This window comes from Corvus cornix, chromosome Z, assembly GCF_000738735.6.
Source record: "Corvus cornix cornix isolate S_Up_H32 chromosome Z, ASM73873v5, whole genome shotgun sequence".
Lineage (NCBI taxonomy): Eukaryota > Metazoa > Chordata > Aves > Passeriformes > Corvidae > Corvus > Corvus cornix.
In genome coordinates, this window is record NC_046357.1 from 32,441,470 (window position 1) to 32,513,558 (window position 72,089).

At 38.5% G+C, this 72,089-nt stretch overlaps 1 long non-coding RNA gene across 1 annotated transcript; it reads left to right on the forward strand.

The window, feature by feature from the left end:
- The first annotated feature begins 13,506 nt into the window (after nucleotides 1–13,506).
- Nucleotides 13,507–29,372, forward strand: LOC120411500. Its single transcript, XR_005603830.1, has 2 exons — nucleotides 13,507–13,597; nucleotides 26,915–29,372. It is a non-coding gene; the product is annotated as an uncharacterized LOC120411500 (long non-coding RNA).
- Nucleotides 29,373–72,089: the final 42,717 nt, after the last annotated feature.

A 72,089-nucleotide genomic window follows, 5' to 3' on the forward strand; every position in this document is an offset into this window, starting at 1 on the left:
GCAGTACATGGAGAGGCACCTTCTGCACTCACGAAAGACCAGTTGTGCACAAAAGTGCCTTCTGGAGCCTTTGCTCTACTGTGTACTTGACAGTGCCTCTTGCAAAAAATTACAGTACTGCTAAAATGACTCATAGGAGTGTAGCGCACATCCTCAGTACCTGTGGAGAGTTGCAGGCAGCATGAGCTAAAAACCACTTCTTCTAAACAGAGGCAAATAAGCAATTTTAACTTCTTTTGATGGCTTAACTAATCACTACAATTACTTCTTAAGATGTAGTTTGCTACATCAAACATTTTGCTCCAAAGAATGATGCCCTCTTTAAGATACAGAAAAATCCCACTTGTGTAGTCTATATTCTATTTTCCTGCAACTTGAAATCAGTTAAAATTTATGGAAAAAATAAAAAGGACTAAAAATTGGTGAGCCACTGACTGGGGGAAAGGTTTATATTTCTGCTCTATTTTGAAAAGAGAAACAAATCAGGAGAAAAAAAAATTCTGTGGTAGATACACACAAAAATTAGCCATGATGCTACAGTACCAGTGGTAATTATGGTCCTAAACGGCAGGAAAATGAGATGTTTCACTAAGTCTATCTATTTACAATAACTGAATATCACTGAAGGTCATAGTCTGTTGTACATCTGTAAGTAATACATATAGTCCACTTTTAATTCTTTCATTTCTTAGAATAATTTTAATTTTCTTCTGTCAGCATTCATTCACTTGATTAATAAGATGGCTTGTCATGACTCACTCCAATTTCGTATTTTTCTTTTTTTTGGATCTTCCCATTTACAGTGTGTATTACTACAGAATTGAAACTTTTTGAGCTAGCATGGTAGTTCTGTTACAGTTTTATGATTTCACTGCCATACATAACTGCTGGACAAGAATATTTTAGTGAGTGAGTTGCCAGTCCTACTTCAATTTGTTTCCATTTGCCTGTCACTGTAAGTTAAAAGTGTTCTTAATATTATTACTTCATTTCTTCCTCTAGTCTTCTTCATACTAGTATTGCACCAAAGCAAGGAAATGCAAGAACTTTGTAATGGTTACATCTGGGAAAATTAACAGAATCTGGGGATTTGCTTGAATGATCTCCTTTTTTTGCCTTCAAAAAAGGCAAAAATTACAACTTACCAGTTCTATAATTTTAATGAAAGAAATAATGGTTATTAAGATGTAAGACAGCACATATATTAGTGACACCCTACAAACTGTTATTTTACATCCTTATTTTCTAGTCACCTTCTTATTCAACAGATGTTTGCTATTTTTAGGAACTTTAAAGATAAATTAAAAGCATCCTTGCTGATTGAGTATTTACTTAGTGTTAATGGAGAGCTTAACCATGTAGGCAGAGATCCTAAGATGTACTATATACTGTAAGCTGCTGAGTTTTGTTTCTCTTGTAGGGCTGGAGGGAAGGTCTCCTCAGCTCTGCATAACATGCCTGCAGTGTGGTAGTGTTCTTCACAAATCAGCCATGTCTAGCAATGATTTTAAGCTACTGCAAAGTTATGGGCATAGCATCCAGCTTCATACGGCAGGCAAGATTTACTGGACAAGATTTATCTAAACACATGAGAGACAGATCTTCAGATTCAGAGGCTGGTGACATAATCAGGTGGTAGACAAGTGGATTAAGTACATCTCCTGCTGCAACATCTGGGTACACCCACTGTAAGCACCCCTTTAAAAAGGACACTCCAGGAATGCAATGGGTTCAATGGGTTCACCTAAAAGAAGTGTATTCTAGCTAACATTGGTGCCAAATGCTTTTACTTAGAGCAGGTAAATTGCCTTTAAGTAATTTCATTTAAAAAAAAAAAAAGGAAAGAATAAAATGAATAATTTAAAAAATGCTTGTGCTTGAGATTATTAACATTGTTACTACTGGTTATTTGGGAAGACTTCATAACTCGCTCTCACTCTTGATTAGGGTAATAATGGAGCAATAAACTCTGCTTATTTTTCACATCTCTCCATACACCATTAGCTAGAGAAAAGATAACTAAATGCTTTGAAGATGGTGGTCGAACTGTGAGTGACCAGAGAGAGAACTGCTGGGTGTAGTTCAACCTCGAAACCAAAACTTAGACCTGCTACCAGGTAAGGACAATTTCAGCATAAGAAGCAGAAGCCTGAGTTTGTGCAAGGCATCATGGCATCTGGGATGCACTTTAATGCTTAGTGTGTGGTATCTAGGAGCAGGCACAGTGAAGTCTGAATACAGTGCTACCAGCTCTTGAAGAAGTGAAGAATGCAGTAAAAAATGTTTCATAGGTGACAAGATAGATAGTAAAGATTTAGATCCAGATGGGTGTTTGTCTTTTTTTATTTTCAGGGAGTGGAAGATAAAACTTCTTTTAAAGAAGAACTCTGCTTTACTTTCTTCCTGAAAGCTTTTTGCCTTGCTTAGCATTCCACTTGTACATGCAGAGGCAAATGCTGGGACCATCTGGAGCAATATCAAAACTATAAACTTTCCACACTTAATTTGTTCTGATCAGCAAGCCCATGTTTTTTGAAGTGATAGCTAAGCTGGCAATTTTTAGTCCCTCCTCTTTTTAGACATGACACTAATTTTATTGTTATTTAACTGAGTGGGATCTTTGACAGGTTTGTGTCACAGATTCTTTAGTGCTTTGTGCCTAAGATGCTTTAGTTTTCTGTTGTAGCTTCATATAATGCACTGTTACATGGCACATCACTGCTTTAAATTATGAAGTTCCTTTAAACAAAGGCTTCTGGACAGTAGTTTTCAGCTGATGTAACCTTGCAACCACAGCTGTGTGGCTGAAACAAAGTTCTCCTATGGTAATTTATTTGTTGCATTCATACAATGGTTTTGCTTGGTAGGAAATGCAGAATAGAATATGAGTTACAACTGAATATTTTCTGTTGATGAAGCTGAGCAAATCTGTTTAACTGGGACTAAGCAATGAGCCATTCCTCCAGCATGTGCTGTTACTGGAGGACAGCCAGAGGCTACAGGTGCTTTTAACGAAAAAGGTTATAGGGAGATGTCTCTGGTAAAACTGAATGGGAAACCTTGTTGTGCACTTCAGAGCTGCTGGTAGCAGAAGATTTGTCTTGCCTGTAGAAATGTATCAGTCATAACTTCTGCCACAGTCAAGCAATGTTTAAGGAACAGACACACAAGGGCAGATCCCTTGCCCTCACGTGTGAAAGAGACCAGAGAGATCAAGACTTAACCTGGAACACCCTTAGAAGAGAGCCCACTCTGAAAGAAATGTGGATGTGGGCAAAGAAGGGAGCATGCAAGAAACCAAAGAAAAGATTCTATTTCTTCTTTTTCTTTTAGGCTTGACACGGTGCTGTGCTCATCAGGGAGCTACCAGGTCTTCCTGGATTGAGCTTGGGACTAGGCAAAAGAAGTACTAATAACAAAGCATAAATGTTGTGTATATGACAAGACCAGATACAGGTGGGTGATGGGAAAGAAAGTGTGTGGGAAAATGTATAAGGAGTCAAGAAAATGGATTTTTTTTTCCATGTGACGTAGAAATATAGTGTGTGTATAAGCAATTTTACTAGCCTTGATATGTAAGGGCAAGAGCAAGTAATTAAAGGACATAGATTTGAAAGGAAGAAGATACAGTGCAGAAAACAGAGTACCTGTTTAAACACAAAATTGAATTACAGTAGACATTAAAGTTATGTGTGAAAAAATAGCACAAGAAATAAAAGGAAAGAAACTGCTGGAAGAAAGGAAAAATTGAAAAATATTTAATAAAAAGCAACTGACGTGCTAGCATAAATGTAACTTTTGCCCTGGGTACAGAATGCTTCATAGTGCCATTCAAGAAACAAGTGAAATATTACGAAAATTATTTCTGTAGCACTGTATCCCACTGCTTTACCTCAGTGTGGCTGAGGGACCAAAAGCCAAGCTAATACTAAAATATTTTTTCTTTTGTTTGCTTTTTATCAGAGCATGAAGTACCTACATTTGCTTTCCCGTTGTTTTGCCCCTACCCTGCATGGTAAATATCTAGTAAGATACTGTGTTACTGGGATTTTGTGTTTCTGAACTGAGTAAAAAATATGGGAGACCTCTTTAATACTAACACTTGAAGTATAGTGGTAAACAAAATGGCAGTACCAATGCTATCACACATCTGAATTTATCTTTTTGTTGTTAAAATGTCCCCCAATTACAAAAAGTTGGCAGTCAGCAGGAACTTCTGCAGTCTTGTCCCATCTTTCTTTCCCTCACACTTTCAATTTCTAGCTTCTGCTGTACTTAGGTACTGATTACAAATTTAGAGAACTAAAGAAATCTGTTTCCTTTTAATATCATCATACCAATGAATTTAATTATTCACACAAACTTTGTTATGAGCTTATGGATTTAAACAAAAATCATATATCTCAGATAAAATTATCTTTCAGAGTCTTTCTAGTTAATTCATACAAATATGAAGTTAGACACTGTAATGATATCACTGATGTGTAAAATTGCTGAAGTACAGCATTTTTTTGCATTAGTTCCCAGCTCTGTTGCAAGCCATTTGGCTGTCACTCTCTTTAAATCCTTAATTTTATTACCACTTCCTTCAGTCCCTTCTTATGACATCTTGAGTTTATTGCCAGCAACAGAAACACAAAACCTTTCCAGATTTAAAATGCATCCCTAAACTGGGTCTGAAGTACACGGGACTCACTGATTCAGCAGGTATTAAAGGGCTCAGTGTCACAAGAATGCAAAAGTCTTGGAAACTGAGAGAGAAAACATTGAATAAGTGGAAGTGCTTAGCTCCATAGACATTCCATCTTATGGAATCATTCACAATCACAGAATGGTGGAGATGGGGAGGGACCTCTGAAAATCATAGAATCATGGAACAGTCTAGCTTAGAAGTGAGCTTTAAAGGTCATCTAGTCCAGCCCAGGACTGCAGTGACCAGGGACATCATCAACTAGATCAGAACCCCATCCAACCTGACCTGTTCTCAGGGATGGGACATCTCCGACCTCCCTGGGCAACCTCATTCAGTAATTTACCAATCTCATTGAAACAAAACCCTCTTCCTTATATCTAATGTAAGTCAGCTCTCTTACAGTTTAAAACCATTATCCTTCATCCTATCGCAACAGAACTGGCAAAGAAGTTTGTCCCTATCTTTCTTATAGGCCCCCTTGAGATACTGAAATGCTTCTGTAAGGTCTTCATGGGACCTTCTCCTGCAGGATGAACAACCCCAACTCTTCAGGCTGTCTTCATAGAGGAGGTGCTCCAACCCTTTGAACATGTCTGGACCTCCTCCTACTCCTACAGGTCCCTGTCCTTCCTGTGCAGGGACCCCAGAGCTGGATGCAGTGTTCCAGGTGGGGTCTCACCAGGGCAGAGCAGAGGGGCAGAATCCCCTCCCTCCCCTGCTGCCCACGCTGCTTTGGATGCAGCCCAGGACACGTTTGGCTCTCTGGGCTGTGAGTGCCCATGGCTGGGTCATGTCCAGCCTCTCATCCACCAGCACCCCCAAGTCCTTCTCAGAAGGGCTGCTCTCCATCTGTTCATCCCCAGCCTGTGCTGATACCAAGGGTGGCTCCAACCCACGTGCAGTACCTTGCACTTGGTCCTGTTAAACCATGAGATTCCCATGGCCCCACTTCTTGAGCTTGTCCAAGTCCCTCTGGATGGCATCCCATCCTTCAGGTGTGTCAACTGCACCACTCTGCTTGATGTCATCTGCAGACTTGCTGAGGGTTCACTTGATCCCTTCATCTGTGTCATTAATGGAGATATTCAATAGCATTGGTCGCAATATGGGCCCCTGAGATTCACCACTTATCACTGATCTCCATCAGGACCTTGAGCCATTGACTGCTACCCTCTGGATGCCAGCATCCAACCAACTTCTCATCTACTGAGCAGTCCACCCATCAAATCCAATTTAGAACAAAGGATGTTGTGGTGGACCATATAAAGGGCTTTACAGAAGTCCAGGTAGATTATATCCATAGCTCTTCTCTTGTCCAGCGATGGAGTCACTCCATTGTAGAAGGCCAATGGGTTGGTCAGGCAAGAAGTGAAGCCCTGGTGGCTCTCTTGAATTATCTCCTTCCCCAAACCCTGCTCAAAGATGGGTAGAATCCACTGATTTCTCTTTGACTTGGTAATCTGAATTTGTTTTCACATGTAATTTGTACAGCTAAAAAACTCTGCTGGATTGAAAAACATCTGTGGAGTGAATACAGGTGCAAAAAAAATTCCTGTCCAGGACCTGTCTTGTCCTGCAGCAGTCACTAAGATACTCACTGATGCAAATATGTCACAGGGGCAAGAAAATGAGCAGGCAGAAGAGCTATGGAGCATCTCAGAGAAGCCTTTTAATTGATATTTCTAAGATCAACTGCTGTGCTGCTGTCGTCCTCCTGCTGAGGACTGGAGTGAGGCAGTAAGTTGACCACCAGTGTGCCCAGAGAGATCTGTTAAGTGCTGCGATACTTACATTGATAAACTAAGATATTGCATATTTGGGATTTCAAAACCTGGGATTGTGATCAAACTGCTGTTGAATAATGAATTTATTTGCCCCTTTCATGTGCTTTTTTAATAACATCAGGTAATTATAGACAAACTTTGGCTGAACTTCAGTTCCTGCAAACCTAGTCTAAAGCACCAAAGAGCAATAATAATTTCCTGATGACAAAAGAAGTGCTAAGGCAAATGTCACTGACACTGATAGAAAGTGTTCTGTATGTATTGCTATCCATTTGGATTATAGATATAAGAGAATCTGTCAGTTCTTGAGGGTTATTTTAGGCAGCGACATTTCCTCCTATGAAAGGGAACAAATAGCTCCTTCAGTTACTGCTCTATATAATCTTTCTTTTTTGTCTACTATGGGTCATTTTAACAGGCTGAATGTGTTGGTCAATAGTCGTGGCAACAAATAGATGCCAAATTTGTGTCATTATAAGGCTTTCAAACCAGATCAGTAAAGTTAAAAACTCTGGAAGGCAGCAAGTGACCAATTAAATTAGTGCTGGTGGCATTTGACAGTTAGGATGAGCTAAAAATGAGTTTTATGCAGCTATTAAGGAATAACTGTAATACTGAAGCACCTGTTAGAACTCAATATAAAATTCTCTAAGGTTTCCTATAACTAAAAAAAAAGTGATCTTGTAATGGCAAGCTGTACATTCCAGATTACTGTAGCAATTTCAGAGTTCACACAGTAGTGTCAGTAACACAGATTGTGTTTTACATGTCTCTGGATTAGAGAGATTTTCCTTGTCACCACAGTTGCATATTCACACCATCTTTCTGTGTTCACTCACCAAATTTTGACATGAGTCAGACTACATAAAGCCATAACCTAACTTCCAAATGGTCTTTGAGAGCATTTCAGTACTAAAGGAGGAGCACAATGCTAATATGATTCCTGCCCAACGTGCAACACCAGTGTGGCATAAAGTTTCTGCTACTTGACATAGAAGCCTAAGTGGTACCACAGTAGTAGTAGTTAACTTACGATTATTTAGTATTTTCCATCTTGTCCTCCAACAAAATTTGATGTGAACTGTTCTTTCTCACACACCTTGAATGGATGAGATTCGTTGGGCATAAAGAGATAAAAAATTGTAGAACCGCTTGCCTTTTCTAAAATTCCAATTAGATTCTGAGAAACTGAAAGCAGTCCTTCAAAGCAGGATATGTTTATGTTATTTTGATACACAAGCTCACTTCCATATTGAAGAAGGTTTCTATCAAAATGAAATTATTCAGAAAGTACTATTTGCTGTAAGATAGGATTCATTAATCAGATTGATAAGATAGACTGCAGTAGGCCATACACTACAGAAACCATACTTCTGTGATAATTTAAAAAAAACCGCACTAATTTTAGAAAGAATTTTTGAAATCTCTGCCACTGTCATTCAGCCATATGAGTGAATCACAGTTGCCTGTTCATCTGCCCTCATTCTGAGAGTAAGACTGAAGGAATTTGTACTATGTCATGGGCCATTTATAGATGAACCCATCTTTACAGAAGGCTTTAATAGAGGATTTTTAAGATTTTCTGCAGGGAGTTTTTTTATTAAAATGGAGTTCTCCAGGAAATTGGAATAGAGTAAGGGATGACTGTCATTTGGATGACATTATTTGGATGATTAAAGCTACACTAGCGATCACTTGAAATGCCTAAATTTTCTCAAAAGCTTTGCAGTGTCTTTGCTGTTGTGGCATGGGTAAGATCTACTTTTGGAAAAGTGGTGTAAAAATCATAATCTAGGAGAAGGCATATTATGAATGCAAAGGATTTGGCTTACTGGACATAATTATACTGAAAGCTTAAAAAAATTTAAAGCCAATTTTCTTATGTGCTTTTATGAGTTCTTTATAAAACTTCAGCCCTGGTAAAGTGGTGGTGATTGCTGAGTTTAGAAAGGGCTGCTCCCAGCTTCAGGGGAAGGGGGGCAGGTTGCTTGAACACTGAACACTGAACAGGTTTGCAGGCAGCAGGATTTCTGCAGCTGTTGTGAGAGTAGGACTGAGAACTATCCACTTAGGTAAACTTTGTTACTGGGATTACAGTCCACATCTAAAAGGCTTAGAGAAGGCTGCAAGATTGAGAGTGCCTGTATCAGTAGAGCAAAAGAATAGGAATAATGGTTGCTAACAGGCCACAGTGAGGCTGTGAGAGGCTGTTAGGCCATTATCTTCACTTTTTCTGAATGGCATGGCACTAACAAAACTGTAACATAACACTGACAAAGGAATTGCTCTGCTGGTCTCACTCAGCTGGTGAGTACACATGGCAGTTATCCTATAGCTGCTCTAATTTATGCCAGCACTTGGGTCACAGGAGATTACCTGACAGTCACTTCTTGTGTTGTTGATACCCCACAGCCAACTATGGCACTACGTTTGCAAATAGGCAAGTTGTGCTTCCAGACCTAGCAAGAAATATAGATCTTGAAGAAATGAAGGATGACAGAGAGAAATAACTGCTGTGAAGATTTTGTCTGTCTTCCTTTACCAAGAGAAGAAAAGGATTATTTGATATGGCCAAATGTCACACAAAGAGAGGATGAGGAAGCGTAGTAACAGGGTGCACAAGTGACTACCTCCATGGGGTCCATGCACAGACCCACTGCATGTGATGGTTATGCAGGTAAGTATTAAAAATCAGGAAGAAATTTACAGCTTACCCTGGAAAATAGGTTATCAACTTGTTAATGAGAAAAGGTGAGGATATAAACATCACTTAAGCTAGGAAATGGCTGTCAGAGTCAGAATGGCTTAGAGCACCTTGCTGGCAGAAGCTGGTGCAGCATGTTTCCAGTCACAGGATTTGTTTTTGAGCAAATGTCAAAGGACTCGAACAAGGCTTGCTTTGTCAACTGTATTTTCAAGTATATTTTCCATCATGGGAACAATCAGTTTGCAGCTCAAAGTCTAATCAAAGCAATTCAATTTGATAACCTGCTAAAACCTGTGAGGTCAGGATGCCTTTCCTGGAAATAGGATGCCATTAAATATCATCATCACCATCACCATTCATTGACCTTTCAGAAATCCTCCCCATTTCAGCAATATCAGTTTCAATTAACAGTAATAGTTTATAGAAGGTACCTGTCTGTCTTGAGTAATCTTTGACTGAGTGCAGCACATGCTCCACTTTTTATAGTGCAATTTCCTGAAGTTTTATCAAATAGATCATAACTCACATGAAGTGCACATTTTTGACAAAGGCGATTATATTTAATATGTGAGGAAAAATTTGGGAATGTCATGTTTTTGACATGAGAAGCTTAATGAATTCAGTGGAAGCCATGATAGAAGTCAGAGTTAAGATGACATCCATTGGAAACTGTCCTGGGGTGATGTTATGAGGCCGCTTTATTCCTTAACTGTCTGCTCAGTGCCCAAGGATGGAATGTGGATTGGTTCAATGGCTCAGCCCAACGGCTCGGGGGCTCTGGGGCTCGGCGGGGCTCGGGAGGGAGTGCGCCGGGAGCGCTGGGTTGATCTTTGGGTTTCTTTTGTGTTCCGGCTCTCTGGAAAAAGGTTCTGTTGGTTTCTCTTGTTCTTTTCTTTCCCTTCCCCTTCCCCTTCCCCTTGCCTCACTGGCTCCCTTCCCTCCTCGCTGGTCCGGGGAGCCTGCGGGTGGCCCTGGCGGGCCCGTGGGGTAGCCCTGGCTGGTCCGAGCCCAGGTGTCTGTTCCGTCTCCGGGAATTTGTTGTGTTTTGACGGGGTTTTTTTTATCCTGTTCTGCCCTGTTTTGTTTGTGTGTTAATAAACAGTTTGGTTTCTTTTTCCCACTTTCACTCCTTGTGGACCTTGTGACCCATTTGTCTCATTGACGGAGGAAAAGAGGAGGAACACTCATTCCGGAGTGTTTCCTCCTGAAGTTTTGTCTCAAAAATCGAGACATAAATTTGGTGCCCAGCTTAAGGGGCACATGAAAGTGGAAAAACACCCAACATTTTACTTTGAATCACTTTGTATTGAGGTACAGCAGTAAGACCATGCTGTTTGATTTAATAATTTTTCTGTGGAACCTAACCATAAGTTCACGTCCACAGCTATGGGCAGTCGGGTCCCTGACTTACACTTTTTATAAGTCAGGAATAAGAATCAGGACTGCCATTTTGATATGCCTGGTGTTAGTGATTTCTCGAAGTTTGGCTGACATAATGGAAACCATTGAGAATGTGTATGTCATGTTGTTTTTCCATTCTGGCCTTGGTAGTTTCCTTTTGGAATGTATTAGCAATTACACCCAGTGTGTTAGGGGAAAAGCAGGGGATGATAATTCCCAGCCCTTCATCTCCTTCTTCCCTTTCAGATCTGGCATGCCACCATTTGAAAGTATCCGGTTTCCCCAGGATGTGAAAGATACCACCTTATTATTTTATCCAGCAGGGTTTCTCTATGTGGTCTCCAGCTTGTCTAAAATAATGGCTGAGATTTCCAGAGGGGTTTTCCAAACACCTGCCCCAGTTGTAGAAAATCCTGAGTGGTGTGGGCTATGGGAGGACATAGGCTAGACCCTGAAGCAGTTTTCTAACCCAGTAGCCTGGAACTTCCCTCCTGAACAAATTCAGAACACAGCTGAGGTGGGGAAGTATCTGAAGGAAAACTGCAACAATAACGCTGATGAAAAGAGAAAGCTCATTGCCATGTGCTGGGTCCTGGCTAACACCGCACGCTGCTGGATACTCTAGGGCAGAAGATACAGCCAGAGGGGCAGGAGAATAAGCCAGAACACACCCCAATCACTCCAGCTGCAGCTAAAGCAGATGGGGAGCCTAAACCAATAACAATTGCCCCTGTCCAGGGAAAGACACACAAAGCCAAATCCATTCACCCAGTGGATGATGATGGGCAGCCAGGACCTTCACAGCCAGCAGAGGAAGTGGAACCTGAAATCATTACCAAGTCCCTGTCCATAGAAAGCCTTCATACCCTGAGGAAAGATTACACTCAACGGCCTGATGAAACTATATTAAGTTGGATGGTCCGAATCTGGGACGCTGCAGGCGACGGTACCATTCTGGATGGCACTGAAGCGAGGCATTTGGGATCCCTGTCACGTGATCTAAGTATTGACCAAGGGATGACGAGGGGACCTGAAGCTCTCAGTCCCTGGACACGCCTCTGAAGAAGAGTGAAGGAAAGATACCTCTGCCAGGAAGATCTCCAGCTGCAGCTGAACCCCTGGAAAACCATGGAACAAGGGATTCAATGCCTGAGAGAACTGGCAGTGGTAGAGATCATATTCTCAGATGACCAAGCAATTAGGAGCCCTGACATGGTAAAATGTAAAACGTACACCAGTGATGTGACTGAAACTTGCACAACACACACCACCAGAATACGCCCCTGCTTTAGCAATGATGACATGCAATGATGGGGATGAGACAGTGAGTCCTATGGTGAGGAGGCTCCGGGCGTATGCAGACACTGTGCGCAGCCCAACACAAGCAAGAATCGCAGCTGTGGAAAAGAGACCATACAGAAGATGGAAGATAGGATAGACAAGACTCACCAGAAACTCAGGAAGGAGCTGAAAGAGAGCCTTCTCCAAATCGCATCAGTGCAGACCAGAGAAGATGTCTGTTACCAGAAGCAGATGTCCCACAGCTAGGGAGAGAGGGTACACCCCAAGAGCTGAACTGTGGTTCCTCCTGTGTGACAGTGGAGAAGACATGAGGAGGTGGGATGGAAAACCAACTTCTGTCCTGGCAGCACGGGTGCGTGAATTGAAGGATGGTAATGCCGAGAGAGGGAGTTCCACCAGAAGGGAAGTAGCTAGAGTTTCGAATGATGACCAGGACTAGAGGGTCCCTGCCTCTAGCGGGAGAGGGGGACGCAAGGGAAAATCGTGTCTTTTGGATGGTGTGAGTCCGATGGCCTGGCACATCAGAAGCACAGAAATATGAAGCCTTGGTTGACACGGGTGTGCAGTGCACCTTGATTCCATTGAGACACGTGGGGGCAGAACCGGTTTCTATTTCTGGAGTGACAGGGTGTCATCCACAGGGACAGCGTGAAGAACGACACAGAAGTCCAGGAGAAATGGGGTTATTTAATTAATTATCACCTTGTTTATATAACTTGGTTCACAACAGAGAAATGACATTATTGGGTGCTTGACCATACACCTCCCAGAGTGATTGGCTGAATGCTACGACGCCTATTTCAAAGCATTATCTTCAGTGTGGAAAACAAGACTGCATAACAAGTTTGCACCTGTAAGATAAAGTCTTGGTTTACAAAACCCTCCACACTGTTTACAGCTAGCTTGCGTGAGAAAGGAGACTCTCACAAGCAGCTGCAAAATACAGGAAAATTTCTCTGCCAGCCTTTTCAGCATCTACAACAGGGGGATTGCAGCAGTTGACACTGCTTGAAGCTGATGTGAGCCTAACTGGACAAGAGTGGAAGAAACTTCCTATTGTGACTGGCCCAGAGGCCCTGTGTATTCTGGGCATAGATTTCCCCCAGAGTGGGTATTTCAAAGACCCGAAGGGACTCAGGTGGGCTTTTGGAATAGCTGCTGTGGAGGCAGAGGGCATTAGGCAATTGATCACCCTGCCTGGACTGACCGAGAATCCTTCTGCAGTCGGGCTCCTGAAGGTAGAAGAGCAGCGAGTGCCAAGTGCCACCTCGACAGCGCACTGCCGGCAGTACCGAACCAATAGAGATGCTGTGATTCCCATCCACATGATGATTCATGAGCTGGAGAGCCAAGGGGTGGTCAGCAAGGCCCACTCACCCTTCAACAGCCCCATCTGGCCTGTGTGCAAGTCTGACGGGGAATGGAGATTGACTGTGGACTATCGTGGCTTGAATGAAGTAACTCCATTGCTAAGCGCTGCTGTGCTGGACATGTTGGAGCTCCAGTATGAGCTGGAGTCCAAAGCAGCGAAGTGGTACGCCACTATTGACATTGCTAATGCATTTTTCTCCATTCCTCTGGCAGCAGACTTCAGGCCTCAGTTTGCCTTCACCTGGAGGGGCGTGCAGTACACCTGGAACCGACTGCCCCAGGGGTGGAAGCACAGTCCCACCATCTGTCATGGACTGATTCAGACTGCGCTGGAAAAGGGTGAGGCTCCAGAACATCTCCAGTACAGAAACCTAGGCAAATCCAAAACAGATCTTGAGCTTTTTTTTTAATTATGTACTTTCAGTAAACAAAAATTAGGAGCTCAGCACCATGCTGGCCACCCACCTTCTGTATTTCCTACTGTGAATACTGCTTCTCTGCTCTTCTGGAGCTGAGCTCACCCCCATACGCATCACACCTCTTTCATCATCAACAAAAGATACCACTGCCAAACTCTATTGTTACATTTTTAAACAAGCATCTTATACGGTTGTCTGAGTGCATTCTGCTTGCCATTGCTGTCCAATTCATCTTCCTTTTATTTCTTTCTCTTAGTTGGCACATGGGTGGTAGGTCTCTGCGATCCATTCTACTTCTTGGCCTGTGTTTACACCATGTACAATAGGCTGCCAAGTCTATTTGTGGGCTTCAATAGACCCTACTAACAAAAAAGCCTAGTGTGATTTTTTCTTATATTTTATTTGTGTTTCATCCTTTAATAGAATTAAATACTAATTTAGGATCTCAGAAGGCCAGGTTTGTGGAGATAATGCTTTTATCTGTAGTATGATTTCATCAAATCTCTAGCAAATTATGGAAACATTAATCATAGGAATATGAACATTAGCAAAATTTCTGTTCCAGAAACTTCCAATCATTTCAATTTACATAAAATACTTCAGTAAGTAGAAATACTAAAAGACAGGAAATGACTGGATGAGTATATATACATTTGTAGAGGAATATATCCTTCCCTGCCATGCAATTCACATTGAGATCAATGAGTTCTACAGCTCAGTCCCCTTGCAATTTGCAGTGCAATTGAACGGTTCTAGGTTTAGAAGTTTATAGGTGAGAATGCAGAAGCAAAATACATATATATTCCAGAAAACTGTTCTCTCTGTATACTTACAGAGTGTACCACTACTACCACTGTGTAGATCTCACACTTTAAGTGTCTCTCTGACAGGCTTAAGAGTGTAATTAATTTGGTCATAAAAAATCTTTGCACTCTTTTGACTTTCATGACTTCTGCCTGAAATAGAAGGGAGAGAAACAGCACTAGCAGAGGGAATTTATCTTCATGGATCAGTTAAAAAAAACCCAAAACAACACACAACAACAACAACAAAAACCACAAACAAAAAACCCCAAACAAACAAAAACCTGGAAATGGAGTTGTCCTATGGGGATCGCCTTTAGTTAGGGTTACTCTTCCTTTGCACTTACTTGTTCTGAAGCTGTCAACTGGAAGTTATCCTCAGAACAGTATTTGTGTTTGTAACTCTGTTCAGTGTTTTGATTTTGTCCATTGGGAGTTAGCAAAGTTTATCACCCGTTGTCCATCTCTGCAAGTGTTACACATCTACAGCTATTCCTGCAGGCCACTCATGCTGGCAAGCAGGCACAGGCTTCTGATACCTACTCAGGCAGCAGAAAACTGTCCAGGAAACTGGACTGAAGCCACAACTCAGCCCAAATAAAATGCAATGAAGTCTTATTTCATTCTCCTTTCTCTCCACACATTCTGGTTCTTGGTGTGTCCTACACAAGGCTAAGAGTTTGACTCGATAATCCTTGTGGGTCCCTTCCAACTCAGCATATTCTGTGATTCTCTGCTGGACATTTACCTTTCTTTGATTCATATCAAAGCCATATCTCCTAAAGTAATTTAACAAAAGTGGGATCCAGGATGGGTAGTCATCTGTTAGGTGGGTTATTTTTGTCCTGTATTAACTTCATTTGCAGCTGCTGGAGTCATTGCCTTCAATTCAATAGGACTAAAGCGTGGAAAAGGGAGTCTGTGTATGTTTATCAAAGACCACAGAATAAAATTGCAGTAATTAAGAGCCATTCACAAAAGAACCAAGTGTAAAACTAATGACAGGCTAATGCAGAAAGGCATATTGAAAGCATTTCCATAATTTGAGATGAGCTGACAGCTGTGACAAAGTGAGAAAGGGAAGGTGAAGCCTACTGAGCACAGCTCCCTGCTCTGTTGAAATTCCCAACTTTGTCTTACCTCCCACATATTTTCCATGCACTGTGAAGAGACAGCACCTATAATGCAGCATAGCATTTCATTGTTGTGTTGTAGTTCTGAGACTGTAAGCAATCACAAACTCTGATGGGTTTCCACTATGAAAAGTGATGGATACAATGTTCATCTTTCATCACATGAACCAGTAGCTTCCCCCAGCTTTCTCACTGCTCTTGCAGTGGCTTCTGAAGCCAGTAAAAATGTAGTTGCTTCTGATTGCTGTTACTTTCAACAGAGCAAAGGCATAAATTCTCTCACCATTTTAGCACTGAATTTAGCTGTACCTGACTACATAAAAATGAGAAAACTCTTTTCTTGTAACTCATTTATTTTCTCTGTCTCTCTTGAGAGGTGTGTATACTTCGACCCTATTAGAGAGACATTCGATTATGCGAGGATTATGTCTCAAAGCTAAACCTAGAGTTTTGAGACTTGAATCAGGTATCTAGACCAGGTGAAGCAGAGCTAATTTCTATTGAAGTCAGTAGTCTTCAATATTTATTTTGCATTTGATTCTCATACAGCTTATACCCTGGGGCTTTGCTGCATCTCTAGGCCCTTCGAAGACATCAAGCCCTCTCCCAGAACTCAGTACAAACAAGATTTATGCATGCAGTAATTCTCCTTCCACCCTCACCTACCAGTGACTGGAGGGAACCATGGGGCAGTCTTAGAGGGTTCCTTGTGGTGACCAGCTCAGGCTGGTCACGTGTGTGAGAACAAGTGAACACTGCAGGGCTGCCCTTTCTACTACGCTGGCAGCAGCACTGGTGTCCTCTGGCCTATCCTGCATGACTTGACGCTTTATAGACTTCATTTTCACATTAATTTAAAGCAGTAGGAAAGGCTATCCAAAAGAGTGTAGAAATGAAAATCTGTAAGGTTCTCAAATTTTATTTTTAAATTCTCTCTTACATAATAGAATAACTCAGGGTTTTAGCTGAAACCGTGCTAGATTCAGCTGGTCTTGATAACAAGGTGAGAATCTCAGTGCATGTTCTTTGATTTTATTATAAATTTTTATTCCCCCTTTCTCCAGATAAATCTGTTTTAAAATCTACTTTTCATTTCTAAGCCATCAAGGAACATGTTCTGTGCCTCTTAAGTGCACCCGTGAAATTCCTTTGATTGATTCAATGGGAGACATTTTACAAACTTTTACTTCTCCACATAGATCATTGCTAGTTGCTATTTTGGAAATAAAGCCTTAATAACAGACAAGCAGAAGCTGAAGGCAATTTCTGTCTACTTTCCAAACCACATTGCTCAGTTCTACCTACAAAACTTATCTGTGCAGTGTTCTCACTTCATATTTACAATCTTTCACAGATGACAGTCAGTTTGCTTGGGATTCCTACTTGGATTTGAAGATTTTCTGTGGAAAAAAATGTACATAAGTTTGAGTATTTTCTCTATAAGTAAGATGTAACAAGTGATGTTGGGTTTTTTTCCATCTGGAGAAAAGAGCAAATGTAAACAAAAGTGTTTAATTTTAACATCAGAATTTTCAGAGTTGCTATAGTAGTTAATACTGATGTTTTTATTCTTTGCATATTCCCTTTCAATATGACAGCCTCTGTATGTACAAGAAGTGAGTTCTGAAAAGAAAAGTAGTCACAGCATCGCCGTGCCAGCTGGCTGGCAGTGCCTGATAGCATTTGGTATACTTGCAAGACAGGCCCTTGGAAGGGCAAGGGAGCAGGGGAAACCTTCAGCATACTTTTTCTGAGACCCTTTGCAGCTAATTCTGAACTAATTTGTGCTGGTACTAGGTGGTAATGCTGTAACATATTTTGCTTACAAAGTGAACAGAAATTTCCATACTGAAGCAGGCATGTAGCATTTCCAGTATGGCACCTTGATTGACCTGCATGACAAGAGGGTTCAGGAGTCCTTGTAATGGGAACTGTGGAAAAAATAGGGGCAGAATTGTCTTGTTGAAATTCAGGAAGTCCTGACAATTCCTTACAGTCTGACAAATTAAAAGTTACCTTTTTTCCCACTTTAGAAATCTAAATGTAGTTATATTAGAGCCTTTCAGGATGCAATTTCCTACTTAATAAGAACACAAGAACATGTGTCAAGAGCATTCATTTGAAAACCAGATTGATGTATCCCTGCTCTCTTCTACTTTGACAGGAATGCTGTTAAGAAGCCTGAGCAAATGTTTTGTCATGGAGCAATGCATTTGACAGTCAACACATACAAGAGGGTCTGGCAAAAATGCAGCACTTCCACACAAAGGATAAAAATATATAGCTCAAAGTGGGGAGTGCAAAGGATGACAGAAACATGTGCTTCCAGAGTTGCCCATGTTGCTAGGATCTACAGTCCATCTCCATTTTAAGAACAATAGCTTGAAGAGGTTTAACCACTCATCAGGACTCTTTTTTTTGTGATTGGAGTAACATTCATGGCTCAGCTCTCTCACTTTTCACTATATTGCACTGCCAGAATGCTAGATTTCCTGGAGATAAAACACAACAAAAAATACTTATGGTCTGGCCTACATGCAGTACGTTCTTAGTGAATTAAGTGGAGGTCACATTTCTGAACAACACTGTATTAATTTTTATGACAGTCATATATCTAGATGAGTCAAAATTCAAACTCATTCTTTTAACACTTGAAACCCCACCTTAAGTAATTCTGGGGAAAAATAAACAGACTTGAAAATTAGATAAATCAGCACAATACATTTGTTATATTTGCTATATTTATTTGCAATTCCACTGACATAAACAAAACAAAAATCAAAAAAAACCCCCAAAAAACAACAAAAAAAACCCCAAAACAAAACCAAAGCCAAAACAAAAACCAAACAAAACCAATGAAAAAAACCCCAAAATAAAACAAGCACACACACACACACTCCCCCAAATAAAAAACCAAACCAAACCAAACTATACCAAACCAAAAAAACCCACCAAAACCCAACCACCAAAAGACCAAAAAACCCAGCCCTTACAAACCATGCTCCAGGTCAAATTACTTACAAGGATTAGGTATAAAAATTAGTGAAGGGGTGACCTCAAAATGATTACTAGTTTATATGAAGTGCCCTTAAAGTCAGATTTTTATCAAGGCTCTTTGGTTGGGAAATTGGTCAGAAAATCTCCCAAAGAACCAAATTTACCCTGAAAGACTTAAAATTTCTGGGCAGGAATTATGGCACCATGATGTGATGCTATATTTAATTACCTTATTTTCTCTGAAATCAGGTATATGAAAATTGGCATAGTTCACACAGACTGAAAGAAATTATTTAGAACCACCACCAGAAAATTAAGATAATTCATTACAAAAATCATCTGCAATCAGAACATCCTGTAACCACAACCTATATCACCAGCTGAGAAGATCCTAAATTACTTTCATCACTAATATTCACCAATAGACTGATAAAAAAGTGACTAATGAAAGGATGCAACTTCCCAAATGTGTTTGTACTGTTTGAAACTCCTTGCATTTCTATTGCAGATTCAAGGAAAATTGAACATGACTGTAAAAATCACAGATGAACACCCATTTCTCTCTCAGTGAATTCAGATGACTCAGGAGAAATGCATGTTCATTCTTTTGCATTGAGAAAAAAGTATGTGATCCTCCCCATACTTCACATCAATTATATCAAATGGAAACAAGTGCCAGCCATAAGGTCTATATACTTATGCTATAAAATAACTGCTACACAGTGTTTCAAGTAGGATGATACTAAAATTATTGTTTGGCAAATAACAGATCCTGATTTCCCTGAACGTGTAGAATTACAAAGGAGAATGCTTAACTTAAATTGCTCTGGGCCTACCAGTGAAAACCTGTGTTTATGACAATTGAAGTTTAAGAGTAAATTTTCATGGCAGATTTTCATACACAAACTCTCACCATCTACAGATGAAGTATGGGATACTCCAGATTTGGGTTTCTCAGCACCAGAAGTAGTTGGGGTCCCAGCACCAAGGTGGCACTAATATGTGCTTCCTCTCATGACAAAACCCTTTGACATTCTTTTGTGGAGATGGTCTTTGCTGTCCTTTGTCTCACTCCTTTACATTGCTTAGTTGAAAATTACTTTCTGTGTAGGGAAACAGTAAAGTAAATGATAGACTTGAGGTGTGTGATAGGCATGAAGCTTTTGCATTGGCTGCTGATGACCTCATAATTACATCTACAAGATCTCCTGAGCTCATAGGCAAGTCTGACTGCTGCACTTCGTATGTATAAGCTCACTTTCCTGAGGCTCTGCAGCAGCACATTTCTGAGCCATTTGTCTTATGCTCTCCTGCCTTTCACTGCCACTGCTGGCTTGTTATATTTGCCCAGAAATGCATTGCCTGATTACTGATTTATTTTTCTTTAAGATGTGACACAGATTGGTTTTCCTTGCATGCAGATTTTCTTGTGCTATAAACAAAATGGTTGAATGAAAATGGGAGAAAAGAAGAAAGTGTTTGCCAACATGTGCTCTCAGTTTACAGGAAAACTTGACCTGAAGCAATGCTTCCTCTGTTTTTCCTTTGTAGTTATCATGGGCTACTGATTAAAGAGCCAAACTCATTTGTAAATACTAGAACATACTATATCTTACATAAACTATTTTAAAGTTAAGTTTTGGAGATAAATAGTAATGAAATACAGCAAATAAAAGCCCAGATAAAAGATGTACTGCATAAAATTATGACAATATTGTGATGACAATGATTTTAGAACTGTATCTTTTGATTGTTTGAGTTCTCTATCCAGTATAAGCTTGTATGTAGAAGCTATGCCTTGGCTATTGACTCTGTCTTTACAGTTAGGAAACACCATCATAATCCCAAAGAAGAATATTATAAAAAAAGAGAAGTTTATTGTAATTTCCAGTTAATTTCACTCCTCAAAGATTGCATAACTTCCTTTGATTAAATTGTGTATTGCTTTATAAATAACATTTGTCAAGCTTTAAAAACTTTGAGTTTGTGAAAGATCAAATTGATTCTTTAAAATCATTGAAGGAAAAACATCTCTATTTTAACTACACAGTAAGTAAAAAAAATTATTTCTGGGCAACTGCTTATTCTCTTCTATGGCAGCTGGTGATGGGTCAGTAGCTCTGACCAAGGAAGAGGTGACCGGTCCGGAGAGATGGTCCCAAAAGGAATCGCCTTCCCGAGGCCCAGTGTCTTCCCTCAGCTGCTGGCTAGGAGGGCCCGTGCAGAAGCTGTCAGCTCTTTAGTGATTGTCAGCTCGTGATTCCAGCTCAGCTCTGCAGGGAAGCCTCCAGGCCAGACCAGAGAGAGATGCTCAGGTAGCTGGTTCCACACAAGGCAGCTTTATTGTTGGTCTGTACTCTGGCAAAGGGGAAGCTGGGGACGAGAGCTCTCCTCTCACAGGGGCAGAGGGCTAGCTTTATAGGGATACAGGGGGTGGGTGTCAGAGGGTAAAGGCCAATGGGTTACAAAGGATCTGCATAGGGTCTCCCAGAGGATTCTGGGTCGATCTTCTTCTCCCATAACTGAAGAGTAGCTGCCTTCCCAGGGAGTCCTGCTGGGAGATTGCTCCATCTCCTTATCTCAGCAGACATCCCTCCAGGGCAGTGGCTGGGCATACCCTACACTCTTCAATCCTTTTTTTTGAAAGAGTGAGAAGTCACCCTTTCATCCTAACTATTTGTGCTAGAAGAATAGTCATTTGAATATTGCAACAACAACAGAAATATCTACTTTTAAAGACATTTTTTCTAGTGGGGAATCTGTTAGCATACTGGCAAATGCCAGGCCCTTTGAATACAGCCTATCAATACTTTTCTTTAAAGAATTAATCACCACTTGTCACTTTTTAAGTGAAGAGGACAGGAGAAAAATAATAATACAGTTTTCTGAGAGGCCTAATTCTGTATATCAGAAGTACTTTCTAGAGCTTTCAATAATCATAGTTCCCTGCTCTGCAATACATGAAGACCTTTTAATCCAAAATACCATATGCATGTTTTTTAGCCCTGTCAATTTGTTAAGAAAACTCTGAAATTTTTATTATTCTCTTACAATACCCTAAATCATGATCAATGTTCAGTGAGATAAAGCTGCACAGTCCTTAGATTTCACTGCCATAAAGCACTTCATCACCGTCAGCACTTGCTGCTGGAGCAAGTAGACAGGTGAATATCAGATCTTCTACAGTTCAATAGGTCTGAAATGACCACTGTGAATGTGGGGAGGAAGAGTAACATTTATTCAGAATTCCAGGAGAATCTTCATAATGAAATATTTAGGCTAAATTGTTGACAAATGGCTTAGTTCAGATGCTGTACTTCCTTTGAATCATGCAGAAGATTATGTGACTTTTCATGTGACTTTTTTTAAATTGTAATTTGTCATGCTTTAAAGCATTTTTCTTTCTCAGTTTAAATAATTCAGTTAAATGGCAAAGGAACTGAATAAACTACTGGTTTATGAAGACAAGCTTATGAAATTCACTGACTACATGTCAAAGTAAGATGGTAAGAATTCTGTAATATCCTTTAGTTTTATCTCCCTAGTGCGAGAAGTGTGACAGAATAGTTATAATTCAGATCTGCCAGACTTCTGCAAAGTGGTGTTTCCAGTTCCAGTGGTGTTACCAGTTATTCAAAACAAACAGTCCCATGAGGATGAGCAGCAAATACTGGAAGAGAAGTATTCCATACTTTTTAATACAGCATCTCAGCAAATTCAGTCACATACTTTTCTGGGTGCATGTAAAAGGTTGTTTGTAAGTATCGCTGATAATATGATATTCTCATGATGCTTTGATTGACGATATTATATTCACAAGCTCTCAAAATCTGTTAAAATTGGTTTAGCAAGCTAAGATGAATAAATTTTAAGTTGTTTTGTACCTGCTCTTTCCAGAGATCTGTCATAGGATTTGTAGGTAAATTAGTTATTTCCACAGTCTTGGTTTCATTTAATGTGTAATCATAAGGAAGAGAGAGAAGAAAAATTACAGGAAGAGATTCATATTGTAACGAAATTTTGGCCTAGGTGTCTAGGAACTCTTTGATTGTATAGTTCTCTCCTGTAGGGCTACAGGAAAGGTAAGGTAAATCAGTCTAATATTAAAGCTTAGACCAACTGAAAGATATGCAAAGAATCCCAAACTTTCCTAATTGTCCTTAGTTAAAATGTCAATTGCACCTTTTAAGAAGTGTCAGAAGCAAAATCCACTATGTACAATACAGACAAATGGAAATAAGATGAATCAGCCACAACTATTGGTGGTTTCACACCAGTTCAGTACCTAAGTCCAGCATATTCTCATTACCACTATAGTGTCATTTTGTGGACATTAGCAGCTTAAAGTTGCTCCTGGGTTGCAAAAGAGCTAAAATCCGGCTGAAGTCAGCATCCTGTGAACATTCACAGGCCTGACCTTTAAGCCATGGATACTTCCTAATGCTTTCTGTTAGGCAAGGATTACTCAGGGAAACAATTCAGAAAATTAAATATAAAAGGAATGAGCTACAGAGGCAAACTCACTGTTAAATAAAGTGAAGAGGAAAGATGCTACTGTTGCTCATTAAGTGTAAAAGGACAAGATGCTAGGTATTGACAGTATTCATTCACCTAACATTTCATAAAGTGCCATGATATGCTGAAAAACCTTCAGAAGAAATACAGAAACTCTGGCATAGTTGTCTATCTTCGCATCATTTTCAGAGCTCCAGGAAACTTTACAAAATTTAGGGCAGACTGAAACTCCCATGAGTGAGTAAAATGTCACCATGTGGGCTTCACTAATACAATATCTCTTCTCTAATGACGGGACAACCCATGGTTACTGCCACAGAGGGTAAAGGATGTTGACCTCTACATTATTCCTGAAGTTGGCCCTGAGTTTCAGTACACTGAAATTCATAACTGAGGTATAGTCTAGGCTATGCTTCTATGGTTTCCATTAAGGATGCAGTGGCCAGGCCTTAACTAATGACTGAGACATCTTGGAGTGTAATGGGAAGGTCACAGCAAGGAGGAGCTCTCTAAGGGATGTTATGCACAGAAGTGAATGACTGATCTTTTACAAGTTAAATGTATGACACGGAATTGTTAATGAAAATCTGAACTTGTTCTAATATCTCGTGGTTTATAAAAGGTACTCCCTAGTTTAGTGCTCCCACTGAGACTCTCCAAACTGTGTGTCCCTCGCTTGCTCCCCTCCCTCCTCCTTCTCCTCCCCATCCCTTCTACTCCTGAAGGTGGCTGGAGAGGCACCACAGGTGAAAATCATGGGTTGAGAAAAGAACAATTTGCTGGAGACAACAATGAGATAAGAAAGCAAACAGTAACAGCAACAATATTAATAACAAAAGCACAAGAGAGGGGAACAATCACATGTGATTTCTCAGAACCAGCATCACCCAAATGTTCCCTCCACCATGTTTAGTGAACCATCAGGACCCTCCTCTCTCCAGAAGAGACTCCTTTCCTCTAGCCCCCAGCAGTGAGGCGAGGTGGCATATAAGAACCTCTGGGTCCTAGATATGCCCCCTCCTAATTACTGCAAAAATTAACCCGGTCCTGACTGGAATCAAGACATAGTATTTTGATAGCACATATGTATTAGGTATCTTGCCCTTTAATCTTTAATTACCATAATGATATTTAAAGGAAACTGAACTCAACTGCTAGATATTTTAGTGCAGCTGGATTCACAGAATCACAGGATAATTGGTACTGGGACGATCCTCTGGAAGTCATCTAATCCAAACCCCCTGATAAAGCAGGTTCACCTAGAGCAGAGTGCACAGGATTCTGGCCAGGTGGGTTTTGACTGTCTCCAGAGAAGGAGACTCTGAACCAAGTTATCCTCATTAATATTACTTGTTGCAGTGGGGATACTGCAACACGCATATATCAAACCAGGAGTCCCGTGGAAAGGAAATATATATGGACAGACAGATTCTTGCTAGATGTTTCAGAGATGTTTATTTCTCCAGCTGCATGGCCGGAGCTCTGCCGAGGAACTGTTCCAGTCACGGGACCAAGGGTCCTTCTGCCCGCGCAGGGAACACAAACCAACCAATGGGAACGAGGCTGAGCAGGGGCAGGGAAACCCCGTGCCTGTGCCCTCAGGGCCCCTCTCCCAGGGCTACACGGCAGGGGAGGGACCCCAACACCTCACCTGTTTTATTTTAATAAAAGGAGAATGAAAACAACTGGATAAACGTAACAAGAACAGTTTCAAGACAAAACAAGCCACCCTCCTGAGTCTTTAAATGTCCAATCAGATTCTGTGGAACATCTTAGGGCTGACAGAAGGGAGACAGAACTCTGAGCATGCTTTGTGGGGAAACTGAGGCAGGAGAGGGTTTAACTTCTTCCCTCCCCCTTTTCATCCCCCACTCGGCATTGGAAAGGGATTTTTGGGGAAACAATTGGCAAAATCATGGTTTTGTGAGGGAAACCATGGGTGAAAAAACGGATTGGGAATACACTGGGGGTAATAGGACATAGGGTAAAAGGGAAAGGTGGGATTAGGAAAGGGAGACTGTAGGGGGGGCTTACAATGGAGATATTGTCTAACATGACTACGATTTTTAGCATATATACTGCCTTTTACAGGAACACCATCAGGCCCAGTGACCTGCGATGCTTGTAACCCTTTTCTACCTCGTATAATTTTGAATTCCACCACCTCTCCATCTCCCAAGCTTGGGATGCATTTTTCAGGGTTATTCTTTTTAATAGCAGTTCTATGCACGAATATGTCTTGCTGGTTGTCACACCTTGTTATAAAACCATAATTTTGCTTAACATTATACCATTTTACTATCCCTAAGGTCTTAGTTACTATGATCTTTTCCTTTTTCTGAGTGGCTGCTGTTTTCTGTCTCGCTGCGTCTTTGCTCTCTCTTTCGGTCGCTCCCGTGTTGGAATTGTCGGAGCTGCTGGTGCCTGCGCGCTCTTCCCGGGGTCGTGTTCGGGGCTGCGCGGGCCGGGCCGGGCCGCGCCGCTCAGTTCTCCGTGTGTCGCCTCCTCTGGTCGCAGCTTCGCTGCCGCTGCCAGACGCTGTACCCACATCTCGGCCGGGCCCCCGAGCAACGACCTGCCCATGCCCTGCTCCAGCTGGGCGCGGCTCCGCTCCACCGCCATCGCCGCCAGCCGCCGCCCCTCTCGGTCGGGCGTTCACGGGGCTCGCTCCACCACGCGCTGCGCAGGGCCGGGCGGGCACCGGACCCGCCGCGCCTCGCTCCGCCACCGACACTGCGGCTCGCGTGGCTCCGCCCGCGCGCGGGAACTGCCTCGCTGCTGCTCGCAGAGCACTCAGTGCACGTGGCCTGGGCTGCATGGTCCCTGCGCCAGGCTTCCCTTCGCCAGGACACAGCTGACATTGCTCAACAGTCTCGGTAACTAAATAATATTCACGAAAATATTCTTCCATCGGCATATATATTGACTCCAATATTAACTGTGTCCAAACGGTTTTCCAAAAGCCCTTGGTAAGAATTAAATCCCAAGAAACATAGAAAAAGTTCTTAAACAACCATGCCAGGAAGTGTTTCAGTTCTTTTTGAGCTTGAATCAAGCTAAAATTTACAAATCGTTGTTCAAGAATCATTTTAAGTTTAAGATAAATGTCCATATGCGGCTCTGAGAGCCAAGAGTCTTCCCACCGTTCCTCCATAGTTTAGATATGGAATAGCAAAGCAAAACCAAGAAGAGGAATCCAAAGTTTCCAGGGTTTACTCACACAAATCAGTCGCTTAGGGATCGGGGATCGTTCTGCTCTCAATTCTCTACCATTATGTTGCAGTGGGGATACTGCAACACACATATACCAAACCAGGCGTCCCGTGGAAAGGAAATATATATGGACAGACAGATTCTTGCTAGATGTTTCAGAGATGTTTATTTCTCCAGCCGCATGGCCGGGGCTCTGCCGAGGAACTGTCGCAGTCACGGGACCCGAGGGTCCTTCTGCCCGCGCAGGGAACACAAACCAACCAATGGGAACGAGGCTGAGCAGGGGCAGGGAAACCCCGTGTCTGTGCCCTCAGGGCCCCTCTCCCAGGGCTACATGGCAGGGGAGGGACCCCAACAATTACTCTCTTTGAAAAGAGTAAAATAAAAAGTTGCAAATAATAAATTGTATTTTCTCATCTAGCTCAACTTCTTCTGTAACAATAATAACAACCTCTTTACTAGAAAAAGCTATTAAAATGAATGTGTTTCTCTACCCTCCCCCTGCTCCCCTGTTCCTTTTCTATGTTTGATGTGGTATCAGAAGGCAATAATAACCTGTTGTTCTTCTCTTTACAGGCCTGGCATCTGCACGATCTAATCTGCACTGTCCTTGGAGAAGAGACATATTGTTGGGTGCTTCTGCTGCTTCTACCCCAAGCAAAGGTTTTTGGACATCACTCATGTTGATCAGGGACAATCCCAACTGATAGTTATTCTGGCTGTTTTCTTGGAGCAGAAATATTTAAGACTCCAAAACCACTCAAGGGAAGAGTCTAATATTAATTCAAGACATGGAACAGATGGTTAAGAAAAAATTCTGCTAACTGAATCACATCCTGATCCTGTATTCATTTCACAGCCAAAACTCAATTTCAGCAGAAGTTTTTCTAGGTTCTAGTTTATCACAGGATTTAATTTACATTCACACCTTCTCATGTGAAAGCTTGATGACAATAGGCCTTCTCTAAAGGGGGAGCAAAACATAAAACATCCAAAGATGTTATCCAGCAGATACATATTCAAACCTTTCTTATCTTCTTCATTTATGCTTTTCTTTGAAGATACATATTTTATCTGTTCTTTTTCCTGATCAACAATTCTGTCAACTATATACCAATTACCTATTTCCCAGTGGTTTGTTTTCCTTTCTTCTTTCCTTCCTCCTTTTGTCTTTTCTCCAGACAGTGATTTGGCCTCAAGCCACTGGCTTTCTGGTTTATTGCAAAGAAAATATTTCTATCTACTTGTAACAGTGAGACCTAGCTTCTTCCTTTCTTTCCTTCTGCAAAGTGCTGTCACAACTACATGAACAACTATCCTGAATTAATTTCACTTTTTGTGTCCCACTTGCTGGAGCATAAAGAGAAAAACAGAAACGTAATGAAACTCTCTATATTCTAATTAAGAAAACTCAACCAGTTACATATTTCTGTCTTTTGGCAATATTCTTCTCCAAACACATGCAGTCAGCAGCCATCTTGTGTTAATATGTGATGTGCCAGAAAGAGATACTGAGCTGCAAATCAGGATTTCATAAATAATGCTGCATATAACTTTGGACTACCTCAGGATATATAATAGACTATTAAATATGCTAGCTGAAAAGAAGAAATTGCACTTAGAGTGCTAGAGAGGTATAGCCTGTATGCCTAGCAGAAGTGCCTTAAATATGCAGCTGGTTAAAATTTTAATGACATCTGATCCTGAGCCTTTGAATGGTATGAGGATTACCATAGCAATTCTTCTAAAGGCCACCCAGATGCCTCGTGTCTTTGTCTGTCCTTTAAAAATATATTCCTCTTTAGCTGATACAGCTGGCATGACTTAATTTCGGTTGCATGCCTAGAATCAGTGTAAAATGCTCCTGTAATTGATTAGGAATATTTGGAGCGGGATTTGCAAGAAATGTGCTAGTGTCCATACCATTGTGCTCTACATCTAACCAGTGACATTCTTGTGGAAGTGATGTCCATGGCATTTCACTGAGGTAGAGGAGGTGGAGTATCACCGTCCAGATTGGTCTTACAGGTCACTACTAGTGCTTGCATTATGGAGAGGGAGGATGGATCAAGAGGAGGAGCTACAGACCTCTGCTGTCATTACCTGCCTCCTCGGAGGATGAAGCAGTTGATGGTGTAGTGTAGCTTGCAAAACTGGGAGAGCCTGGGCAGGTAACATATTCCTAGAAAAATTTCAGGACACTCTTTGGAAATGTAAATTTCTTTCACTTCCTATTTCCTTACCCAGTTACTTTAGCAATATAGAGTAAGGGCTCAAGATGAGAAGGATGCAAAGTATAGCACAGATGTTAGGAGGTCATTTAATTGCCTAAACTTTAAGCTTTTGTTGTCACTCACCTGCCTCTGGTTAAGCAGCACATCAGGATAAAGGCAAATATGAAACAGGAAACCAAGTTTTTGTTCTAGGCTAGAAAGAATACTTCGTGGTCCGTATGGTTCCTTCACGTGGTTATGGGGTTTTTTCCTCAAAATTGCATGCTAAGCTCAAAAATTAATGTTATCCTGCTCTCTCTTTATTCAGTGAGAACATAAATGAAATATACTATGATAGGAAGTCTTCAGTACCTTTAAATTAAATTCTATAATAATGTCTTTCTATACTCTCAACTGGAATATTTTTTAAAGAGGAAAATGTGACCTTGCTAATTGCTACGATTAGAGCTACTGCTGCTAAAGCAATTATCCATATAAATTAAACAAACAAACAAACAAAAATTTCAACAACCCCCAAGCGGATTAACACTTCAATTTTAGAAAGGCAAGAAATAAAATTCACAGAAAGGCTGCCAGTCTATTTTGAAGCAGCACCTTTGTATGTTCCATGAAGATTCTGGCAGTATTTGACATTATTCACTATCACTATACACATATGGTTGGTGTTTAAATGAAAAGCTGAACTCCTATTCATTTTATGGAGAAAAATGTATTCCTGCCTTAATTCGATATATCTTTTAACACAGTTTATTTCAGTGTTTTGTTATCATGTGAGAATAAATAAACTGGGACTTCCTTTATTAATGATTTAAGATCTAAAATTTATTTTGTTTGCTTGTTATAAGTGATGCTGACAGTTAATATTGTTGAATGTGGCTAAAATTGAGTATTTTTTAAGCTGAGTATGACATTTGCTTTATTCCAGTCCTTGATCACCAGTACCAGTGTTAGAGAAATTTCCCTGTCTGACCATCCAGGAGCCACTCCCACATTTGCACCACCTAAGCTGGTGCTGAAGCCCTTTTGCAGCCACACACCCCACACTCACACAGTCAGGTCAGGTTTCCTTACTGGCTCAACTCCATGTTTCCCCTGGCAGAGTCTCTGATGTTCCAGTTCTTAAAACAATTAAACTGGTGCAATAACTAAATAACAAAATAACAGCTTGAGCTGCCCTCTGAGGAGGCATCCCAAACAGAGGAAACCCTGAGCTTTTATGTCCTTATAGTCTAACAGTGGGAAAGTCTGGGGTTCATGTACTCCAGCAGTGCCTCAGTGTCCAGTCCCAGTGCCCTTTGCTGTGCCAAGCATTGGCACTTCCTGGCCTCTTGCCTTGGACTCCCACCCAGAGTTCAGCCTGCAGCTCCCACTGCAGATGTATCCCGAGCTACCTGCACTGAATACATTCCTCAACACCAGTCACCATGATTATTTAAAGATAATCAAGAATGGCCTTGCACTGAAGTCAGACAACTCCCTCAGCACCCATTGTGTTCACCCATCAGGCCCCATGGACTTAGGTATGTCCAGTGTTTTTTAAGCTGTCTCCAACTTAGTCTTCTTCTGTGAAGGATAACTCCATACTCCTCCTGGGCCACCTGTTGCTGCTTCCACCTATTGTACAATCTTTTATGTCCAAGTTCAATCAAGAGCTCCTTGCTCATCCATGCAATTTCCTACTTGATGTGATGGACCATTTTTGAACTTGGAGAACACGATCCTTAAAAATCCACTTTTGAAAGGCTAGTGGCGTCCCAACAAAAACTGTGTCCATATGAAAAACCAAACCCCATTAAATACTTATGGAGGCTGTGGAACCAAAGCAGGGTTACAACATGTGGTCGAAATTGTCCCTTATTATTCACATTCGCAGATCAGTCCTTGGCACCAAGTGAAAAGATGTTATTTTTCATAGATTGTTGTAGTGGCTTTTTAATATTTTAAAATATCAATTTCCATTACTTTTTGACTTTTTTAGTATGAACATTTGGCAAATTATCCTGAAATATTAGTGACAACATCATCTCCTAAAATAAGAAATAGCCATTTATGGTACATACATACTGAGAGTGTCTGTATAAAAAAGAAAAAAAAAACATTTCTCTTTGCTCATTCCAAATACTCTCTTTCATCCCTGTCAGCTAACCCCACTTTTTTCTTTTTAATTGCAGCAGATGTAGGCTTATTCAAAACTGTTCATGTTTCAAAGGCATGAGGGCTATTGTTGCCAGAGTAATTTTCCTCAAATTTACTGACTGTATCATTCATAATATATGCATCAACTGAAATAAAGGTTTTCTAGAATAAGATTTTCCCTAAAATAATCCCCATTGCAGTCTGTCTTTCCCCAGATATGTGTTCCTCACCATTTTCTACATTTTCCTTCTATTCCCTCCCCAAATATTTGAAAGTAAATATAAATGTATTATATTTATATATTATATTATGATATATGTAAATTCCGTGTCTGAAATACAAGTCTGGAATATCTGAAATACAGGTCTGGAACTGATACAGATTTATGGTATGTTGCCCCTGAATGAGGCAGAGAAGATGGCAGAAAACTTAAAAAAATTTTTCTTTAATGTATTTACTTCAACAGGTCATAACAGCTTTTATGAGGTTTATGAGAAGCGGCTCTTTTCAGTAACTTTGAAATAACTTTAATCTGCCACTAGACTGGAACCATCCTCTTCAGGTCTAGGCATGGTCCCACGTGAAGAGGAGACTTGAGTGCTTTGGCCCACCTCAGGATCAAGTGATTTGGAAGAGTTTTCATGCAGATCTAACCTCTGCCTCAAACCTAACGTGATCTCTCCCTGTCTCCAGCCAAGCCTTCTGCCAGAGAAGGACAGGGGAGAGGGCTTTTTCTCTATATCTCTTTTGTGGCCCTCTGGAGAAATGTGTTACTTAAGTGAGCTTAATGTCTTTCTTTGAAGCAAGTGCACCAATTTACTTGCACTGTAGTAAGCAGATGAATCAAGACTGGCAGATTCATATGAAAATAAATTAGATCCTTTTTCCCTAGGAATTAAGAGAACTATCTTGTCAGGTCAACTGAGCAGCTCTTGAAGAATGGAGGACTGTGGAGAGAGAGAGGAAAATAATTGATAATTCAAGGTTTCAGTCTCTCTGGCAGCTCAGGTGCCTGAAGCTACGTGGTTATCCTTCCAAGAGAAACACATCAGGGCACTTTGTGCAGGACCCCAATCTGATGGTCAGCCAGGGGTGCCCAGGTAGCATTTTGCATCCTGCGCAATGGCCTAAGGGCAACACAGGAAATGTAACATTGAGTCATTACGTTTCCAAGTACTGGAAAGACTGTTAAATCGATCTCTTGGAAATTATGAACCGTGAGAATTGAAGCTGGCAATACAATTGATTCAGCAATTCTGCCTTACTTTGAAATGCTCTCTTCCTGACACTGTTACGTGACTTTTTCCCCCCACATTTCTCCATGGTTTTTCAGTAATTCTTAAAGCATGTCTTTTCACCTTATCTTCTTAAAAAACAAAGCAGAAGGTGTCAGGAGAAATCTGCACATGCAAAAATAGAAAGAGGTAAAAAGTTGCAAATTAATACAGGAAGTCTAAGCAAAATATTTAGAAAGTTGGAATGAAAGAATTAGAGTGAGCTTTTCCTATCCTAGAAACCTGATTCCCCCATCTGGTGGGTTTGTCAGTTCTGAAAAGCAAACTGATTACTTATTTCCAAGTCAGGTGGGCACCCTGATTGTTAGAAGGTTCTGTGCTGTGTTTCCCTTATTTTCCCAACAGCAAATCCAGTGTTGATAGGTTGAGATAACTTTCAGTGAGAGCCTCAGCACTTAACCTGGCTTGCACCAGCTGGTTTAGGCACTGATGTGGACCAGTACCAGATGAGTTAGAGAGCAGGGTAGACCAATCTGTGTTAAGCTGACCACTTCAAAGATGTTGCTGCACTGTAGGGTTAAGAATAATCTAGTAACATATTTGAGATATATAAAATTATAATATTGCCTTTTAAAAATTTTATTTTACCTGGTTTTGGTTAAACTTTCAGTTTTGTTGCAATGCACCATGGTTCTTGGAAATTTTTGACACATCTGCAGTTCAATTCAAACAGGAAGCAAAAGAAGTCATCCTGTTTTCCCCACCTGATATAAAAGAAGATAGGGTCTTAATTCTTAATTGCTTTGAATTGCATATTAAAAAAAAAAAAAAAAGGAAAACAATTAATAGCTAATTGCTTTTCTGATAGCTACTTCACATACTGAAGAAATTAATGTGAATCTGTCAGAAACAATGTGTTTTTAGTAACATTTGGTATTCCAATAAGTTAAAGATAATTAAGGTCCTTCTTGTTTATAAAGGGGCTTTTAAATCTGTTAGATGTGTGCCTTTTACTTTCTGCATGCTTTTTATGTGTTGATTGATTTGGTATCAGTTCAAGCTATCTATTTTATAAATGGCAAGAGCTTCCTTTCTTTGTGAAGAGTGTTAAGGTTGTTTGGAGCAATTAGCCCAGTGTTAATGAGGTAAAGTCTTTTCTCCTTGAAATACAAAAAACGACTGCAGTGCTGAGCAGCATTAGCAAGAAGGAGCATGGTAGATTTTGTATTCATAGCTGGCCATATAAAGTCTTGAGCTTTGCAGCAGGGAGGTTATGACTTTTGGGGTGTCCAGCAGAGTAATATGGAAAAACTAATGTATTTTAGCATTCCTACTAAAAACTGGTGAGAAAGAGAAGTTTCTGTACTTCTTGTTCACCACCAAAGATGTGTAGAGATGAGGATATGGTGCTGTTGTCTCTGAATTTCCATGTGGTGAAAGTTTAGATGCCCTACCTTGTCCTTATAATGCTGAGTGATAAAGTCCAGGATATACTCCCCTCAAGCTATGTTGCAGTTGACAGACACATGTGATTTTATGGACATATTGCTGAATTATTTTTCTTGAGGTTAACAAATGCTTCTTCACCAAGGAACTGCATCATCCACAGAACTGCAGCATCCACCTCCCTGCTACACAGCATAGGAATAAACAAACCAATTTTTCAGTCCTTGTGTTTTGGGCTTCTTTAACAGTTGACACAGAACAAACTGAAATCTAGGAGAATGCAGGCACATAAAAAAAGAGTGAGTGGGCATTTAGTTGTCTGATTATTTATTTTTTGCTGTTTTTTGGTTTTATGGTTTGTCTTAAGTCGGTATTTACACCACCCTGTAACAGCTGTGTCTACTTTAAGAGACATGCTCATTGTGACATGAAATGCCCTTAGAGCCTGAGTACTTTCCCTTCACCATCTCTTACAGATGAGGAGCTAGATGAGCTGCTGGCAAGTAGTCCACACCACCTCACTGCACACAGGTCTGGTAGCTGGTGTCCACTGGAGCTCAAAACAGCTCCTTGCAAACCCAAATTCTAAAGGAATATTTCCTCCCTGCAATAAATATGTCATGGTAGTACTAATACTGCATTGCCAGTCTTTTGGCTGCCCCATTTTTCAAACCAACAGAGCACTGCCAGGACAGCACAAGTGATGGTGGGGGCATCTCTGGAACTGGTCATTTTAGGGACTTTAGTTTGTATCTGAGTTTGCTTCTGAATGGTTGGTGTTGGCTGAGAAAGAGCAGATGGAGAGGAGCATTGTGGCATAGACATTCCTGTGATGGCAGGCTGGCTGTAGTTGCACTTGATCACCCACAGTTGTGAAGATTCTAATGGTGGAAAACAGTACCTTTTTTTCCTGGGCTTGTCCTGCATCAATGTTCAGTTAACATGCCAAGATTTGTGTTGCCACATAGGAGATAACTGGGCAGTGCAAGGGAGCCTTGGTTGTACTGGTAACAGATGTGTCAGATGGAAGTAAATGGAAGAGGAGCACTTTTAATGCCATGGTAATTACAGCACTGATGACAGATATTAGCAGGGTTTTGACATCAAAACATGTCTGTTTATAGGAAAGATAGCCTTAAATGGCACATACTTGTTTTCATTGCCAATTTCTGTCAAGGCAGTAAAAAAAAATTTAAAAATTGTTGCCTCGGATATATGACAAGGCATACAGAAACTCAGTTCAGGTCATAATGATCAGTTTCTTATCCTCTGAGACCTCCGTAAAATAAAGCAAACAAATAGTACAGAGACCTGAAAAGCCCCAAACAACCATTTTGTGTGTATACTTCATTTAATACTAGTTGTAATCTGGGCTTTTTATGTTCACAAAGATTCTTCTTACAGGAAAGTAAAGGAAAGAGAACAGAGAATTTCTGCCAAAAGATATTTGATTAAATCAACCCTGAACATATTCAAATACAATGAAAAGCAAGAGAGTGATAAATACAGACAGACAATTACATGTACCTTTAATTTATTATATTTAATTTCACTGAGTGGCTTAGCTACCTTAGTGACTCAGCTGTAGCTATGAAAATCTCCTTAAGGTTTGCACCCTCATATACTTTATTTCAGCATGACTCTGCTTGGATTATCACCTTGCAATATTCAGGAATATGTAAATTAGGACCTGAATGAGTTTTGGTTTTGCAACCTCATATATATAAGAAGGCTTAAAACACAAAACTGAACCCTGAATAACAATTGAAGACTTATGTTTGCTTTGAACAATGTCTTAAATCATCTTGGTAATTTTTTTGTTAGCTTTTAGTCCACTGTTCTTCTCTTTGTTGTCAGCCTTTGTTACTTGGGGCTGTGACAATGAGTTAAACCAAATGTGCTGAAAATATCTGCTCCAAAAGTAAACACAGGCTTTCATTGGAAATTCAGTGCATCTCCCCTTGCTTTCTCTGCTTGTCAAATTTGCTGGGAATAGCAGTGGTGAGATTTAATTGATGAAGTGATACAATTATTCCTTTGAATTGCTCTTAGCCAGATTTTGCGGTCCTTCATCCAACAAGAGAGGCTGGCTGAAAAACTATTAATGCAAAGAGCCAAGGACTATGCAGTCTGCTTTTAATCAAAATCATGTCAAAGATGTCAAAAAAGGCATTTCTATTTTTTTTTGTTTACTAATTGAATCTTTTCAGAAATTCCATGGAAACACCTAAGACTTGGTGAGATCAGATTATCAATTGTTTCGCCTTGTTTTCCTTTGTAGCCAATCATTTCCTCTGATGTCACATTGGCATTTTGCTGTAAACAAGCTCATAAGAAACAAATCTAACCTTTCAGACTGTGGTTGCTAATCCTGCATTACAGATAATTACACAGGCTTCCCATATGTGTGTCAGAAAACATACCTGAGAATGTCTCATGTATCTGGACTCAGCTAATAACAATAAACTAAAAATCAGGCCAAGCAAGGAAGTTGGAGCATTAAAAATTGTAAACCAAAAATTTTGATATTTCTTCAGAACATTCTTGTGCATTCACTAGGCACTATATAAGGGAGGAATCCTTCTCCATCTGAAAGTCTTGGCTGAACACATCTACCTCAAGCGAGGAAAAAAACACCCACCTCTCTCCTTCCATTCAAACAATTTCAAACTGTTAGATTAAACCTGCTCAGAGAATGATATCTACAAATCTCCTTCCTCTATGGCTCCCCCACCTTAACTCTGAGGCTATAGAAGCTGGCTACAAGTTATTGTTCCAAATGTTACTTCCCTAGATATTATTCCATTGTTTTGGGTTGGGGTTTTGGAGGTTTTTCTTTCCCTACAGCACTTTGAAAGCCAAATACCTGACTTCACAGCAATTAATTAGTTTTACCTACCTCATCACTGTACTTGTGCAAAACAAATTTCCCGAAAACTTTAGTGGAAGCTACAGCTTGACGTTGCAGCAGACTGGTAATATTTGAATTCTTCCTGGGCTCTACATCTCTGAGGTATTTAAAATTAAGTGGAGAGGGATAGAAACAAAGTGCGAGGAAATTATTTTGATATGTCTTGTTTTGAAATCCATTTGTGGGGCTTTTTTTCAATAATTCTCCTGTTTGCTAAAAACTCTTTGATTTCATAATTCTACTGGAAGAATTTATAAAAACTAGAGGCTCCCAGGCATTGGTAGACTTACACCTTTCCACTTCCAATAAAACTATGGATTTTGAGATGCATTTCAGGTTGGTTAGGTTGGTTTTGCTCCATGAAGCTGATCACATCCTGCTTCCCCAAACAGTGAGCATTGGACCTGTAAATGGCTTGAATCACAGAAGAAAACGTTTGTCAATGGTGAAGCAGATAATTTAAGCAATTATTATGCTGAAAATACTACATCCTTTGTAAGTTGTCTCCATGAAATAAGCAACTTTCCTTTTTACTGGAGTTTCTAGATTCTGAGCTATGAGTTTTTCTGAGCATGGCATTTCTGTTTGGGATATACAAGGAGAGAAATATTTTCACTGTTATATACTTAGAAAACAACTACGTTTGCTCATGCTGTAGAAGAACATTTATGTTTTAAACAGAGACCAAGTATGTGAAATGTTGATCCCAAAGACAAGTATTCATGAAGGCACGAAGACATGAGAAAATTAGAAAAAAATGAGAAGGCACAGTTAGAATGAAATTGTAACTTAAGCCTTCTAAGCTTCTAAGCTGTGATCTGCTTTAGTACAATACAATGATCTGCACAAAAGAACAATAAACACATATTTTTCATTCATTTTTAGGAGAGCTACTCTTCAGCAGGCTATTGGCCTTATGTCAATACCTTTTACAGTGTAACAAAGACCAATAACTGCTACTGTCACAGAATCATACATAGTGTAAAAGACGAACAGGACCAATGTAATTACAGTTTTAATTGTGATGTGACAGTGGTGTTTACACCTGTAATAAACAGAAACTGGAACAGCATCAGACTCCCAGGACCAAGGACATGCATTGTGATTAACATAAAATGTAGAAAACTGTCTGTAATGAGCTGTTTCTTTTCTTTTCAGATTATGTTTAATATTGCATAAAGTCATGTTCTGTGGTTCGGCCTGTGTTATAAGACTATAATGCATTCTGACATATGTGTTCCCTTCTTCTGTCAAGGGGCTGCTATGTGCATTGTCTTTGTCTTTATTGAAATTTCTTGCATTGTGTGCTGTATTTGACGAATAGCTCTTGACATTGTTCTTATTCAAAATACTCAAATGAAGTGAAAATGATGATTTAAAAATGACTGCTTGAAAGCAGCCATCATAGAAAAAATAGTGTGGCTGAAGTTGGAAGGAATCTTAGGAGATCATTTAGTCCAACTCCTTGTCTAAAGTAGGATCAATGCAAGTGGCTTTAGTTTTCTTTTTCTGGAACCATCCCTACACTCTTGGACAGAGTCTACATACATGTCACCTGTCCCTGCTTCTAGCTCCAGTATGCTTCCTTGTTTTGATTCTAGTCAGGAACTCATTCATCCATACAGACCTCCTGCCTCTCTTACTTGATTTCTTGAGCCTGGATAATGTCCTTGAAAGCCAACTAGTTCTTCTAAGCCCTCTGTTTTCTATGACCAGCTCCCATGCAATCCTTCCAAGCAAGTCTCTGAACAGGTCCAAGATTGTTCTCTTGTAGTGCAGAGTTGTGATCCTGATATTTACAATGATTCCACCTCTCAGCTTCCTGGGTTGCTTCAGTCCATACTGCCCTTATGTCCCTGACCAGTTGCCCTTGTTTGTAAGAATCAGATCCAACAGAACACCTTAATTCATCATCCACTCCTCAGACACCTGTCTTAGGAAATTATTAATCCATTAACTCAGGTACCTCTATGACTGCTTGTGTTCTGCTGTGCTGTTCCTGCAGTAGACCATCTGGGTGTTTCCAGCCCCCTATGAGGACCAGGGCCTCCAAATGTGAGTCTTTTTCCAGCAGGCTGAAGAAGCCTTACCCACCTTTCACTGATCAGATGGTTTGTAGCAGACACCCCTCCACAATGCTGCCTGGTTTGTCCTCTAAATCTGACCCATAAACTCCCAGGCAGCTCACCACCTGTCCTAGGTGTTCCTGCTGCTCTTTTACATTCACGAGAGTCCCTTCCCTCAGTGCCAGCCTGTCCTTTGTAAAGGGCCTGTGTCTATCCATTACAGCACTCCAGGTAGGTGAGTTTTCCCACCATGTCTCTATGATCCAAGCAAGACTGTAGCCCTGCTGTGGAACACAGATTTCCAATTGCTTCTGCTGTTCCTCATCCTGCCTGCATTGATGTTCAGGCGCTGCAGAGAGGCCATGATGATTTCTCAGATAAACTGTGAGAGCTTCCCACACAGTACTCCCTAATTACTGTAAAACTAGTGAAACAAATTAAAAATGGATTTTGTTTTCATTTTGTCTAGGACTAGACTCTCGGATTTTACTTATTGGCATTATTCCAAAGGATGCTTTGAAAGTCATGTAACTTACTTCATGTAAATTAGTTAATCTTTCTCATGTCTGTATAGAAGACATCCAATAAAACCTAAGAGAGGTAACTTCCTGCTTGACAGCCTTCGGGGGAAACTAAATTTGATAAATATATTTGTTCATTATATCTATATTTTTATCCTTAAAACACGCACATATGTTACAGAATCACAGAATGCTTGAGGTTGGAAGGAACCTCTGGAGATCATCTGCTCCAATCCCCCACTTAAGCACGGGAACTTAGAGCCACAAAGAAGTGTTTATGTAACTTCTAGCTTCTGACAAAGCTGCTTACATGGATAATGCATCTAAATTGGACAAGAAAAGTGGCTGGGTATGAAAACACTTGAACATATTATGACTGAAGTTCTTATTCTATGGAAAATCTGCTAGCAACATTAGCGAGAAAAATTTTTAGGACATTAATAGCAACAGGAACTGTATTTTCATATGAAGTGATTTACCTGTAACATCAGCCAGACTGCTGATTTATTTAACTTGTATCTCTGATTTTTCCTGAGTAATGTCCTTCCTTCTTGCAGGAGTGGAAAGTATACCACGACTCATTGAAGAATAAAAAAGACAGTAAAAAGCCTAGGCAGTGAAAAAGTGAGACAAAGAGTGATTTTCCAGTGATTTTTGTAGAAGTTCCCTCAGATTCATGAAAATCCTTCATCTATCAATTTTTTTTATCCAGGAGATCGGAAGCTAAAGCAAACATCAGACAAATATGAAACATATTGGTTAACAAATGGTTATTAAATTTATGCATCTAACTAGAATTTACTATGAATAAATCTTTAAAGAAAATTAAAAATATGATAATAAGTTGTATGATACAAAAGGCACAATATATGCCTTCAAAATTAAAATCTGAATTAAGAGACAAAGTCATCATCATTTCAGCGTAGGTAGGAACAAAACAGACCTAGATTTACAAATTCCTCAGAGATACCATTTTCAGGTCTTTCATTCCCTTATAATATAAGATGGTTACTTGGTCAAGTTCAGTGCCTGACAGGGTCTAGGCTTTTGCCTGTGTAGAGAAACTTGAGATTATGGGAATATAACTGGGTACCTTCTGCACTTGTTCTTTGGAGGAAGTACTAAATTATCCAAATCATTGCATTTAAGGCTCCCAGGTAGAACTAAAGAAAATTTGGTTTATGCTTCATGACTGCAAATGAGAGGGCAACTCTCATTCAGTATCAGTAAGTACAAAGAAGTACATTCAAGAAAAACTAACCTGATCTTCACTTCATAAGGTACTCTAACTACTTGCTACCTTTTAGATAAACACCACAGGTCACTTATAAACAGTTCTGTTAGGACCAGTTGCAAAGTTGGTTAAAAGGGTGAAGAGAGCACAGAGCTTTCTTGGGAAAGAAGAAGAGAAAAATTAAGTGAAGAATAAGATGGTGTGTATACACGTGTGGGACCTATAAGCCTAGGACAAAACCTTTAATCATCAGGCTGTGCAGGGACAGAGTACAGGAGAGTTTGGAATAGCACTTAGGCAAATTAATGGAAGACAGCTATGGTAAGTATCAAGTGTCTGGAGGTATCTGTAATTTTCCAAATGTTAGAGCATCTCCATTAAATCCATATTCTTTTAGGCTTTTTTCTTAAAAGTCATGTTGGTTAGCAGTACAGGGCCATAAACCATTTCATGTATTTCTATTCACAATATATCCAGAACTATTTTACCTCACACACTGAAGTGAGAAATTCAGTATTATATGAATTACTCAATCAAGAGAAGGAAAGGTGCCATATTATCAACTCATATTTTCCCCTCTATCAAGAATAAAGGACTGTATGTTGCCCTGCACAGAGAGCCATACTTGCCCTCCTCATTCTGTCAAAAATGAGGTGAGGGACTAGAACTATACCTGTGAATACCTCATCTTTTCTGCAGGAGAAAAAGCAAAGGAAGTAAATTTAGAAAGCACAGAAAACATAAACCAATATATAAATTACATATAATGAAGAGCATATGAGGAGAATGTCTATTATCACTGTTGTAGGTTCTTATGATGACAAAAAAATGAAATTTCAAGAATTTTTATTTGGGAAGGCCATTTTCCTCTGTGGCTTCCAAGCTGTTAGTTTACAAATTCCTTTCCTAAAATGTCACATTTATTTCTGAAGTGGCTTTGATGTGCAACATTGTCTGGTTGTTTTTTTCTGTATTATGGTAGGGTGCTTCATTTAAGGTAATTGCATCTTTTGATGTACTGTGATTTTGCATAATTTTATTAGTCACAGAGTGAAACCATGGAATTAAATTTTAAAAAAGAACCTTTGTAAGCATGTTTGACTGCTAATGTTGTCTATGGAAATTCTTGGTGTTTTGAATATAACACCACGCCTGCAATGTTCTGCAATAAAGATTTGTATTAAAATTGTATGAATTGAGTGCCATACAGCAAATGAACATGATCCACTTCAATGCAGATTTTAAAACTGTAATTAAAGAAACAATTTTTCTGACCTGATCACCTGAAAAAAAGAAAAAAAAAGCTGTGTGACCACATTAGAGTCTTTAATACAACACCTAAGTGTTTGTTCTGCAAAGCAAATGGTGAAATGGCTCTTCAAATGCAGCATTTACAGCAGGAATGATTTTTTAGAATTCTTTGAAGTGTAGGACTGGTTGAATAATATCCAGAAGGATATAACTTCTTAGTAAGTTAGAGCAAGAGTATAGTGAAAATGAATAAAAGAATTGGAGTTCACCATGTCTGTGGTGGCCCCATCTGACATTTTGATATTTCATTCCTATTTTGCAACAAACAGTCCTAAGAAATGAAAAACAAATTTATTATAAATAGCCTTTTCCATACATAAAGAACATAAAAAACCCCAATCACTGTGACCAAACCCCTTTACACTCTGAAATTCTTTAAAAAAGTATTTATTTGACAAAACACTCTATTTCTGTTTCACTGTTCCTCTTTTTACCCCAAAGTCACTGCATATGGATACCACTTAGAGTAAAATTTTGTCCCCAGGCAACTGTCATTCTTCTCTGCAAAGGAAAGTCACACTAAGTTAACATACAAATTTCTCCTTTACACCCTCAAACTGTTTGGGGCATCTGTACCAGGAGATTCCACATGAGTACACCCTGAACTTTTTAAAGGCAATGCCTAGTAAAAATAAAAGATGTGCTGCGGGTACATTCAGTACACGTTTTGAGTCTCTAACCCTTTAGAAATCCAGTTTATATCTTATGTCCTGTCCTGTCATGAGCTGCCTCCCATATATAGCTGCTTGGTGCCTATTTGGCAATAATGCTCTGAAACAAGCAGTTTTCCCCCCTATTGTCACCGTGGTTTTGCAACAGGACCCTAATATATCCAGGCAGACAGTGCACTCACTCTCAAGAATCTTAGCATCTAGAGTAAGCAGCACAATTTCACAATGTTAAAAAAGAGATTGCTTTCTGCACATGAAATCAGGTCATTTTCCATACCTGCAGTTAGACTTGGCTCCACTAGCAGTCTGATAACAGAGATACTGGAATCTATCTAGCTGGAAATAAGGCTAAATTGCCTGAAGTGCTGTGGTTAGTGTTACATATGAATAAATAAAATTTAACTGCAAAATTATTTTTAGGCAGATCCCATCTCTGCAGTGGAAAAAGTCTAGTTTTAAAAATGGAACAGAGTCTTCAGACCTAATCTTAACATCGATTTAGACAACAAAATTATACAGATTAGTTATGTACATTATGTACATAATTTCATAAATATTTAGGTGCTCAAGTGCAGTAGCAGTTCCTTTCTGTAATTTCACAAAATGCTTGTAAAATATATGCAAATGCAGTGTATAGCCCTTGCCTGGCTTCCTAGTGAAAATCTTCAGCCTTTGAAGTGCTGCAAATTCTCACAGCTGTTGTTTTGAGCCTCCTAGCTAGCCTGGGACAATTCATTGTGAGCTTCATGGCATTTGATGGGTTTTCTTCCTTCGGCTGCTGTTCATAGATTCATGAAAATTAGAGTCATGTCAATGAATTAATAAGAGTTTAGGTTTGCAGCCAACAGAAAGAACCACAAATATATATGAAATGCTTGACAATCCTGCCTTCTAATGCTGGGTCAGATATTTTTCTGTACAAACATCAGTTCTCAGTGAAATTTTCCCACTCCTTGTGAAATGAGAAAAGTGAACATACGTGAAGGGTTTCTTTTCTTTTCCTGTCTTCTTTAGCACAGAATGTTGGACTATTTTTCCTTCTTCTTCCTCCTAAGTCATGTGTTCAATGTTCCATGAGAAACATATTATTAGAGCAAGATCTTGCTCTAATATTCAGCTCACATTTGGTAAACATAGATGCATAAACAGATGCAGTCTTCCTTATCTAGCAAATAACCTTGATAACTTTGTCCTTTCCTTCTTATTCTCATTTTTGGCTCATAAATCTTTGTGTATTATAGCTTCTGTACCATAATACAGGAAAGCAGATTCTCTCCTGGCTCAGTGGACCTGGTCAAAGTCCAAGACCAAGTATTTTGCTCTATTTAAGAAGAACTTTATCACAGTTTGGGGTCTATATGAAATAAAAGAATAGCTGTGCATTATGTGATGTATTATGGATGATTCCACCAGATAAACATCTAATCTAAAATAATACAATATTGATTTTCTTCTTACTACTATATTAAAATTCTCCTTATTTGTATATGCATGTAGTAAAAGAGACTCAAATAGGTAATTGCTAGAGACATTTTGTCTTCCCATTCCTACAGGAAGCAGCTAGGATAAACTGCTATGTATGAGGTGAGGATGACAGTATAAAGTTTGAAAGCAGGTTGTGAATAATTCCTCATAATTTCCCCAATCTCCATCTAATATCTAAAAGCAAAGCGTTGAGGCATGTTCATGTTAACACATTGTAGCTTGTATGCTACAGGAACTGCTCCGGAAAATCCCTGCATTATCAAAATCCAGGTCAGAATGGTTATATAATCTCAAAAGGAATAGCACATTGACCTAAATCTAACAGCTTAGTAGCAACATAATATCCTGAATGTTAAGACACCTTGGATTTTAAGGAGAATTAGGGTATTACCAATCCTGTGTATTTTTCCAATTTCAACCCTGTGTATTTTTCCAGTGCAAACAGTTCATTTTCCAATGAAATAGCAAGAGAACATAAGGCCAGAATACAACCAGAAGGCTCCATTTGGAATGAAGAAACAATTAATGGAATAAGAAATTATATCCTTGTTTGTACACCTGTACATCTGTTAGTCTTTGAAAAACAGAGATTAGGTGTGAGAATTATATCAAATCTTCACATTGCTAGCTCCAGACAGCTAGAAGATAAAATAAATTATGTTGTGGGGGTTTTCTGCACAGCTTGGGTAAAATCTGACCATTCTGTTGCAGTGATATAAGAGAACAGCAAGGAACAAGTTTCATTTTCTTTTTCATCGCACAAAATGCCCAACCCCAAAACATGGTATGTTGTTTTTTTGCACTTGTGTCTGCTTGGGAGAAAGGTGGACAAAGCATCCTGCATCATCAAGAATTTGTGACCAGTAATCTCTTTTACAGCCTCTAGACAAAGACTGTTTGGTTGTTATCTCTGATAAAGCTAGCTTTCCCGAAAGGTAGCTGCTTAGGATTTAACTCTGAACATCTTAATTTAAAGTTGAAGCAAGTACTTAAGGAGCTATTTGAAGATTAATCTTGCTACAGTGCTTACCTGAACGTATGTCTGCATATTCAATGCTCTGCTATGATCTGTGCTTCTAACAGCTACTTCCCACTTAAGTCAGTTGAAGGGGACACTTACTGGGAAATTTGTCCATTATTTCACATAAGATGTATTCCAGCAAGTGGAGCTCCATTTTAATAGAGAGATGCCAAAAGAGAATGAAGACATCAGGATTACAGAAAAAGCAAACTGTTTTTATTTTATGTGTTTTTAGTTTAGAGGACATGAGACAGACACCTGGCACACAGGGCTTTTGCCATTCTATTTCATTTTGTTTGCTCCTGCAGTCATGAAGCAGCAAATAAAGCTCTCATCCAAGAGGATGGCATTTGGTATAAGTAGAAGTGGCTTGCCCTGCTCTGCACGGGGTTTAAGCATGAGTAATCCAGACTTGTATGTATCACTACTAACCTGTCATAGCACCAAGCAGAGAACACATCCCTCAAGTTAATACACTGAAATAATATTACAATGGTGTCTTGATAAACACAAAAAAAGTAAATCCATGGATGACATTATATCATTAGGCTGTAGTTCTCAGATTAGAGAAGTAACCCTGTGATAATGATTTTTAAGAAATCTTCACTCTGATATTTCCTATCTTTCACACAGCACCTATCTTTGACCTGACAAAATTGATTACAAAAATGCCAGTTTCTGAAATGAGTAACAGCAGCATGCACCAAGCTCTGAAGTTGAAAACAACATCTATTCAAATTTTGCAAACCTACCCAATATATGTGTACAAAAGAACAGATCACACCTCTTGAAACAGAAAAAAATAGGAAAAAAGAAAAAAAAAAAAGAGAAGAAAAGAAAAGAAAAAATAATAAAGCCATTTTAAATGAAAACAAGATGTAAATTTAGATCAAGCTGGTGACTGTATGGAGATAAAAATTCTTTTATATTCTCAGTAAGAAATAAAATACAGCATCAAGTATTTTTTATTTTACATAAAGGCTGTTGCTGTACATCTGCATATGGAGATGAATGGGAAATATTCACAATAAGGTAAAGTTGCGCAAAATTAGACTGCTTAATTGACAGACGTGATCATCACCTTTTTCATTAATTTTGCTTTGGTGTCTGATGTTTGGGGTTTGTCTTTTCTTTCATTTCCCTCTGAAACCTCTGCTACCTTTGACAGTAATCATATTTAAACCAAGTGGAGATTAGGATATGTTAATTGTTTTACCAGGTGATATTGATGTGCATACATTTTATATATATATATATATATTTATATATATATATATATATAAAAGCAGGGGTGTTTTTTTAACTTCTTTACTACCAATTCTATGTATTTATTAGATATGAAAAATAAGATAACAGATAGCTTAATGATTATAGTCATAGATATAAAAGTTATTTTAATGGTGTTCCCGAGCTATCCTCAAAGGTAATAAATAGGGCAAGGCTTAGTTTTAGTCTTAAAATGATTAATTTTATGCAAAACATAAATTTTTTACTACTTGATCTGTTTTATCTGTCACTAGGTAACAGATTTAAAATTATCCTTTGGCCATTTACATGGAAAACTAATACAATTTGATAAAAAGTAAACATCAGCAAGAAAAAAAATTCTGATTTGGGCCAATTATGCAAAAGATCATGAAAATAAGATAAACTGATTTAACATTTCCTTGCGGTAGTAGAAAAGAGAGATGTTTTCCTTAAAACAAAGTAGAATACAACACAATATACATCAGAGACCTGACACATCTGCATTGACAGCAAAATTTCTGTCAGCATTCAGAGCAGCAGAGTAAAATGAGGAATTTGTCTTCATGGTCTTCAGTTTGTTTTCTCAGGTAGACATTTAACATGAAATAGTAGTCCAGGTCTTGTTACAACTCAAGATGTAACCAGCTGCTGGAGCACCACACAAATTCTGAGACTCTTCTAGGATGAAGCATTTGATTTAACATCAAACATCTGCTGTCTTCTACAATACTGCATGACCATGAAAAATTTAGTCAAAGCTTTGTGCTAATTGATCTTTGATTTTTTTTTTTATTTTTTAATTGCAGACCATCAGAAATGCAATGTCAATGTTGAAATGCAATATACAATAGTGGAAAAAGAAAAATTGTATTTTCTGCATCTTTGAGGATTACAATTTTAAATAGAAGATTAACATAATAACATATCAGTATTAAATTGTAGTTACACCATGTTATCTGTGTCTTATCTGTGTCACCATAATGAAAGCCCATGACATCTGCAGAAGTTTCCACTTAAGCGGTCAATACCCTCCATTTTACCAAAGTGAGCACATCCCAAAATGGATTTGGCATTTTCAAGGACAGAAGTTTGATTTTCCAATCTGATCCAATATTTGAACTGAAGTACCTTATTTTTGCAAGAGAAATTAAATGTTATTCTACATTTAAGAAATAGATATTTATTTATTTGTGCCCATTTTGCATAAATGTTCATTGTACATATGCATGCCAATGTAAATGTGAGGATTATTCCTCTAATTCTCTATACATTATAGTTTTCTTGGCACAATTTGCAGTAAAAATGTGTCTTTATGGTTACTGATTGCTTTGTATGTATTTCTGATTTTAGAGAGAATTAGTTTTGCATTTAAGAAATATTTCCTATAATTTTAAACTATATTCTTTAGTTCTTTTGGTTTTCCAAATATAAGATATGCTGACCAAAGCTTCTCCATGTATAAAAGCATTGTCTGTGTATGCCAAATAGGGACAATTGTTCTTAACCACAGCAATTTGTTAAAGAAGGTTCTGGGCCCTAAATTCTGAGGCAGAGTCAGTTTTATCTCAGCTTGGGTGCCTTGTGAGGGGGGCCGTGAACAAGGAAATCCCTGGGTCTTTACACCCTTACAGTCTCTGCACCTGATTTTCACACGCTTTACACACGTCCTGCTTATTAACACAAGCAGACTGGCTTGTGTTAATAACATTGGAAGGTTTGGATTAAGTTTGGAATATGAAAAGACATAAAGCATTAGCAGTTTTGTGACTTGATTGAAATTCTATTATTTCATGTTTGGGTTTTTAAAAATAAATTATTATGATTTTTTAATTTAAAATGTCAAATCTGATATAACTCTGGAAAAAATATAAAGACATTTTAGGCAGTAATGAGTTTATATTTTATCTCCATGAAATTATCAAGATGTCTTTGTATAAATGCATAATCCCCATTTCACATTACTTTACTTTGTGTTGTTCCATGATGCTTAATACTAGATCAAAAAACTATGGATCTGAAGGCAAAACTTTTTTTTCAGGTTCAAGCCATGCCCCTAAGGAAGTGCTATTATGAATGGAAAATTTTGTACAGACACATCTTACACTGGGAAAATAATTCATGTGAGTGATGTGTTTGTCAGTGATTTAGGAAGTTTTCCTGTTACTCTGTGCTGTGTTTCTGCTAGACTTGGGGATTTCTGGTTTAACTTGTTCAGGTGATATCACCTAAAATAGCAATGACTCTGGGTGCTTTTCTCCATTAGACAAGCACTGCTGAAAATGTAGGTTATAGGTTTCTATTAGGTAAATTAGATGATGTCTTAGAAAGTTCCTTACTCCAGAGAGCTTTGGGTCTACTTAACAGACACCTGAAGGGCATAAAATACAGGCTCCACGGACTATTTTTAGGATCTTTATGAAAGAAGAGAAAACCATTCTACCCGGGGTCTTGTCTTCACTCTCCATTTTACACCCTGTTGTAATTGATGGGGAGCCAACAAAACAACAGAAGTCAGGAGCTCTTGTTACAAGATTTGAAAGCTGTGATAAAAGCAGTATAACTTTACCTTCTTTTTTACTTTTAAGAAAAAACCCAATTCAGTGAATTCAACTCTCGAAGATACTTACAAGTTGTTCAGGCACTGGCACTTTGATACCTCTACAAAACCATCTACTGAGACTGGGAACAGAAAGAGGGATGTTTCACTGGAAAACTGGCTCAACTCAGAACATTAATTATCTGGTCTCTTCTGGTTTTAATTTTTCTTTCACTTTGTATAAGCCTTCCACTTTGGGGCCTCTTCTGGTAGATTCCTCAAGGTAAGTCAAGACTGCCTTTCCAGTTCTCTCATTTTCTTCTCAGATATAGATACATATGTTAGAAAGGGTATAAGGTTTTACGTCAAGAGTGTGCATTCGTCAATACTTCACTGGTAGCTCTGGAGACGTGGGTTGTTTTTGTTTGAAATGTGGGTTGTTTTCTTCCTCAGTTTCCTTAAGGAGTGGTAGTATTAGAAATCAATCCATGAGATTTTTCTTCTTTTTAAATTATAGATAGTCTCTTCAGCTGAGAGTAGATGGGAGTCAGTAGATGACTATAAATTCAGGATTTTTGTTTGCTAAGCACATCTAGGTTCAGGAGCTTTCCTGTTGCATCCATTAGAGACTGCATTTCCACTAATCACCAAACTGACCTGCAATAATAGAAAACAAACTCAGCTTCCCAGACTTCCCAAAATTGCTTTTGCATGTAGGGATAAAAGGGATTATCTGCAACACTGTGAAGAATCCCAGCAATACTTACTATATTTTTCTGAGTTCAGAATAAGCTAATTGTTGCTGTGTGTCTACTCTAGTGGGAAAAAAAAAAAAGTTAAAATGTTCATTATAATTTTGAATAGCATCTCATTTTGAAAAAAACAATAATGCCTTTCACAGTGAGATTCCCCCCTTAGATGGAATAAGACACAAACTGTCTGTCAGGGTGTGGGAACAGAAATTGATGAGAACCAGTCTTTTTTCATTCTTTCTGTGGCAGAATTGTTTTTCTCCCTTGCATCTCCTTCCATAGAAATTCTACTGGTTTTTCTGCTGGACAAAGTGAATCTAGCAGGAGGCAGAGCTCTCTTTGCAGGGTCCTCTTTCCATCTGTTCTAGGAGTTCACCTTCATTCTTCTGTGGGCATTAGTCAGCAAGTTATTTCTAGCTGAAAGATCCTTTCTGCTCTGGAAGTATTTTCAGTACTTTCAGGCCTGTTTCAATATTTTATAAATCACAAGAGAGATGCCATATTTGGATCTCATTTAATTGACAGTCTATAGCTTGACATTCATTCTTTGTGCACTTCATGTGTGACACAATGTTCGTAAAATGCCATATCTGTCATTTGAATTAAAACTTCATATGCCTGTTTTCCTGACATGCCATTGTCAGGAACTCATGAATTCATATTTTCTAATCTTGGCCTCAAGTTATTAACTGAAATTAAAATGAACTATTAACACAATTTAAGACAGAATTTTTGCTTTATCATGAAAAAATAAAAGAACATAACATGTGTAGTGCATCTTCCCAAAGTACTTTTTACAAGGATGCTCTGCCTTTCCAGCTTTAAAGATGCAGTTAGTCTGTTACTGAATTCAATTTTTTTTCATTGAATCGAATGAATTAATAATTTCATAATTTAACTTCAGATTTTTGAAGTGCCAATATGTCTTAGACTGAAGAGTTGAGCAAAGTGTGTCAGTGCAGAAAGATGTTCACCAACATCTTTTTTGGGTGGGAAAGGCAGCAGGGGTTTGGCACAGCAGTGTTTAATACCAGTATAATGCTAGTTCAGTTAGTGAATTAGTTATTGTATTTTCATATCCTAAAAGTACAAATAAACTGCAGACCCTGGAAGATACATCTGTGTAAGAAATATCAAATACTTCTCCTTTATAAAAGAGAAGCTAATGTAGTTGTTCCTTTTAACTAGTTCATTTCAAATCCTTGCTCTCAAGCTTAACTGTCAAAGCTGAAAAAGCATCCTGTTTATTGGCGCTGCCAAAACTAGTGCACTGACAAGGTGAGGGTCTTAGTCACACGAACACCAGGGACAATTAAATTTCAATTGCAATCAATCTAGTCATTGAAAAGTTTGTTTCTCTGCTGTTTTTATGCTCACTGCTGGAAAGCCAGCATGAGTGAGTTAAAAGTGCTTGTAATCTTGCAATGATGCATGCTGTCTCTCCTGATCTGGTCATACTAAGCAGAGATTGGGCTGCTTCAAGGGTATTAGCAGATTTATGTTTAAAACTGATGTATCACATAGCAAATCTGTAATAACAATTGTACTGGAATACCGTAGGGAATCATAGTTGCAGGTGAGGTGATAATTCTTCTATTATAAACCCATCAATTTAGTAGTGTTAATTATTTTTGTGTTACTGTGGGTTAGAAAAGCACAGTCTCTAAAGAGAAAGGTTTTCCTCTTACTAGTTGTTAATGTTCAGGACATTCACAGCCTTGTCACTTTGGAAATAAAATACTTGGCTCTCTAAGGCGGCCTCTCTTTTGCATTTCCTTCTTGTATTGGTCTCCTGTCATGCTGAAGATCTACCTCATGTAAGATTTTTCAATTTATGCATCTTCTTGATATATCAAGTATTGATGGATAACTTTCTAATAGCTCCCATCTCTACGCAAATGAGATGCCAAATTTTAGCATGGGAGCTTCAGTGATTGTCAGGCTGCTGCCTGCCAGAAATGTGACGTCTGCTTGTGGTGAGGGTTTGCATGGCTGTGTGGTGGTCTCCTAGGGTTATTGTGTGAGCCTGGTGAGGTGTGTGACCAGAATTAGGGATGGGATAATGCACTTTTCAGGGTACATGTCTTTTACAAAAGTCCATAGTGGTGTTGTCTACAGGACTTGCTCTCCTGGGGACACAGCTTTGGTGCACCTCTGCTGTTACATGCAAGCACCTCCCCTTATCAATTTTTTTCTGTATAATCTTTTGGTGAAGTCTGATATAAATAGTGAGGTGAGGTAGGAGTAAGACAGACACCAGTAGACAGACACTCTTGCCTACTGTGTGAGGTGCAGCTGGATCACTTTTAAAGGAAGCTATCTTACAAAATGATGCATCAGTTCTTCAAAAGAACCAGGCATATGCCTCCTTCTGCCATGCACACAGAAACATTATGCAAAGAAGGCAAGGGTGTACTTGGGAAAAGACCTTTGCTTCCCTACTCGTGAAGACATGCCTTTGTTTGACAGAAGCAATGGATGAATTATTCAAGAATAATTAATCTTCTAGAGATATTACTCATGCAACCAACGCTATTGTATTTTTTTAACCATCATCATTCTGAATTGAGTGTTGCGAAAAGGAGCATGATGTGAACAAAAATTCATCCTCTGTACTTGGATTTTGCATGAGAGATAAGACTCTTCAATTAGTTCAGGGAGATTATGAGAAGTCTATCCAATATTTTGGATTTGAGACCTAAAATCATTCTGTAAAATTACACAGATAAAGTTTTATTAACACCTACTAGAGTTAATTAAGTCGTATATTACCATGAGGCCCTCTTTTCCTTAAGGACACAGTAAACACAAATTACAGTCATTCTATGAAGCTTATTCCTTTCTCTGTAGACTATGCCTTGATATAGTAACATTGCTAAGATTAGATCATGTACTGATCAAAACCACATGATATTTTGCCTAGATGCCATGAATGGAGGAACTAGACAGTAGGTTTTTTTATTATTTTTATTTTTTCTTCGTCTGTTCCCACCTGGAATCAGTTTGTATTAGCAAAAATTTCTCCTTACAAGATGGCTGTGAAGTCATACTGTACAACTGCACATAGCAGGTGGTGAACAGTTGGGTACATCTTGTGAATGGATCATTCAATTTACAATGTATGCTCAGGAGTTATACACCAGACTTTTCTCTTTTTTTCTTTTATTTTTTTCCTTGGGGGAACAGTGTGAGGTTTTCTATCAGCAGATAGAGTAAAGCAAAGTCATGTAACTGTTTCAAAGTTAAGACCTGAAAAAATATGAGGAAGAGCAAAAATGTATCTGTGAAAATGAACTGTATGGTATGTGTCTTCTTCAGCTTGTCAGAATGTGTCAGCATGAAACAGAAAACACAGCTAAAATACGTATCTGAACTACTTAAACCCAGATGCAAGCAAAATACTTCATTCTTCCACAGCCAAGTGGAAGTAAAGTTTTTGTGTAATTTAAATGGCGTGTCAGGCTAGGGCTCAGTGGGCTTCTGGGTGTTGTCTAACACGTTGCGCTTCCTGAGGAGTCCAAGGGCAGCGTTGCGTTGTGCCCATTTCAGAAAAAAAGATACCTAAGTATGCAGTGCATGGACACATTCCAGGTACTGTAATCTGCACCAGCCACTTGGTACAATGTTATTGAACAGAGGACAAGAAATCCATCCACATTCAAGCCAAAAAAGTAAAGCAAATTCACTACCATGTCCGCATCTGCTTCTGGAACATATGCCATGCAGAATATAAAACTGACAGACAAAATAAATTTTGCAAGCAGAAATTATGCCAATTGTAAGCAGTTATAAGGAAATTACTGAAATTACTGCTTGCATGCTTCTGAATTCATAGTCTTTATTTGGTTACTCAGGTATAAACAGTGAAACACTGAGGCAATTGTCAGCATTAAAGACTTAAAATGGACAGCATCTTGCAGGAAAGTCTTGTCCAGTCAGGGAATTTTAGTACAATACTTTTTATCTAGTATTGCTTAAACACCCTTGCTTCATCAAACTAGCAGGAGATAAGGTTTACCTGTCTTTGTTCTGATTCATTCTGAAAATCTCTTTTAGTTCCACTGTGATTTGTACAGTTAAAATAAATTAAATTTTGTAGTTAATGTTTTTACTGATTATAAGTTTTTAATACACACTCTTTGAAGCTGAATAACAAAAAACCTGGTTAATTCTGTTGTTTAACCTGACTTAAATGCAATATTTTATCCCTAGCAAAGGTTTTAGACCAAAAATCAGCTTAGAGTTGGTGATTGAACTAAAGCAAAAGGATAGGAGTTTTTTCTGCCTTTTGTTATATTTTTTTCTTAGAGCTTGCTAATATGAAAAGTGGAAGAAAAAATTATTTTTAGTGTGTCATAAGGTTTTAATGTGTCATAAAGTTTTAGTGTGTCACAACATTTGTTGTTTTATGCAGTCATATGTCATTACCATTACATTAGGATTCTTGTCATTACCAGGAAACATTAGGATTCTTTTCCTTGCTGTAGCTTTTAATATGTAAGTCACAAATGAGAGCTTCCCTGGACTAAAGCCACAAAAATCTTTTTTCCTTCAACACAGATTATTGTTTTGACATTTTAGCTTTAAAACTTGGGAACAGCAGATGAAAGAATGAATCACTTGATTGCTGATTTCAAGACAATTTAAAATCTCCGTAGTGTTATATGACAGAAACAATGTAAACTGCATTGTGGCCTGAGATTAATAGGCTCATGAGGGAGATGACAGTTCAAGCCATACCTTTGCCAGTGTTTTGATTGTTCCTTTGTTTCTAGGTAGATGGTAAGTCAAATCATACTGACAACGCCTTCTGAAGTTTAATGGCTTAAGCCATCCACAGATGACTTTTGTAACTATCCGGGCTATATATAAGTGAACTATGTCAACTACCCAGTAAACGCTAGAAGTAGCCTAAAGGAATCCCCCCAGATATCTTATCCTCAAAAGACATTTTTCAAAATATGTTCCAAAGGGGAGTGTGTGCACAGCATGAGACAAAGGTGTTGAATAGATGGTGACAAGAGGAAGAAAAGGCAGAGGACACCTCTAAGGTGTGACAGAGAAATTTGCTGAGAAGACCCTTTATTTTAAAATAATTGATCTACTGGTAGAGTAAGCATCCTGCAGCTGAATTTGCAGCAGAGGAATAAGGGTCATAAATCATATTCAGTGGGGCTTAAAAGAAAATTCATTAGACAAAACAACACAAAATCAATAAAAACAATTCAGCCTGGAAACAAATAACACAGCAATGAGGGTCATAAAACACACAGCAGAAATACTGCTACTTGTTAAATTAAACTGTTCACATAGTGGAGCTTCAGATGGAAGTCTGGCCCTGCTCAGCCTCTCTGTGAGAAGTGTAGAAACTACTACAGATCATGTTCTTTCCAGCGAGCTATGACAGCCTGAAGGTGCTAGGCTTTCTTAAGACACTTGTAATTCTGAAAGAAATTAGGATCGGTTCAGGTGGAAGAGACTTATAAATTTTAGGTATTTACAGAGAAGAAACATTGTTAGCAAAGCCATTCTGTCATGGCACTGATACAGCACCAGTACAGGCACAACAAAGTCTCTGAGTACTGACTGCTCTCTATCTAGTTCAGCATATTATGCTTTAATTTCAATGAGGGGTTGCAGAATCAGGTCACTGCAGCTACTTTGGATTTTTCACTATGGAGACAAAATGCTGAAGGTGTTTTGGCAGCCTATGGGTTCTTGAGAGGCTCTCAGGCTGCTTATAGCACAGCTGGCTCATTGTCAGACACAAAGCTGTCAGAGTTGCACCCTGAGACAGTTAGTCTGTAGATGGAAGTGGAAGGCAGGAATGAAAACTGAGGTCAACAAGGACTGGGAAGGCCTCCAGAGGTGTTGAGTGGGTGCACAGTACTTGGCTCTAAAGCATTACCATCCCTATAACTTCTTGTATGATTTAATCTTCTGGGGTTTCTGCCTTTGATTTTCCCCAATTTTTCTGTGACTAAGAGGTAATTGCTCAATCAATAGAATATAGTAACATCATAGAAACCCATTCTTGTGCAATAAAGAAAAAAAAATTCCCCATGAAATTCTTCATACAATAGTACCAGTTTAAAATGAAAAAGGAATTAAAATTTTGTTGTGTGAAATATAAAGTGAATACTTACATGTGAATACTTACAAGAAGGTGGGGGATACCTGTAACAGGAGTGATAGGAAGGAAGTACTTTTTTCTTAAAAGTGATGGGAGTTCAGTAACAGTGTGTGCTCACAGCCCAGAAAATCAACCATATTGTGAGCTGCATCAAAAGCAATGTGGCCAGCAGGCTGAGGGAGTCATTTCTGCCTCTAGTACTGCATCCAGTCTCAGGATCCCAACACAAGAAGGATGTGGACCTGTTGAAATGAGTCCAGAGGAGGGCCACAAAGATGATCCAAGGGTTGGAGAGCCTCTCCTGTAAAGACAAGTTGAGAGAACTGGGATTATTCAGCCTGGAGAAGGCTCTAGGGAGAGTTCATTGAGGCCTTCCAAAAGGGCCTTATTAAAAAAAAAAAAAATAGGAGTGATACAACAGCAGAGCGGAGGTTTTAGACTAAAAGAGGAGGGATTTAGATTAGATCTTATATGGAAATTCTTTACTGTGAGGGTGGTGAGACATGGGAACAAGTTTCCCAGCGGAGTTGTGGATACCCTGTTCCTGGAACTGTTCAAGGCCAAGTTGGATGTGGCTTTGAGCAACATGATCCAATAGGTCACATACCTGCCCATGATAGGAGGCTCCAAATCAGATAATTTTTAAAGTCCCTTTCAACACAAATAATTCTATTGATTCTATGACTTTCAATATTAAATAGGTGAATAAGTTTTATTGACATTGTTTAACTCATTCAATGTTAGATGATACTGCATGTACCCTAAACTTTGTATGGAATTTCCAAAGGTGCTCCTCTGGGAAATATCCCACTCAAAACAGGAAATCCCATGAAAACCTGGATATCTCTAGTCCTTTCATTGTGAAAATTCCATGTGTTGGATCTATTTTTTTGCGTGGGCATACGGCCTTTTGGAAAAGGAGATACATGTCACCATGCCTCAAAGCAGGGCCTAGGGTTTCCTTTGCTAAAATTTAACTGTCACAACTCACATAGCCCCAGCATAGCAGTCTGGTGTTCAAAGGCCAGTTTTCATAGGTGGGAATGAAGTCTTGAAATAAGTCAGCTGACCTCTGTGGCAGTGCAACATGTTTAGTGCTTGTAATCTTACACTTAGAAGTATTGTGGAATTTCCTAGAAAGTCAAATGTTTACTTCAAAATGTGGCAGATGCATACAAAAGCTGGTGTTATTAAAATAGGACTGGATTACCTCCAGATGAGATGAATTTTTACTTCTCATCAGCACTTAAAAAACAGTTAAAACCACTTCCTCCCTGGGTTGTTTTATGATCTTTTAAATATAATAATAAACCTAATGACTTCAACAAAGAAGTTTCACTGTGTTGGCTAGATTTAAAGTATTGGCTAGATTATAAAGAAAACATTAATTAAAAGAACTGGTGTCTGATGGAGGCTGACTTGAGCAGTATCTAAGACACCTGAGTATACAGTAAGAGGGTGGGTTACTGTTTACAGCAGAAAAATGAAAACATCTTTCTTTGTGAAGACCTTTCATGAAAATATATTTGAGCTTGGAGCTGGACACCAGAACTAAACTTTATTGCTGATCAGCCCAAAGATTTCAGAAGTGGTAAATATTTTGTGCTGGCTTTGAAGGTGAAAGTTTTCTCTCTTGAACTGTGGGACTAACTATGTCTCATTCTCTTAACCTTTCTCCAAGGCACTGGTCGAACAATATCACAGACAGCATAATAAGGGTCCATCATTAAATGACTTAGAAAGGGATAACATTTCAGCTAACAAAAGAGGTGAAGAAGTTAGTAAAGGCCCAGGAGGTTAATGGTTCTTTTTCTGGCTTCCTTTCTTTTTTTTTGTTAATTAGGTTGTTAACTGGGAACTGCATTTGGAAAGCGACAGTACTTGTCTATAGCAGATAAAAGGGTTATTTGCTGAGGCTTGTGAACACAACCAGAGTCTTGTGACTTGTAGTTTGTTAGGTTGATGCTTGGGTAACCCCAGGGCAGATATTGTCCCTAAAGTCATAAACACTCATCAAACAGTGTGCTGACTCCTCAGCTCATGATATTGCCTGCTATTTGGAAAGTCCCTGCCGAATAGGGAAGGTAGCTAAACATTCTTACTTTTCAAAAAGGAAGATTATTTCAAGCACTACTTAATAATAATAAAAAGACAGAATCCCTAGGAGATAGCCTTCAAGGACAAGCTCAGTGAAATATAACTTCCTGTTAAAAGGACTAGGTCAGGTACAACAGAATGTTATCATCCTTAAGTTCAATATGTTTAGGTCTTCAAATACAGAGCTGCAGAATTTCATGTACATTCAGCAGAAAGTACACTAGGAAAAGATCAAAGTAATCAGTTTTGTTTAAAAAAAAGTACAAATTGAAATATTCTTAGGAAAGAAGTCTTAGGTTTAAATGTGTGTCACAAATGAGTTGATTTATTTTGAAACAAAACCACCCTAACTGCAAAAAGACCTCATTTTAGAAACATGTCTGTATTCATTGTACACAAAACTGTCTATGCATGTAAACGTGAGTAAAAAAAGGATAATTCTGATCCTCTGACAAAAGACTGACTGGATGACTGGGTGAGGGGGAACCAGCACTCACAGTTTGATATTCACTGGCAACATTTTTTCTTCCCAAGAGAAACTGTTCAGCCTGAGATATTTGTCAAAATATTTCCTTTCCAGCAAGTCCCACTCTAAGTTTCTCTTAGTATTGTCAATCTCAGAGAAAACTTTGCAGAAAGTCTTCATTGATCTCATTTACCTGCAGACACTGCAGTTAGAAATCAGTAAGATGAGGGAAAGGAAAAACCCTAAGGTAATTATTTCTTGTTCCTAATCAGCATGTCCTGCCTGCAAGGTATTTGCCATGGCATTGGCAGTGGCAGGCACTGGCAGCGCATTAAGAAAATGCTGAGAAAATGAAAGGGTACACCTCCTTTATTGACAGCCTTCCACTTTGGGAGCTGGTAATCAGCTCAGTGCACTTGGTGCAAGACCTTATCATCTCTACTCCATGAAGTTTCTAGGAGCTCTGTTGTACTGATGTAGCATGATTTGCAGAGTTAAAAGTTACTTTTGGTGATGTGTGAAATGGATTTTGCCCTGTTACTCCTGACCAGGTGACCCCATCAGTAAGAGCCTGTGTGCTTCAGGGTTGTCCTTGTTGGGAGCTTTAGCACTGAAATCAGAATGGGCACAAGGTCTAACCTTTAGATCTGTCTCAGAAAGGAAATTGTAGCTGTGCAGTATAGAGAAGCTACAAATTGTGTGTGGTGCCTGCTCATGGCAACTGAGGAATTCCACTTTGATCTGTCTCACATGTTACCAAGTAGTCCATCTTTGCGTGTGTAAAAGTCTCACGGCGAATGCTTCGGAATAACTACTACTGATATTAGTTGTCACAGTGTAGAAATAATCTTGAAAATTTACTTGAAATATACTTTTATTTTGCCATATTTTCTTCTCCCTCCCAAAAATCACTTGATCTAATTTTTACCCCAAGACTACTTTATAAAATAATGCCATTAAGTTGCAGAGAGAATGTAGCTGAAATACTGAATGACTTTCTGATTTCAGTAGTGCTGCCACCATCATGATTATTTCTCCTTTGACATTAAATGACAATATTAGAATTTAAAAAAACATAAATGAAGGTGGGGATCTGTTTTTATTTTTAGCATATATAGTGCACTTTATTCTGAAGTCTTCTGAAAGCCATGTTTCATGTGACCTTCCAATGTGATAAACAGCTCCATTAACTGCTGAAAGTTCTGTCCTGAAAGTCATTCAACACAAGAACAGAGCATTCATCTCTATTCCATCTCATTTCCATAATCCTTTTTAACACCTAATGCATAATAGAAAAAAAAATTCAAACAATTTATCTAGCATTCACCCCCTCCTTTCTCCTTCTGCTCTCATCTCGCTATCTTGCAGGAATGATTTATCCTCTAGATGAATGCCTTACTGTTTAATTACTTTACGGGAAGCTTAACTGAGATATGAATAATCCAATAAAAAGATAGATCTATTCCTACAGCTTCTTCTTCTGTTGTCAGCATCTGATTTGCTAACACTTGTCAGGCACTTGCTGATGACTAGAGGAATAACTAGTTGTTACTGATGTCAGAAGAAATTCAAGGAAACTACATTCCCAAGGTATAACATCTCTGTTTCTATAAACATCAATTCACTACAGCTTTTAAAGTGAAAGCTTAGTTGTTTTCTTATTAAATATATTAAAAGGTACCAAAGGAGACATTTCGTATCTACTTTGATATTAAATACTTCTGGGAAATACGTGTGGAGGAATACTGAGAAAGTCTGTCTTCTAAGGTAGTTTGCCTTTAAATATCATGCTACTTTATTTATAATCATCTTTATTTGTAAATTTTATTTAAAGATGTTAAACAGAAGTTTTCAAAGTAGTTTAAAGGCTACATTCAAGGAAGTATCATCTATTGTAATTAATAAAATTTAGAAGTCACAGAAAGGAAAAAAAGAGTTGTTTATATTTTAATATGAAATAAAACTTGATTATAAACAGTTGTGGCTTATGCTAAAAGGCAGAAAATTTCCACTTAAAATCACAGAATATCCTAAGTTGGAGGGGACTTGTGAAGATCATTGAGTCCAACTCTTGACTCTACACAGGGCAATCTACAAGTTAGACTCCACACCTAAGTCCACCGTGAAAATGCTTCTTGAGCACAGGGAGACCTGGGGGCATGATCACTTCCTGGGAGTAGGCTTGTTTCAGTGCTTTATCCCCAAATTTGTGTGATATGTTAAAGACTGTAACTGATACATTAAAATAATTAATTTTCAGTATGTTTAATAAAGTTTAATCTTAGGCAAAGCAGCCTAGAGGCTCAGCTGGAATTAATGTTTAATTTTATTTTAGCTTTAGTACCTGCATGAATACACTCAAAAATTCTCATTGCTTGAATGTTTATTGGTATTTCAACTAAAGCCTGAAAAATCAGATGTAAGAACATATGCACTTTTTGCTGGACTGCAATCTCTTTGTGTTATGGACCCCTCTGCATTTTCATTCTGTGTTGCTGAACTACTGCTGCATGCAAAGGAGGGAAGTCATTCTCAGAGTCCTGAATTTGATTTTAGTAATATCCATTTAAAGGTTTCTGGGTTAACCTACCTCTTCTACATTTATGCAAAACTGACTTCTCCTTCAAATGCTGAGGTGGGAGTTCCATCCAGCTAATTAACCTGCACTTCTGTGGGACAGTGCTTTCTGAATATGATGTCGAAGAAACATTCTACTTTCCTGTACAAACATCATAAAATCAACGATTAACATTACAGTAATAAATGTATATAAATCTATCTTATTTGAAACAGCAGCATTTGACTGATGCATGGGAAAATACTCCCAGATTCTCCTAAAACAAGTAGATTCTCCACCCTAGAAATTCTGGTCCTTACAGTTTCTTTCCGTTTTCTTCTCAAAGTTCTTATTCTCCTAGTATGTTAGGGAAGATTTTATGCTTCATTTGCATAATCATGGTTTCTAGGTAAGAAGGGATAACCTATACCCACCAAAATAACTATAACAATCTGTTTTATATTGGGACATCATATCCATTTCTGTGAGGTTCATCAAGCCCTAATGGTCCATCTGCTATCCTATCTGAAGGGTGCAGCCTAATCAGGATGTACCTGGGGGGTTTTTCTGCACATACCAGGATTTGTTTAGTATCTTTACACTGTTTTTTGAGCAGACCTGCTACCACAGTATATCAAGTAGTGCTTCTTCAGAAGACCCTGGCACTTAATTAGTTAACACTGGTAGAGCAATAGGAGAATTTTGATGACTACTCAATGCTATGCATGTAGCAAACATATGACCCTTATTATTTTAGATAGTCAGACAACCATAAGTCTCAAGCTAGGAGGCTTCATAATTTTATTTATGTGATAGCAATTTGCATGAGAACCTCCTTTTTCTCATTAAATTACCAGGAGAGGTCATTGCTGTGGTCATTTTTACAGAGAAAGTACTTGGAAAAACAGGCAGTGCAAATTATTGAAAAACATCCAATCTCCAAATGATTGCAATTCACTTGGAGATAATGATAACAGCTATGGTTAGTTAGTTTTTGATTTATGTTATGTTTTTCCAACCATTTTCCTATTAGTAATTAAATTTTGTGTTGCTTGATTTAACTATTGAATTTATTCCTAAAATAGATGGACTTTAAGCTCTTTCTGAACTTATTTAAAGATCTTATGTCTCAATAGGAATCCTTCTACCCATTGATCTGAATGTGGTTTTAAAAACTTAAAATAATTGCAATAGATAAGATGAAGAATGGAATATTAGTGAAACAGTGAGCAGTTCAGAAATTACTTTTATTGTCTATTCATTAATGAATATACAAAAGTAATGCTTACCCTGAGCTTGTCAGCCATTAGGTTTGTTTGGGATCAGAATAAAAATTTGCCCTGCATTTTGTTGTATAAGCCAGATATTAAAATATTTTTGGATGTCTTTTTAAAACTAAGTGTAATACATCCAAAAGAATGCTTTCATCTCTTATGTACATTTATGAAATATTTTTCTTATGTTGCATTTAAAAATTATGATAAGCAAATGCTCAAACAGTATCAAGACTAATGTAAACAAACTGTCAGTAAAAAAATAAGCACCTATTAAAGAAAAAATAGTAAATGGTTTCTTCATCTGGAACGTGCATATAATGACATTGAAAAATTGAACTGCTAGACCAAAGGAAAAAAGAGTTACTCTGAGCCTCTAATTTCTCAGAAAATCCATATTTTAATCAGCAGAATGTAGAAGCTTACACAGAAAGTTCTGTGGTGATACAAACAGAAGTGAATTCACATTCCAGATTGAAAAAAATTTAAAACTTCTGGTTTTGTGTGGAATTCAAGCAGCTGGAGAAGGCAGAGCTAGGGGTTGAAAGAATAAACCTTTCTCAAGATTCCTGTAGAAGTCCAAGTCCAAGTCAGTAGGAAGTGATTGCAACCTGGCTGATGTTGTTTGCTTTGCCAAGGCCAGTAAAAATCACTTTCCACCAGAAAACCAAGCAAGCAAACAAAACAAACCAGAAATAAAAGAAAACTAAAACCAAACTGCTTAAATTACTCTCCATTTCAAATGAATGTGGAGATCATGTGAAATGTCAATGTCTGGTCCAGAGGTCAGAAACTGCAACAACCTCTGAAAACCTTCCATTTGCTCCACTTAAACTGCCATCTTAGACATTACATTCTTGCTGTTATCTTTGGAAAGAAGGAAGATACACCTGTATCTTGGATTTCTAAGTTCTTGTCTGAACATATTTGAGAAAAAATGAAATATGTGACACTAATGGACTTTCTATTTTCATTTCAGCTTACCATCAAGGTATCCATCTGAACTGCTATTGCCCATTTTTAGCCTCAAACAAAACCAAAAGGATGACAAAGTGGAAGTATATTCAGAAAACTTGGTCAACTGACATCTATATCTTCACCTAATAACCATCAACCTGCTATGGCTCCAAAGCAGGGGCCATTAGACTGCATCCTGTACCTGTTATTTCCCATGTTCAGATGAAACAAGCATACAAATAAATAATACTTCCTGGATAAGCCACAGGACAAAACAAATTTCCTCAAGATGTTCAGATTTTTAGCAGATTTAAAATTTTAGGTCTTTTTATCTAATAATCTAGATTGAATACAGCACAGTAAATTACTTATTTTCTGTTATTTCTTATAATCATTTAAGTTCTCACTTACCATGAAAGTCTAAATAACAGAAAATTATGAGAATCAAGATTCTCATTCAAAGTCCTTAAAGAATCTGACACCACTAAGCTGTTGGAAGGCCCCTTCAGCCATTGTTTTTTTGTCAAAGAAGGCATTTTTCACATCTGAAAGCTAAAAACTTGGATTGCTGCAGTGGAAACTGGGAAGAATTCAGCACGTGGAATATTACCAAACTCTGAAACACTTTTTTTTCAAGTGAGCATGGTGAACTGTCTCTGACCTCAGCAAGTTAGTGCAGGAGAGCTGATACATAAAAGTTTTATCTACCCATTGGAGTATGTGGACTTCTGGGCTAGGCTTTGCCTGCAAAGTCCTGTCTCACTTCTCCGGATATTAGAACATGAAGACATTTATCCCAAATTATAAGATCTAAATTGTCACAGGATTTAATTTTTTTGAAGTGTGAAATCACAAATTATAAATGCTTGGGAGACTAAAAAGAATTCAGGCAGAGAAGCACGGCAGAGAAATTAATTAGTTATGCCCAAATGATGCATAACATCAGCACCTTTGGAGTGGAGAGTGAATTGTGCATGCAATTTCTCTAAAAGGTATTTGATATGGTAAGGAATAAGCCTTTTTTATGCTGAGAGTAGTGTGAACAGGGTGGCTGGCCTTTCCTTTCCAGAAAAGAACCAGCCCTGGAGTGGAGTGACTTACTGACTTGTAGCGGTGTTCAATGTTTTCATTTTAGGAAGTTTGGTTAACAGTTTACACAGCTTTTGTAAAGGAGATCACAGAGGCTTCAAACAGAAGGCTAGAATAATTAATCAAAACTTTCCTTTAGTTCTCGAGAGGATTTTCAAAATTAGGAAAACATAGCAATCAAGACAGATTTCTTGGCCAAGTACCTTTAGAAATCATGCTGCTGAAGAAGTCAGAGAGCTATTAACATGGCTTTAAAATTATCATCCAAAAACACCCTAAAGTCACAGCAAAGCTTTTTCCCCTCTTTTCCGTCTGAAACAGCAACATTTCTAAAGACAGAGACTGTAGACATTGTTCTCTTGCACCAGTGAAATCATGATTCCTCTCCTTCATGTGAATTACAGCAAGGATTTTTTCATTATCCTTGTGTAAGTGCTCAAACCCTCTCAAAACTCCAGGCCTCTAGGAATGGTACTTCTTCCTCTTTGGCCCAAAAAAGGTAATCAATATACCTGTTTAAAACTCTACTGCAAAAATCACTTCTGATACAAAACTAATTATCATCTGTTTTTGATGTAAAATTTTTCATGTGTGGAAAGTGGCTGACAAGCATAATCTTCAAAAATCCTTGAAGCTGTATTGCTGTAATTAAGGGTATGGTTTTCAAAAGAAATCAGCCTCTTATTGACACCTCCCAAATGCAGCACAGTAATAATCAGTATGTTGTTAAAGCATTCAGTGATTTGCTTCTCCTTTTGAATGACTTTTTAATGCTGTATCTTCAGTAGCAATTTAAAAAAAAGTAACAGTGGAGCATGAAATTTATAACCCTAGCTCCTATTTGCTATAAAAGCAGTTCAGAAATTTAGTTCTAAACTCTTAAATAATTCTTTGTCACTTGGGCACAGACATCGCCCAAGTCTATGAGGTTTCTCATATTGCAGTGTAACTGCCTTTCTTTCTTTAATTGAAATCAATTAAAAGAGATGAAAAGCTCTGCAGTTGCTGGATATTATTGATCATTGCAATAAATACAGTTGTTGCCCTGCTCCAAGCATTTTCTACATATATTTTTTTTGCTAGGAAAAGTACTGTTTTATAGAGTACCAAAGTGTAGTAGGAGTTTTGCAGAGACACTTAAAGGCTTTAGAAAAAAATACTGTAGATTTTGATTTGATTTCAAGTAATAACACACAAAGGAGTGATGGTCAAAATGAATCTGAGAGAACATAAGAAGACTGCAAGACTGCAGAGGCTGGAGGTGGGGAGCTAAGCAGAACAAGTTACAAAAGTATTCCATAGGTAAAGACAGGGCACACGGGCACACAGACCTGTCTTACAGTTTATTTCTTTTGTGGTATTTTGCTTGTTTGTTTTTTGGTTTGGTTTTTTGGTTTTGGGGTTTTTTTGTGAATGTCTATTTGGGGTTTTTTTTGTTTCTGCTGGTCAGCCTTTTATAATTTTATTTTCATTTTCATTTGCACAGAAACCACTTCTCTAAAGTCGTACTTTTCATTCTGATTTTCAAATGACATGAAACTAAGGGACAACTCTACAGTTGCTGCATATTGCTTATTAGCCAGTCTACCTAGCCTTATGTAAAGACATAATTTAAAAGTGCCCGTTTGTTACTTGATCTTCCTGTGAGTCAGAGAGCTAAAACAGCTATAATGATCTAACTGCTTTGCAACCTCTTATTAATTTCCAGGATGTAGTCAGTTTGTTAATAAGAACTTTGGACTCTCAGAGGATTGAAGCAATCACTGCAAAAATGGTATCTCTGCCAATCTCATTTGACAGGTCATTTGTCACTGAAGAACTTACCTACAGAGGAAAACAAAATTCAAGAGTCTTCATGTTTTCTTCTCTCTACACTTTTGGAATGTAACAATAAGACAAGAAGGAATCTAATTTTAAGTGCTGGTTTCAACAAGGGGGTAAAATAAAGCTAAATCATTTCCTAGCTAAATGATTTCATAGCATCACCAGATGGTCTAAGGTAGTCATTGTCCTGCTCTGCTCTGCACTGGTGTGGCCTCAGCTTGGGTAATGTATGCAGTTTTGAGCACCCCAATATCAAAAAGATCTAGGTTCTTAGTAAGTGTCCTAAGGAGGTCTACAAGGATGGTGAAGTGTCTGGAGGGGAAGTCTCATCAAGAATGGATGAGATCATTTGGTTTGTTCAGTCTGGAGGAAGATTCAAGGAAATGGCATGAAGCTGAGTCAGGGGAAATTGAGGTTGGATATTAGAAAAAGGTTCTTCACCCAGAGGGTGGTTGGACACTGGAACAGGCTCCCCAGGGAAGCAGTCACAGCACCAGCCTGACAGAGTTCAAGAAGTGTTTGGGCAATGCTGTCAGGCACAGGGTGTGATTCTTGGGTTTGTCCTGTGCAGGGTCAGGAGTTGGACTTGACTATCCTAGTGGGTCCTTTCTAACTCAGGATACTCTGTGATTTTACTCTGTGATACATCATTTTGTAACTTCTTGTCGTTATGAGACTGGTAGTTACATGGGTGACCTGAAAAACAAGCTCCTGAGTCCAGCATGATGCTGTATCTCTCACTGTTGTGAATGTTTTAAGTAGCACTTGAGATTTCCATTGAACCCTGTAACAGGTTTTGGCTGCTTATGAAGACATTAGGTGCCTTCTCTACAAATTAATTCTTTATTTTTCTTGAATTTTGAGCAACCAGCCTAAACTGACAATATTTATTTTCTAAGTAATTTTCTATATTGTTGACCAGAATATAGATAATATTTCTCTATTTGAGGCTCAAGAGTATTTGTGTGTTCTGTCCTCATGCAGAATGGCCAAACTCTAGTTATTTAATTTTTTTTTACCTTTGTTTCACTATGAAAAAAAAATTAACAAGCAAGGTTTAGAACACTGGCAAAGTGATTAAAGCACTGCTAAACAAAACTACCATCTAACACAAGATGATCCTATACTTTTATTGTAAACACATATCATAGCAGTCTGGATTTTGTACTGTGAGGAGCAGGTTTATCAAAGGAGTTTGTTTGTTTGTCATTAACAAAGTCAAACTAAGACTATGTGGGGTCAATCCACAGGAGCATCAGTACCTGAAATCTATGCTTCTCACTGGTCAGAGACAAAAAACTGTGAGGCATCACAGTATTTCTAGAGCTAAATTCTAGTTTCCAGCAGTTTTTTAGCTCTCCATGAGCTGGGAGTTGTAGCAACACGCAAACAATTCAATATCTCTGTGTTTTTCTATCATTTATTCACCTAACTGATGATTAGCCTTCTTATATTCTAGTATCTTAAGCATCTTGCAACAGTGAGTTCACAGGATTACAATATGTGCTTTCTGAAAAAGAACTTTAATCATTCTTTCTTCTCTCCTTCAGGAAGTTGTACATGTCTGCCAAAATCTTCCTCAACTGCTTCTTCTTTAGGATAAGAAGTCTTTGTCTGTTTAATTATATGGAAAATTTTCTACAATTCTAATAATTATTTGTACCTTTTCGTTGCATTGTATTTGTATCCTTTTTAAACCAAATAATCAGATCCACGTGCAGAATTTAACATGCAAGTGTAACGGGAAAGTGTATATTAGTATAATTATTTTGGTCTCTGGTCTTTTCCTCTCAATTCTTACCATTTTTCTTTGATTACTATAATGAAATAAGTAGATATTTTTCAGGCCCCTCTAGGTCCAGATATTTTTTTTGTTCCTAGAGCGATAATAGCCAGCTTAGAAGCAATTGTTACGTATTTATGGTTGGATTTGCTTTTTTTGAAAGGGAAGCTAATAAAAAAAAAGATGTTAAAAGCAATGGAAGCATCTAGAAACTTCACAATACCTTCAGCAAATTACCTTGGATGTTTTCACCCTATTTTCTGATATGTTCTATTTCACATGCATTATTAGGTATTATACTGCTAACTATATGAAAATAAATTGCATACTACCTAACTACTTCAGCAAATATGGATCCACATGAATAATTATATGATATTGAAACATATATTGACCAAAATAGTATCAATAAATAACATGGATGACATAGGTATGTGTTCCTTTCCTGTCATATAAAATACTTGAGGTAATTTCTCAGATATAATAGAATACAAGTGCATAAATCCGTATCTGCCATTTTAAGCATGTCTAATACTGAAATCCCCAAAACTTCCCTATCTTAAAGAGCCTCCTCATACTGAAGAACTGAAAGATAAGTTTGTGCTGTGTAATGTTGAAAATATATTTAATGCAGTAAATGTAGTTTTCAAAATGTATGTGGAACATCACTTTTTGCCCCCTCAGTGGGCAATTCTGTAGCGTGTCAAAATGCAAGTCAGTAGAAAGACAGATTCCCAATAAATATGTGTGTGTGTGTGTGTGTGTGTGTGTAGATCTCTCTTCCAAAGAAGCTGTTCTTCATTCCAGAGGTTAAGTCACTAGATCTTGCTAAATCATCCTACTAGCATTATAGAGTTGTAAATTTCCATCTTCCACTTAACAATGTTTTCTTATCACCAGCCTTGTAGCAACCTTTTCAGTTCACAAGACTGGGAGGAAATTCATGTATGGGAGATCAAATGGTGCTGTCTCAGAGAGGGAATATTGATTCAGTAACGTTTGCTGCTGACTGTAGATATCTACTGTTTAACTGGGGGAGACAGTCCAACTTTAACTTTGTTAGAGCTAAAATGAAAGACTAAGAAATGGGAAAAGAATGTAGATAAACTGAACATTTTTTCTTACTATTTTGTGGTGAAGTTTTAGCAAGTGGGCAGCAATAAGAATAAGGGAAACACAACTAAAATTAAATTAAACATGACAACTGAATAAAAACTGCAATGCCAACCCAGAGTCTCTACTTGGAGACACAGTTCATAATTTTTCCTTGAATAGTAGGTAACAATTTTGAACATCTGAGTACAACTTCAAGCTAAGTTTCTACTTCTTGCATGAAATTTTTTTCAGTAATATTAATAAAGGCTTCATTGGCAATCCAAAAATTTGCTGTTTATACTTCTCAGTGAAACATTTTAAACCTTTAGGTTTTTGAATTTAATTTAGCAGACTAGCAAATCTGGGGCTTGGGAATATATATTTTATATGCTTGAAGACATGCTTTAGAGATATGGTGAATTACAGCGCAGGAGATAGTTTTACAGCTCAGTGGAAAGAACGGATTCTTGTATTTTCTTTATGGTTAAAGATAGGAACTGCACCAATTTATGTAATTTGATAACTTGATCTCATTAAATTAAATATATTTTTGACACATCTCAGAAAGAAAGTCTGGAATGAAATGCAGTCACCAAAAAATTTCTTGTAATTGCAATTTTTCCCAGCAGGGAGGCCTTAAAAGAAGAAAATCCTTTGGTGAAGAAAGGGTTACCCTTGTAATCTGGGGTTCAAATAGCAAGTCTAAAATGAGCATTTGGCTCATTTTACCTGTGGGTATCCACTTATTTACACTCATTTTACAGCACTTTAGAGCTTCACTGCTTACCTCATTGCTTTACTGCTAATCTACATTCTTCTTTACTGCGTATGTGAATCAGGGCTATACTTTTCAAGAAATTTTAGCACATTTAACAAAACTGGTTAATACCAAATCTTAAATGATACAGGCCATAGAACAATTTTAGATTATATGAAATAATATTAAATATCAAGCTTAAAACCCAAAATGTGCATCTTGTTTAACAGCTGATGAAATTTTAAATTAGCATAGAGCAAGACCGTGTTGATGTTAGCATTCACAGTCAGTATCAGACTAAACACCAGCCAACATAATTCTTATGCTGAACTTCTTCTATAACATAATGATCTGTCTTAACTAGTACTTTTGAGGTGGACAGCCCTCATAAGGACCTTAAAACATACAGGTGTTTTCACTGTATCTTATTCTGGTGTTTCTTGCAGTTGTACACAGGAAATTAATCAAACATAAAAGAACTTTTGCTTTTCTTCTGAATTAAAGGCAGTATTTGAGCTCTGTTAGCATTTACTCTATGAAGACATGTAATACATTACTGAACTCCAAATCAAGAAAAAATTAGGTGTCAAAAATGCCTAGATATGTCCTGTGGATTGTAGTATGCTAGATACATGATGAGTATATACGAAAATGTAGTAGCTTCCTTTAAAAACTAGAATTTGTTTATAATAAATACAGTTATAATTGAACAGATTAATAACATCAATTTCCTTGTTGGTTGTAGAAAACAAGCAGTGTATGGAATGTTTTTACTAATTGCTTTGCATTCAGCAGAGTGCAAAGCCTCCTAATCAGACCAAATTAGTGAATACTCGTAAGCTAATCAATTTTTTTTCTGTGTAGTAACAAGATAATTCGCACCATTTAAAAGCTGTTAGCACAGCATATAATTCTGCATGTTACCATTCAAAGTTATATACTCCAATGTCTTGTGTATCCTATTTTTAATACACCTCACATCCTACAGATTTTTTGATTTTTTAGAAGAATGTTTTCTTTCTCCTCTTTTACATCAACCTGAAGCTGAGGTATCTACAACTGAAAGAATGTACAGCAAAAAAGGAAATCAGTGATCTTCATGGGATTTAAGTATTCCTTAGTCTGCCTGAAATTATCATCGATGTTCTAGCTTTATTAACGCTCCTCATGGTACAGACTTTTCCTTCAAAATTTTCGCTCAATTTTATATAGAACAAGTAGTGTGATGAATTTCTGCAGCTGCCCTATAAATGGAAAAATGTCTTCCTTTCTATAAAGAGACATTTATTCAGCCCTTGCATTGGGACTGCCTACGTATGGGTGTTATAAATAAATACAGAACCAGCTAAATAGAGAGTTCTACAGAATGGAGGTAAGTTATTTCTTCAAACACATATTCAGAGGTTTCCCCCTACCATTAAATATTCTCCTATTTAAGGGTGAGTTATTTTATTTATGTGTGGTACATTGACCTAAGGATCTACAGTTAGACATATTTTCACTGTATTTGCCATTAACCCCAAGCAACTGTGACTGATGTGTCTTAGTCTGGGTCTGGCTTTGCTCTGCTACTGGGAAATTTAGAAATTACTCATCTGGATGCACATCACTTTTCTGCATCTCCCGCGTACTGCTTACTATTGCAGTCTCTGCCACTGACTCAGATGCTCTTGGTTTCTCAGGTAATTCTACTTAAAAATTACCATTTAAAATATATAGCTGTGGCTTAGCTCAGTATATTTTCTTACTTTTTTTAATCCTTGCTAAGAAATCTGATAAACATGCTGAGAATTATTAGCAAAGAGACATCATGGGTTGTCTTGCCATTCCTCAAGCATTTATACTCCCATTCATTCCTTCAAATCAAGGTGCCTGAGGGGCATAAGTTCCCACAAAAGAGAAATTACACAATACTTGCTTTCCCATGACCCTCTGAAGAATGTTATCAAGATTTAAATTTTTGATCTCTTAGAAGTTAATGGGAATCTCATTCTTCACTTCACCGGGCCTATAATTTTGTCTCCTGAAATTACATCAGTGATATAAAACAGATTTTCCACGTGTGTGGGACTGAAGCATTTCTAGCAGATTCTACTGAGTGTGGTCAGCTGCCTTTGAGACAGATTGCCTAAAGCCTTTGTTACATGAGCCCCTGATTAGGGAGGGTCAAGAAAATTCTAGCCAAAGCTGAGGAGAGGCCGATATTGGAATCAGCCCTAGAGTATGGCAGATGAAGACAGCCAACTCATACAGCAGTTTGTGCAGAGAGGCATAAAGAAGGGAACCTCATCTGAGTTTTACCTGTGTACAGTGGTTGCATGCAACAGGGCAGTTTCCATGCAAATGTTGGAGAAGCTGACCCTGTCAGGGTCCAAGGCTTAGGTGCAGGCAGATCTTCAGATGGTGGAAACATTCCTTCAAGCCTCATGCCCCAGGGGGTGCCTGGGGCCTCTCTCTGACACCAGAAAAGACGGCTCGTCCTGTGGGAAGCATGCCATCTTGCAGGAACTGTGCCTCCAAGTGGAGGAACTATAGGGGGTGTGGATGCTAGGAAGGCCTGGCAGAGGAATTTTCCTGTGAAACTTTTCTTTCTCATGAGAGGGCAGCTAGAGAAATCCAGCTTCTCACAGATTCTCTGTGAAAGCTTTCGTTCTCATGCGAACTGGATGGACAACAGTTTGAGAGAAGGTAAACCATTTCTGCACCTGCAGGTTGTTATGAGAACTGTGAAAATTATTTTCCTTCTTTAAGAATAATATTTGGAAATGGGTGTCTTACTGCTCAACCTATCACCTTGAGGGGTGGTGGGTCAACAGGCCAATCATGTAATTTCTTTTTTGCGAACCACGCTATAAAATGTATGGGTGATTAAATGAGGTCGCTTTGGCCATATGCATCTGACCTGGACTTAT